This window comes from Capsicum annuum, chromosome 1 (genome assembly GCF_002878395.1).
Source record: "Capsicum annuum cultivar UCD-10X-F1 chromosome 1, UCD10Xv1.1, whole genome shotgun sequence".
NCBI classification, from domain to species: domain Eukaryota; kingdom Viridiplantae; phylum Streptophyta; class Magnoliopsida; order Solanales; family Solanaceae; genus Capsicum; species Capsicum annuum.
In genome coordinates this window covers 46,687,077-46,759,165 of record NC_061111.1, presented here as the reverse complement: position 1 = coordinate 46,759,165, position 72,089 = coordinate 46,687,077, and the positions used below count along the sequence as shown (strand labels likewise).

At 34.7% G+C, this 72,089-nt stretch overlaps 3 protein-coding genes and 2 pseudogenes across 5 annotated transcripts; 2 read left to right on the top strand and 3 right to left on the bottom strand.

Annotated features, from left to right (window-relative positions):
- The first annotated feature begins 237 nt into the window (after positions 1-237).
- LOC107875073 (metal tolerance protein 4) lies at positions 238-8,453 on the top strand. Of its 2 annotated transcripts, none has more exons than XM_016721718.2 (7): positions 238-593; positions 5,625-5,794; positions 6,336-6,534; positions 6,678-6,856; positions 6,940-7,090; positions 7,653-7,783; positions 7,867-8,453. In XM_016721718.2, exons 1-7 carry the CDS (start codon positions 374-376, stop codon positions 8,044-8,046), a joined length of 1,230 nt encoding a protein of 409 aa, XP_016577204.1. In that variant the 5' UTR covers positions 238-373; the 3' UTR covers positions 8,047-8,453. The 2 variants fall into 2 exon arrangements, with proteins under 2 accessions (XP_016577204.1, XP_016577210.1); XM_016721724.2 differs by lacking the exon at positions 238-593 and adding an exon at positions 1,406-1,976.
- A 4,273-nt stretch (positions 8,454-12,726) lies between these two features.
- Positions 12,727-18,644, top strand: LOC107875060 (annotated as a pseudogene).
- Positions 18,645-19,866: 1,222 nt separating this feature from the next.
- On the bottom strand, positions 19,867-25,950 carry LOC107875050 (protein PHOTOSYSTEM I ASSEMBLY 2, chloroplastic). The gene is made up of 5 exons (XM_016721702.2): positions 25,703-25,950; positions 23,734-23,837; positions 22,527-22,692; positions 21,114-21,206; positions 19,867-20,416 (listed from the first exon to the last, which is right to left on the bottom strand). The coding sequence occupies exons 1-5, from the start codon at positions 25,779-25,781 to the stop codon at positions 20,286-20,288; spliced, it is 573 nt and encodes a 190-aa protein (XP_016577188.1). The 5' UTR covers positions 25,782-25,950; the 3' UTR covers positions 19,867-20,285.
- A 1,406-nt stretch (positions 25,951-27,356) lies between these two features.
- On the bottom strand, positions 27,357-50,731 carry LOC107875033 (casein kinase 1-like protein HD16). 2 transcript variants are annotated; one of them, XM_016721686.2, is made up of 16 exons: positions 50,027-50,731; positions 41,230-41,358; positions 40,988-41,061; positions 40,835-40,904; positions 39,858-39,913; positions 35,201-35,272; positions 34,939-35,033; positions 34,794-34,860; positions 34,590-34,719; positions 34,261-34,479; positions 34,040-34,176; positions 31,781-31,955; positions 31,604-31,694; positions 30,268-30,425; positions 28,845-29,033; positions 27,357-27,761 (listed from the first exon to the last, which is right to left on the bottom strand). In XM_016721686.2, exons 1-16 carry the CDS (start codon positions 50,369-50,371, stop codon positions 27,702-27,704), a joined length of 2,067 nt encoding a protein of 688 aa, XP_016577172.1. In that variant the 5' UTR covers positions 50,372-50,731; the 3' UTR covers positions 27,357-27,701. The 2 variants fall into 2 exon arrangements, with proteins under 2 accessions (XP_016577172.1, XP_047252540.1); XM_047396584.1 differs by lacking the exon at positions 50,027-50,731 and adding an exon at positions 42,348-42,449.
- LOC124892640 lies at positions 39,621-39,729 on the bottom strand (annotated as a pseudogene).
- Positions 50,732-72,089: the final 21,358 nt, after the last annotated feature.

Sequence of the window (72,089 nt, the reverse complement as noted above, 5' to 3'; positions counted from 1 at the left end):
TTATATTTTTTAATTATTTATTCTTTTATATATTTCATGTTGATTGGAGGCTTGACGTGAAAAATATTTAGGTTAGTTTTACAAATATTTTTTGAATGGTAGTAAATCATCTCATTTTATTAAGGACTAAAGGGATATTTTAAGGTTAAATTTTTATTTCCATAAATAGTGAGATCTTTAGTAAAAACCCAACTTAAAAAAATCTCCAAATCGTACTGTTTATCAATACCAGACAAAGATTCTTTATAAATCCAATTAAAAAAATAAATACAAAAACCAAAAATCTCTATAAATATATATATGTCAATGGGGTTAAACAGAATTGTATAATTTTCTTTTTTAAAAATAAAAAGCTCTGAAATTTTGGAAAAAAATGGAGGGAGAAGAATTGAAGAATGAGCAGAAAAAGCCATTGTTAGATGGGAGGAAACTTAGTGAGAGCAATGGGATAAGTAGTAGGAATTCAGTTACATCAATGAGAGGTGATTTCTTGGCAAGATTGCCTGAAAAGGTTAAATCTTGTGTTAATGTTGATGTTGAATCATCATCAACATCAAATATTGATTTTTGCAAAACCTCTTGTTTATCTAAAGGTATAATCTTGATTTTATTCTCTCACACATACACACACCAAAAATTAAAAAGTAGAAAAGGGGTTGTTCTTTATTGATTTGTTTGTGTTTTTTGCTTTTCAAGATTCATTTTTTTATTGACTCAGGGGTCGTTCAATGTGAGGTATAAGTTATAATAGTATCGAAATAAAATATAGGATTATTTTATCTATGTTTGGTATTAGTTAGTCGGTACTATTTATTTCACCATTTATGTCTTAGTGATGGGTTAAGTTATTCTCTATATATATGGTGAGATAGCTAATTTTGGAGTTAATTATCTTGAATAACTTATTTCCAACCAAACGACCCCTTAAAGGAGTTGTTTGGTGCTTGCAATTCAAGGGTGTGACCTAGTGGCCTATGACGTGTGCTAAGCATTATGATGTTTAAGGTTAATTTTCGAATAGAGATAAAAACGCTAGGTGATTTCTTCCTATCTATCTAGCTTTGGTTGACATAGTTATGAGTCTCATATCTATTGTTAGTGGTGGAGCCAAAAATTTTCATCGAGGGGTTTATAAGTGCATATATGAACTAATCGAAGGAGTTTAATGTCTAATATATATATAAAATAATTTTAATTATGTATAATTACGATAATTTTTTGTCGAAAGGGGTGATGGATCCCTCATTGCATGCTTGGGAGGTGACATATATCTCGTGAAATTAGTTGAGTTACATGAAAGCTAGTCAGACACCGCAGTTATTAAAAAAAAAAAGATTTGTTTGGTGTTTTTTGCTTTTCAAGATAATTTTTCTCAACTTATGGAATTGTTTGGTGCTTTTAGCTTTTCAAAGATTCAATCTTTGCTGACTTAAGGAGTTGTTTGGTACTTTTTTGACTTTCAAGATTCAATTTTTACCGACTTAAAGGAGTTGTTTGATGTTTTTTTGCTTTTCAATATATTATTTGCATAAATAATGAGATTTTTAGAAAAAAAAAAAGACAACTTAAAAAATCTCCATATATACGGGCTGTGACTATGGCTATTTATGAAGACCAGACAAAAATTCTTCAATTATGTAATTCAAGAACCAAAAATCTCTCCACAGAAAGAACCCATATATATGTAAATGGGATTTACCAGAATTGTTTTAAAAAAAATAATTAAAAGAAGCTTTGAAATTTTGGGTGTTCAAACAAAAAAATGGAGGGAGAAGAATTCAAGAATGAGCAGAAAACTCCATTGTTGGATGGATGGAAGCATAGTAGAATTGGGAGGAGGAATTCAGTTACATCAATGAGGGGTGATTTCTTGGCAAGATTGCCTGAAAAGGTTATATCTTGTGTTAATATTGATGTGGAATCATCATCATCAACATCAAATATTGATATTTCCAAATCGTCTTGCTTGTCTAAAGGTAAAAATTTTGCGAGGTGTTTGAAAGCTGGCTCGAATACCACGTTTATTAAAAGAAAAAGAAAAAAAATAAAGGAGAAAAGGGGTTCTTGTTTTCTAAGTTGTTTGTGCTTTTTTGGTTTTCAAGATTCAGTTTTTGATTCATTTAAGGAGTTGTTTGGTGCTATTTTGCTCTTCAAGATTCAATTTTGAATGACTTAAGGTGTTGTTTGGTGCTTTTTGCTTTTCAACATTCAATGTGTACATGTTCAGTTTAGAAATCAAGATGACTGGAAAATGTGAGGTGTTGTGTTAATGTTGATGTTGAATTGAATCATCTCATCAAATATTGATGATATTTCCAAATCCTATTGTTTGTCTAAAGGTAAAGATTTTACGAGGTGTCTGAAAGCTGACTCGAATACCATGGTTATAAAAAAAATAAAAAAAATAAAAGGAGAAAAGGGGTTCTTGTTTTCTAATTTGTTTGTGCTTTTTTGGTTTTCAAGATTCAATTTTTAGTGACTTGAAGGGGTTGTTTGGTGTTTTTTTGTTTTTCAAGATTCAATTTTGAATGATTTAAGGAGTTGTTTGGTGCCTTTTGCTTCTCAACATTCAGCTTTTACATGTCTAGTTTAGAAATCAAGATTACCGGAAAATGTTTAGTGTTGTGTTAATGTTGATACTGATATTTCCAAATCCTCTTGCTTGTCTAAAGGTAAAATTTTTGTGAAAGTTGGCTCGGATACCACGGTTATTGAAAAGAAAAAAAGGAGAAAAGGGGTTCTTCTTTTCTAATTTGTTTGTGTTTTTTTTTGCTTTTCAAGGTTCAACTTTTAATGACCTAAAGGGGTTGTTTGGTGTTTTCTTTGCTTTTCAAGATTCAGTTTGAATGACTTAAGGAGTTGTTTGGTGCTTTTGCTTTTCAACATTCAACGTTTACATGTCCAGTTTAGAAATCAAGATCACCGGAAAATATTGTGTTGTGTTAATGTTGATGTTGAATCTTCATCATCGCACATTAATACGTCCAAATCCTCTTGCTTATCTAAAGGTAAAAATTTTACGAGGTGCGCAAAAGCTAGCCAGGACAATGGACATCATAGTTTTGAAAAATCTTAACCATCCCACCCACGCACACCAAAAAGGGAAAAAAAGGAGTTAAGGGGTTCCTGCTTTCTAGGTACTATTTATTTTGTGCTTTTCAAGATTCAATTTTTACTGACTTAAAGGAGTTGTTTGGTACTTCTTTGCTTGATTCAATTTTTAGTGACTTAAGGAGTTGTTTGGTGCTTTTTGCCGTTCAAGATTCAATTTTTACCGACTTAAGGAGTTGTTTAGTGGTTTTTGCTTTTAAGATTCAGTTTTTACTAAACATGAGTAGCAGTTTGGTGCTTTGGTTTTTTCAAGATGCAACTTTTAATCTTTTACTTCACTCTGTTCATTTTACTTGTTCAGTTTGGAAAATCAAGAGAGAAATTTTCATTTAGTTACTAATTTTTTAATAATCGTTTGCCAAAATATTGAATTTATTATATTTTAAGTGTGATATAGTAGATTGTCATTGTGTTTATTGATTTAACGGGTGCGCCAAATCAATATTGGGCAAGCAAAAATGGATGGGGAGAGTATCTTAAGGAGTTAAGATGAACTGGATAATTTCATTTTTTGAGATAATAACATTGTTAGTCTCAGGGTTATTGGTGAATTCTGATTTCGATCCTCGTGATATCTGACAAACCACATTTAATTAATGACCATTTGGAATATGTGCTTTTATTCCTTTTATGTAGGAAGTAATGTTCATTTGAAAGATAGAGGGGCCTCTGCGTTCTAATTTGTTTGGTGCCTTTCTCTTTTCAAGTTTCAATTTTTTTTCAAGATTCAATTTTTACTAACTCAAGTAGTTAAAGTGACCTAGATAGTTTCATTTTGAGATAATAGCATTGTTGGTCTCTTGGTTATCAATAAATTCTGAATTTGATCCTTGTGATATCCGACAAAGCACATTAACCTTTGATTGATTGATATATGTGTTTTAGTCCTTTTATGTAGGAAGTAGTAAAAAAAGGTCCTTCTGTTCTAATTCGTTTGGTGCTTTTTGCTTTTCAAGTTTCGATTTTTAAATTCTAGTGCTATGAACTAGATTATTTCATTTTAGAAGTAAAAAGTAGATACTTGTGGTGTGATGATGACGCGAGCTGAGCTTAAATGGAATAGTGATAGATTCATATAGCTGACCCAAACTTGTTTGGGACTGAGGCGTAGTTGTTGTTATTGTCGTTACATTTAGATATTAAAAAGTTGCAGAAAACTGTAAGTTACAGAAACTATTGCAAGTTGCAGTTTTCTTCCTTGTATCGAGATGGTGAAAAAATACAAATTTTAAAATGTTAGTAAATGTTTCTTTGTTTAAATGGAGTGCGAAACACTTTTGTTGCGAAAGGATTAGTCTTTTGGTTTTGTTTTTCTTCTTTATGCCATGTTTTGAGTATATGAAGCAGCATGCATGTATTATGTATATGTTTGTATCTGCTGTGTTTATTGGAGACGGTATGAGGATATTGGAACTATATGTGGTGTTGAACTTGCTGTCTTAGCTAATAATTTCAAGCACATTCCAAATCCGAGGGGGATTATTATTTGTACATATATAGTGCATTTTTATTTAACACATATACATAGCTTAAGCCAAAATCTATGGGTTCAGATGAACGCAGGGTCCTTTTTTGGTTTTCTTGGTTGAAAATTTCGTATTAAAGGCTTTTCTGGCCAAATTGTTTGTTGTAATAGTTGAGTGTGTATTTTGATAATCCATGTCTTATTATGACATTCATATAAACGATTCCAACCACTTTGTATCAATATATAGCTAGTTGGTTGGTTGATCAGTCAAGATGATATCGCAAATTCTTAGAGCTCGTTAACCAGCGGTGGAACGATGAATGAGAACCTTCGATACTCAATCAGAGATCTAGCCTAGGAATGAAACATTTTATAAGGAGCTTCTTATACACGACACATTCCAAATTAGCACGATCAAAGATATTAGTCTTCAGTGTGGCTGAATCGCGCTGTTGTTTACCAGTTTTTTGTCAAAGGGTGAGGAAAACTTATGTTCCATGCTAGAGATATTGAGATGAGATTTTCTGGAAGATGCTGATCCTTGATAAAAATAGTGTTTGGTTCCATTTGACTTTAAGGACTCTTAAAACCCATAGTTATACTTGGTTATACCTCTTTTTCCGTTCCCTTCCATCCTCCTCCGTGTCAGACATGGTTTGAGTTCGGAAATGGTGATTATAAGGTTTGAAGAGAGGTTAGTTTATCAACAACCAGAGGCGGATCCAGGATTTGAAGTTTATGAGCTTCTACCACAACCTCAAGTTATTATGCACCAGTAACGGAGTTAACAAACAAATGTTTATAGATATTTAGTGGATTCCTTATTACATTATATAGGGTCTGAACAAAAGCTGTTGGCTTCACGTGAACCCGTAGGATATATGGTAGATCCTAGACTCACTAGACTTTGAAGGATTTAAAAGTATATCAAATTACTGGTTATCTATAACCAAGCTAGTAGTAACCTTCAAACGCAGTTTTACTTTCTTTGTTGTATTTTCATCACTCTTTTTTTTCGTTTTTTGAGGGTTTTTTCGTTCCACAGGAGAAAAAGATTACTACGAAAAACAATTCGAGACCTTGAAGTCATTTGAAGAAGTTGATTCCATTGTGGCGTCTGATTTCATTGATGATGAGGGTCTTGAAGAACAAAATCAAGATGAGAGGGCAATGCAGATCTCCAATTATGCAAATGTTTTGTTACTGGCTTTTAAGGTAACACGATTTACATGCTCAGTTGACCTCAAGATCCGAGAATGAGGAAACTCTAAACTCGCATATCTTACTTCTTGTACCTCATATATGAATTGGCTGTTTTCCTTTGTGGTTGCATACACTTCTGTTATTCCTAATTGACAGTCGATGAATCTAGGATAGTTGTGAGTATATAATTTCAATTGCATATGCTTCTGTCACTACAAAGTGTTTTTGCCTCCAGCAAACATTAGGTGATTTCTTCTTATCTGTCTAACTCTTGGTGGACAGAGTCATGTGGTACTTGTACTAGTGGGAGGTAGCAATTATCTTGTGTAATTAGTCGAGGTGTGCGTAAGCTAGCCCAAATACCATAGTTATCAAAAAACAAAAAGTGCTATTCCGGCATCGTTTTGAAATTTGTTTGTAAAGATGGTGATTATGCAGTTTTTCGTGTAATGGCTCTAGTAACACATCTTGCACCTTGGAGATCAATGCCTGTAGCAAAGATGTTTTATGCATTTTTCTGTAATGGAAGTAGTAACTATATTTCATCTTGCAGATCTTTGCCACGGTGAAAAGTGGTTCCCTAGCTATTGCTGCATCTACGTTGGATTCCTTACTTGATCTCATGGCTGGTGGCATACTGTGGCTCAGTCACCTGTCAATGAAAAATATCAACATCTATAAATATCCTATAGGGAAGTTGCGAGTGCAGCCAGTAGGAATCATTATCTTTGCTGCTGTTATGGCTACACTTGGTAGGTGATCTCCTTTGACATGCTTACCTTTTCATCGTATTTGCATTATAATCTAAGAATCATTACATTCGTTGGGGGCTCTATTATTAGAGAAGTATCTGTTAAAACAGTCTGTCACCGTACTCACGTTTATTCCTTTTTAGGCTTTCAGGTGTTGATTCAGGCAGTTGAAAAGCTACTCGAAAATAAATCTCCTGAAAAGATGACATCGGATCAGCTTGTCTGGTTGTATGGTATCATGATAACGGCCACAATGATAAAACTTGCTCTTTGGCTATACTGCAGAAGCTCAGGAAACAGCATTGTCCGTGCTTATGCAAAGGTGTGTGTAGTGTCTTCTGCGTTCTGTTTTTGGCATCAGTATCCTGATCGTTTAGGCTCCTAACTAGAAGAAACTTTCTTCAGGACCACTATTTTGACGTGGTTACGAATGTAGTCGGATTGGTAGCGGCTGTACTTGGTGATAAGTTCTACTGGTGGATTGATCCTGTTGGTGCCATTATTCTTGCACTTTATACCATCACCAACTGGTCGGGAACTGTTTTGGAAAATGCAGGTATAGTCTCATTTTTGTTTCGAGGTGATACTTTTTGAATGATAACTGATATTAGGTAGTTTAATGGCGAGAATTGGTAATGAGGGCAAGAGTATACTTGCCGTTCTCACCCCCATTTCCAAGATCTCCCAAGGACCCTGCGCATAACGGAAGCTTTAGTGCACCGGGCTTATCCCAATGAAATAACTCGAAAAAGTATTAAAAAAGTACTATGATTGCTCCATTTCTTTACATGTTCAGTTTTTCCTTTTCGGTCTGTGATTCAGCAAACCAAAGCTTCTCTTTAATCTGAGATCGATTAAGGAAAAACTAATTGGTTTCATCAAGGAAAAAACGTACCATGATAATGAACGCTGCAAGTGTGCTTCCTGCTGAGCTCAATCTGCATCGATAGCCTGACTAAAAGCTGAATGTTCTATTAAAACATCTCGTTATGCTTGGTTCTATATCTGCTCGAAATACATTGTCAAATAATGTACCGAAGAATTCTTTGATGTTACTTGGTATCGTCATGATTATACTATGTCCAATTCTATCCTGAACGATGTTGTTCTTCATGTAGTGTCATTGGTAGGACAGTCAGCCCCGCCAGAATACTTGCAAAAGTTAACATATCTTGTTATAAGACACCCTCAAGTAAAGCGTATTGATACAGTTCGCGCATACACATTTGGCGTCTTGTACTTTGTAGAGGTCAGTAATCTCCTAAAAATTTCTTATAGCATAGCGATTTTCTTTTCTGTCGATTTGAGACTTCTTTACTTTTCTTGACGTAGGTTGATATTGAACTCCCGGAAGACTTGCCTCTGAAAGAAGCACATAACGTCGGAGAAACTCTGCAAATAAAGCTCGAGAAACTCCCCGAAGTTGAACGAGCATTCGTTCACCTTGATTTTGAATGTGAGCACAAACCAGAACACTCGGTACTGAGCAGGCTGCCAAACACTGAACCTTAGCTTCATTGCTGCCAAGTGACCAGGAGGTCACGGGTTAAAGCCGTGGAAACAACATTTTGCAGATATGTATGGTGAGGTTACGTAAAATAGATTCTTGTGGTTCGGCCCTTCCCCCGATCCCCCGTGCATAGCGGAAGCTTTAGTGCACCGGCTGCCCTTTTTTTATAAATGTGTATATTCATATGATCCACCATAACGGATTTTTGAAGAGAGATATAACTAACTTGATCTATTTTCAGGTGAAAGGTGCTTGTGTCATTTTTCATCTTTGTTGTTCAAATTCTCCAAAAATGTTACTCTCATCGTGTCGGATTCTCCAAGAATGCATGCTTCTGTAGAATCCGACACACACTAGGCGAAATTTTTGAAGAATCTGAGCGACATGAAGTTGCAAGAAAATTTTGGGAGGTCCTTTTGTTGCATCTAGAATTTCATGTGAATGATGCTTTGTGTCCTTTTCATCTATGTTGTTTGAACTCTCCAAAATTGATACTACGCTCGTGGAGTGTGTTGGATAGTCTAAATATCTATAATATTTGAAAAATTCAACACACACTGGGCGATATTTTCAAAGAATCCCAAAACAGAATTGTGGCATTAAGATACTCCACAGTTCATCTCTATTTGTCCACTTTTCTATTTTAAGATGTGCAATAATACTTGTTCAGTTTATAAAATCAATGAATTATCAACCTATTTCTACCCATTTTATGCTTAACAATTAATACGATTAATTATCTAATGCATTTATTAAAACGTTAAATTTATTATATTTTAAAAAAAATATGATAAAATTACTCGTATCAATTATATATGTTAGTAAATCCTTTCAAAACATTATTCATCGAAATAGAAGGTCGATCCCAACCCTGTCTTTAATTGGTTCCACCTGGTTGTAGGATTAAAATAAAACTTTTGTTAAAATGATTACATTTCTGAGTTACATAGATAAAGTCCTTTTATCAACCCCATCACAATTCTCTTTTATCTTTTTAATACTTTAGCAAAGTATTCTTTCATTGCAACATTTCTTTGAAACATGTTCACATGCATCTAAAGATCGACTAAATTCATTATGAGTTTCTCGAAGAAAATTTTAGTAGCTCAGTTGGTTGAAACCCCAATTTAAAAAAATGAGATTTTTTGAGATCCAAATTTTTAGTAGAGATAAAAGTAAAAATAAACGATAGCCTGAAATGTTATCTTTTTATGATTTCATTTCAATAGCAGAATCAACCATTAATATTTGTATTAAACACATGCACATTCACAATTTATAATTTATATTATAAATTTTTATAAATCTCAAATTAATATACAATAATAATTAGACTTAAAAGACAAATACATGACACACTCAATTCGCCTGCGTGTTAAAAGAAAAAGGATATTCTACCCTTTACCAGTGCAATTTTTTCCTAAAATCAAATTACTCCATGCACACGAAATACTTCATCCTTACATAACACAAAATGCTCCATGCACTAAATTAAATTACATCTATTTAACACAAAATACTTTATGAATATATATATATATATATATATATATATATATATATATATATATATAACACAAAATGCTTCATGCACAGAACTGAATTACATTTATTTTTCATCCCTTCTTCATGTATACAAACCATGCAGTGGCGGAGCCACAACCAACGAAGAGTGGTCAGATGAACACCCTTCGTTGGAATTTTTTTTAGAGTATATAGGTTAAATATAGATATTTATGGTTATATACATGTTGTTGCACACCCTTGACAAGCAGCATAGTCCAGTGGTCAAGAGTGTGCATTTCCGCATCAACAACCCGGATTTGACCTTGGCAGGTGTAGCAGTGCTTTATTTTCTTTATTTTTTAAACAGTTCTTTGCCCAAGGAAAAATATGAACACCTTTAACCAAAAGCCTGGCTCCGCCACTGAAACCATGCATCAAGAAAAGGAAAGTAAAGAAAAAAAAGCTCGAAGAAACTCTACTACATTTCACCTTTAGTTATTCCTTTTCTTATACAAAAAAGGTCGAACGATAAAATCATTTTCAGTATATTTCGACAACTCAAGCCCGTAAGTCAAGTTGAGCCGGTAAAGGATAAAGTGTAAACAAATCTGATCCTTTATTCTACATTTTACCTTTGATTATATACAAAAAAAGGTACAACAAAAATTACTTTCAGTATAATTCCACAAGTCGAGTCGGGTTTTTGCATTGATTTTTTTACCAGATTTAAATTTTATTTTTTCTGAAAAAAATATATAAAACTTTTTCATATTTGACAAACTTCTTTCGAGGCAAAGTTTTTGGAACTCTATAAATAGAAGACCCTCCCTTCTCATACAATAATACAGTAGCATCCACAATATAGTCGTTTGTGATTCTTGTGTAGGGAGAGATTTTCTCCCAATAGTTTTATGTTTTCTTTAATATTAGTTTTCATGTGTAGGTCAATATTTGGTTAAATAATATCAATAATATGTTTTTAGTATATTTTTATTTGTCATCTGAATTATCACGGTCTTGATTTGCAAACTATTAACTTCCGCATGACGCCCTCTCGATTTTGAATCCAACAAGTGGTATCAGAGCTTACGGTTCAAAGGTCCAATGGTTTGGTGAAACGACGTTGAAGACAAGTTCAAGACGGTTCCAATATGTATCGGGAATTAATTATGTATCGAAAGCTAATTATGTATCTCAATCGATCTAGAATTGAGATTTTCAATAATTATATAAAATGTTGATTTTTTTTGTAATTAAGCTTCAACTGTCGGGATTTATGTTGTTTTGCCAAAATGCAAATGACCCAATCATGGATCACGTAACTATTGGGCCAAAATTTCAAATACATACGATGCTCCAATGGGCCTTCTCCGTTAGCAAATACCAATAGTATGCCCCAACCCATCAGAAACTTGGCGCCAAAATCTGACCTGGCATAGACGACACGTCATCATCCATGTCATCATTCCCGCGCGAAAAACCTAACTATAAATATCTCTTAATCCAATTTCTCTTTCAATTTCCCGCTTCTCATCGAATGGACTTCACCCGAATTTCACCGTCGCCGAAAAATCCACTTTCGACGAATCCATTTTCCAGTCAAAAATCCGCCGGAGTAACAGCTACGGTGATGAATCAATTGCCGGCTGTAATGCGGCCTTTTGTTTGTTTCTTGGATTCACACTTGGTCAAACAAAGTTGCTACCAAGCACTTGCAAGATCATTTGTTAGCTTTGTCAAATTTGGTTGGCTAGTCCAACATTGCATGCAATTTGTTTCTTGTCAAATTTGGTTGGCAAAGTAGTGTGTTGATGTCATTGATGACATCTACTTAGGTTTGTTTTGTGCCTATAAATAGAGGTATTTTCACCCTCTTTGAAATATATCATTTAGAGAAGAACACCAACATTTGAAGAAGATTTAGTTGTGTTTGTTTTCTTCTTTGTAGAGAGTATTTATAAGAGAGTTGTGTTGGAAAATACTTTGAGTGAACCTCTTCTTTGGAGTGATCTTTGTGAGGTTATTCTTTTGGGTATTTGGGCTATTAAAGTATTTAATTACTCTAATTTTGTACTCTCTTTTGTATCTTTGTACTCTTTTTGTTCCGTTGGTATTTAGTGAAGTTGCTTCTCTTTTGGTTGTGGACGTAGGTCAAGTTGACCGAACCACGTTAAATTTGTGCCTCTTTTATTTTCTCAACTTATCGTTATTATCGTTTTGTTATCGTCTTCAAACGATTACTTTATTTAATTTTGCACTATTCGAGATTCTCGATCCTAACAAATTGGTATCAGAGCGAGGTTAATCTTGATTTTGTCTTAGTAGTCACCATGACAATTACAAAGATTTATGTTGAGAAATTTGATCGAAGTGCAAACTTTGTATGTGGCAGTTGAAAATGGAAGCTATCCTAGTTCAGGATGGTTCAGATATGGCACTGCAAGGAAAGGAGAAAATTTCAGAAAAAATGACAGACGAGGAGTTTGATAGCCTTGATAAAAAGGCGAGATCTAGTATTATACTAAATCTCTCTGATGATGTATTACGTAAAGTAGCTTCGAAAACCACTGTCAAAGGCATGCGGAAAAAGTTGAAAAGCCTGACGGTAGAGAATAGATTCTACCTGAAGCAAAAGCTTTATACAATTCGTATGGATGAAAATACTTCCCCTACTGTCACATTTTGATGCCTTTGATTTCATTCTTATGGATTTAAGTAATATAGATGTCAAGGTTGAGGAAGAAGATCAAGCTGTTTTGCTAATATGTTCCCTACCCCACTCCTTTAAGAAGTTTTAGAGATACTATACTTTATGGGAAAGAAACTATCTCTTATAAAAAAATTAAATCTATGATGAAATCTAAAGATCAGATAGATAGAGATATTATCGGAGAAGGTAGTGAAAATCAGGCGTCCGATTTATTTGTCAGGAGTAGATCTAATGAAAAGTCTAAATTTAGTAATTTAGTGTGTTATTACTGTCATAAAAAAAGGCCATATCAAGTTTAATTGTCCTAAGTTGTAAAACAAGGGAAAAGAAAAATAAGCACGAAAATTTCGACACCGCTGAAGTAAGTGTTGCTGCTGATGAGATTGAAGGAATAATATTTTTAGTAACCGAAAATATTTCTTGTTCTAACAATGAGTGGATTTTAGATTCGTTTTGTTCATTTCATATGTGTCCTAACAAGGACTTGTTTTCTACATATGATCCTGTTGAAGGTGGAGTTGTTTTGGTAGACAACAATGTTGCTTGCAAAATTGTTGGAACAGGTGCCTTCCGAATTAAATGCATGATGATATTGTAAGAACTCTCAGAAATTTTAGATGTGTTCCTAAGTTGAAGAAAAATCTCATCTCTTTGGGCACTCTAGAATTTTTTGGGTGCAAATACACAGGTGAAGATGGAGTTCTTGAAGTCTTTCGAGGTGGTCTTGTGGTTATGAAGACACGCAAGTCTGAGACGCTGTATACACCGTTGGGATCTACTATTACAGGTGCTGCTACTGGTTCAATTTCTGATGGAGACTTATCTAATTCTCACGTCATGGAATTTTGAAAGTCCTTCGAGGCTTTGTGAAGAAGGTGGAACAAATTTACTATATTAAACAAACTCAGGCCAAGGTGAAAATTTGTAATGTGGCCTTTTGTTTGTTTCTTGAATGCATACTTGGTCAAACAAAGTTGCTACCAAGCACTTGCAAGATCATTTGTTGGCTTTGTCAAATTTGATTGGTTAGTCCAACATTGCATGCAATTTGTTTCTTGTCAAATTTGGTTGGCTAGTCCAACATTGCATGCAAGTTGTTTTCTTGTCAAATTTAGTTGGCAAAATAGTGTGTTGATGTCATTGATGACATCAACATAGGTTTGTTTTGTGCCTATAAATAAAGACATTTTCACCCTCTCTGGAATATATCATTTAGAGAAGAACACCAACACTTGAAGAAGATTTAGTTGTGTTTGTTTTCTTCTTTGTAGAGAGTATTTATAAGAGAGTTATGGTGAAAAATAATTTGAGTAATCCTCTTTTTTAGAGCATGCGGTTATTCTTTTGAATATTTGGACTATTAGAATATTTGATTACTTTAATTTTGTACTCTCTTTTGTATCTTTGTATTTTTTTTGTTCCATTAGTATTTAGTGAAGTTACTTTTCTTTTAATTGTGGACATAGGTCAAGTTACCGAACCATATTAAATTTGTGCCTCCTTTATTTTTTCAACTTATCGGTATTATCGTTTTGTTATCGTCTTCAATTCACACGATTACTTTATTTAATTTCGCATTATTCGGAATTCTCGATCCTAACACCGGCGAATCTATTTTCTGGTAAAAAATCAGCCGGAGTAACAGCTCCAGTGACGGATATAGTTCCCGATCCAAAATCATCTCCGGCGAATACAGTTCCGGCTGAAAAATCCGCCCTAGTACGGAAATCATCGCCGGCGAATCCACTTTAAGGTCAAAAATCCGTCGGAGTAGGGAAATCTTCTCCGGCGAATCCATTTCGCGGTCAAAGTTCCGACGGAGTACCGAAATCATCTCTGTTGAATCCATTTCCATGTGAAAATTCTGCCGGAGTAAAGAAATCATCATCTCCAGAGAATCCATTTTCCAATGAAAATTCTGCTGGAGTACGGAAATTATCTCCGGAGAATTCATTTTCCGGTAAAAAATATGCCGGAGTAGCTGCTCCGGTGACGGATCAATGGAGCATCCAAACGCCGGAAAAGCCGATCCCAAATCGCGTCGCGCGGTCACTACTATTCTCCTTGAAAGACCTCAGAAGCAGCTATGAAGCTCCGAATACCTGACCCGACACGATGCGAGATTTCTGACCCGTTGGACAGCTCCGACAAAGTGAAAACTCCGTCAGTATCTGAGTCGCCGGCATATAAACGGAAAAAGCGTGTAAATTCTGTAAAGCTGCCGGAAAAGTGAGGTCTTACTTGAATATGCTTCAAATTGGCCACTTTTTTTTTTTTTTTTTGCTTTTAATATGATTAACTTCAGAGTGAAATTTAATTTTAATATAATTTAAGGGCTTTTGGTCATGAAAATTGTGATTATTTGAAAAAAAGTTGTTTTTGATTTCAAAGTGAAAAAATGATATTTCAAAATTAAAGTTGTTTTTGAATTTTTGTGAGTAATTTGTAGTGAAAGCATATTTTTGTTGTTTTTCAAATTTCTGAAAAATCTGGAATTTTTGAAGTTGAATAGTTGAATTTGGGAATTTTATGAGAGAAACATGATTTTTGGAGTTCTTACTCAAAAAAAAATTAAAAAAAATTCATGGTCAAACGTCCCTTAGATTTGAATGAAATTTTGTAGGCTTGGTAGGTTCTATTTTTCAGTGTGTATTTAGCTATGTGATTAATTTATTTTGGAGATATAATTTTCTTATGTATAAGAGTTATGCCAAGTCACTATTACTATAAATTAAAACTTCGAATGTTTGAAAAATTGTAGTATATGAATTGTTTGATTTTTCAAATAGTGATGTCTCATTATCTTGATTAATAAAAGGATAAATTTTGGTTTTAGTACAGATAAAACGAATTTATGTGTCATAGTTTGTACCATGTGGATTCAGACATAAAATCAAGCTTGTTTGAAATAAAACTTACATATTTGAAACTATGCAAATGAAAAAGTACGGTAAGTCACACTAATTAGCTATCTAAAATATTTACCAAAAGGTATGTGAAGAAAGTTGTGGTCGAAGAGAAACTTGACTCTTGAAATCCTAACACTGCTACATAAATTAGGACGGAGAGAGTAACTGTTTCAAAATGTTAGCTTCTGAAAGTAATAGTCTTGTTTGTTTATTAGCTTACAGTGATGAGAAAGTAAGAGACTTGGTTGAGTTTTCTTCTGTGATTCGTAAAATGTATGTTTGCATTACTGTATAGGTATGAAATGTTGGAAAAGTTCTTCAGCAGCATGGATAGTTCAATTCGGTTGCTGCATTTGAAGGGATCTGCCACAACTTTCACTAATGTGTTATTGCCAAAGTAGAGAGTTTGACCGATAGGTATGAAGATGTGGAGATGTTCAAACATTTTCATTCATGCTGTTTCCTGTTTCAAGAGGGTTGTTAATATTTGCGGTTTTTCCTTTTGAAATTCTTAGGACGTTTACTTACAGCCATTTAGCTCAGCTGAAGTTCATTTTACCTGAAGCCATTGAGATAAAGAAGATCATCAAGTATGATGAACGCAGTTGCTGCATGAAACCGGATCTTTATATCACTTTGAATGCAAATGCAGTTGATAACAATGAGAAGTGGAAATCTAACAGTAGCAGTCTTCCATTGAGGAAAGTATTCCGCTCTCGGCTCTTGGATTTCTTCAAGTCCCACCCTGAGGTAATCAGTTTTCTGATGTTTTAATTATTTAGATTGAACGATCTGCTCAAATATAACTGATGTCATATTGTGGTTTATTTGCTTGAAGTCATGTTCTGAGATGTTTTGAGCTGGAGGTCCTTCATTATGCGACACGTTCTTGGATAAGTAGTGCACTTGTTTCTAACATTTAGATTTGGAGAAGATGCCAGGTATAATGATATTGTGTAGTGCTTCGGGGACATTATAGGTGCGTTATTACGTAAAATGCTAAACTTGTATGAGAATGAAGCCAGCGTGAAGCATGTAAAGTGTGGTAATAGCTGTTTCATGAAGCCACAAAGTACTTCGGTGGCTGGCCTGCTATTTTGATTTTATATATGTTTTTGGCGACTGCTCAGTGACCGTGTTCCCTCTGGATCCTGTTGCCCCCTGTATCCCTCTTAAAGAAAGTGAGAGGAAAATGATTATGTGGATATGATGTTATTTCCATACACTTGTTCTTTGTATGCATTGTTGGTAATAATTACTATTTATGTTTCAGGGTGATGACATTCCTGAGGAAATGCTGCCACACCCATTCACTCCGTCTAAGCAAGAAGTGACCAACTCATCTAGTCATCCTTAACCACTGAGGCGCCTAATGGCGCATCTCTAATGCAGTTGGTAGCTGTATCACACCTGTCTGGATCATTTAGGAGAAGCTTTTCAAATCGAACATCTATTACTGGAGGAAAGGATGGCAAGGAAGAAGATAGAGTTGGGCTCGTGCCAGTTTCTCCAGTATCAATACCCCTCAAAGTCGAAGGTTCCACTAAGAAGATAACAGTATCATGTACTGATGCTCCTAAGTTATCTTCAAAACAAACTAGTAGTATGAAATACTCATCAGGAGGGATTGTTTCGGCTAGTTCACCATCGTGTCATCTACCTGCACCTCCTGTAATTAAAGCCAAAAAGGGCAATGATGGTTCTATGTCTGCTCCAGAAACCCCTATGCTCGAACCTCCTAATAAGAGACGTTTCATGAGTCCAGATGATGATCCAGCTGAATTACCAATGAAACTAGCTAGACATCTGTCGACTAGAAGGTCCTTTGTTCTTTGACTCTCCTTTGAAGAGTGCAAAAGCTGCTGATCAAGTCTGTGAAAGTGGAAGGTTTTCAACTGACGATGATATTCTTGACATTCTTCCTGAGAATCTTCTTCAATCGGTAATAAAAGATACACTTGCATGTCAATCTTTCTTGACAATTTTTTGTAAACGAACTTCATTTGATTCCTTGAAAATGTCATTCCTCAAAAGTAATTGAGCTAGAAAATATTCTTCGCTATGTATAATTCAAACTTGTTTACTTCGTGGATGTAAGATTATTGGCTGATTTGCTTAACTTTCTGTTTTCTGCAAGAAGCTAACTTCCATAATTCCACGGATAAGAGAAAAGGAGAGTGAAGCACTAGCGGAGCAAAGTTCAGCCATATCCCAGGATAAAAGGCGCAAACAGATGATTGCTCGTTTGCCTCGTCTTTTTGACATGATTTATTTCCTATTTCGATCTATTAAACGTTCTTTCATGACAAAAGAGGAGCTCATGCACAAAGTAATTTCCGGCCATTTAGAGATTACTGATAGAAGTACGTTTGGTTTACAATTTTCAGAAGCCTGTAATCCTTTTGAGATTAACTTGAGCTTCTTTCTGAATCTTTATGTTTCGTTATTAATGCAGGTGAAGTTGAACAGAAACTCATATTACTGCAAGAACTGGCTCCTGAATGGATTTATGAAAAACCATCATCTAGAGGAACTATCCTCTTATTGTAAGCTACCATTTTCTTTCTCTGATCATTTCTTTTTGTTTTGTCCACAGAAATGATGAGTTAAGGAGATCTATGTTGCCGGCTTCTTGATCATCTTTTCTTTGTTAGAGTGAGTTAGAGGTCCCATGTTGGTTGGAGAAGGGGTTGGTGGTATTCTTATATGGACATTGGGCAATTCTCCCTGGTGAGCTAAATTTTGAGGTTGAGTTAGGTTCATCGGTCATATTTTCACACTCTAGTCGGTGGCATGGGTGTGCCGGAGTGTTAGAGTGAGTTAGTGTCCAACCCTCCCTGCATGAGCTAGTTTTTGGGGTTTAACTATATCTACTTCCGATCTTGTTATATTTATGAAGTCAAATCTAAAAAATAATATTTGAAGTTCGAATTGCAATTATTCTTATTTTACAGTGTTACCAACTTATCCATTGGAATCCCACAAATGGGGTCTCCCACAAATGGGGTCTGGGGGTAGGATGTACGCAGACTTTACCTCTCCCAACCTTTGTGGGGTAGAGAGGTTTGTTTCTGATAGACTAATTTTTATTTCTTTTGCAGTGTTAACAAGATATCAAACCCTCACACAATTCGTTCAAAACTAGCAGAAGCCAAGTGAGAGAAGCAAGAAAATAATGTAGATACTGGATACTGGATACTTTATTTAAGCTTTGGAAACAACCTCTTGTCGAAATGCAAGGTAAGACTGCGTACAATACACCCCTGTGGTGGGCCCTTCCCTGACCCTGCGCATAGCGGGAGCTTTAGTGTACCGGGATTAGTGAAGGAATAACTATGTAGTCAAAATTGTAAATAATAGTGTTATACTTATTTAGGTAGATATTTTCAGTACCCCATTTGCAGCCAATGGCCTGTGGTGTTGTGACTTTGGGCAGATCTTTTATTGCGAAGTAATCTAGATCTTTTTTTTTCAAGTTCGTTCCTTTTGTTTTCAATTTTTTTGAAGTTATCAATCTTCTCCTCTAAAATGTTGACACAAAACAGCAATAGCAAAAAAAAAAAACAAAAAAAAAAAACAGCAATAGCATAACACAACTTAAAACACAATAGATGATATAAACTCTGTAAGTTTACGTGAAAGACAAGTCACAAGGTATCAGAAAAAGTTGTACAATTCCATAGAACAAAACAAGCTTCTTTTTTCTCTATTACTTATGAGATATGAAGACAATATGCAAATTGATCACCAAATTAATCCTTCTCACAATATCATCAAATTCCATATTAGCTATTGTTTTTACTCTATCATGTACTTTCCACTTCTTTCAAAAGTGATGGCATGTCTTGTAGGGTATATCGAAGTGAAAATAGAGCCAATCTTGTTCTATGATTCAATAAAAAAAATCTCTTTAAGTGGGATCTGGAGAGCGTAATGGGATCTGGAGAGCGTAATGTGTACATTCAAAGCCATATTTACAGACAAAAAGAGAATTGCTATGTTGACTATGTTACTCCTTCCTAGAAAACAAAGATTGTTTTTATTAACGTATCCTTACTTTTAATATCTTGGGAAAAAATGTAACTCGTTAATAATTTATTTGGTTATGTAAAGCTTTCGTAGAAAGACAAATTGGAAGAACGTTATTAATACCTTCTTAATTATTTAAAACATCATTTATTTAAGAACAAAATAAAAAGACTAAAAAACCACGTATTTAAAGCTCGACTAATTTAACCGAGAATATTGAATTTTTTTATTTGAATTCTTTTTTATTTGAAAGAAACATGTAAATTCGGTAATTCTGCCCGGAAAAGTGAGTGCTTACTTGAATATGCTTTCAATATATTTGCCACCAACTGGAGCGTGGACAATATATATAACAAGGCTCAATCCCCCAGACATGACTTTGATACCATGTAATTGAGCCTCGTGATATATATTGCCCACGCAACAGTTGGTGGCCCAGGCATGCAGGGGGTGTTAAGAGTTTGTTAGTCTTTCACATTAGTCGGGGGAATAGACAGGTGTGTCTCCTTACACATACTTGAACATTTTGAACATTTTTCCCTTGTGAGCTAGCTTTTGGGTTGAGGTACATTTGATGGTCATATCTTAATTTCAATGCTTGTTATATTTATGCAGTTAAATCTGAATTGCAATTATTCTTATTTTGCAGTATTAACAAGATATCTATATTTTTAAAAAATATAGATGGTATAAAACACTGAAAGTTTACAAGAAAAAGAAGTGACAATGTTTCAGAACAAGTTAAGTGTACAATTTCGTATAACAGTACACTTAAGCTTCTGGTTTCTCTTCTTTCATTCTCTATTACTACGAGATATGAACTCCTCACAACATCCTCAAGTTCCAAAATAGCTGCTGTGTTAACTCCATAATATACGGATAACAAGGCGATGAAAGGGAGGAGCCCGAGGAGCTAATCATTGTCCGAGAATACTACTCCAGTATCAAGATGTGTTGGTAGTTAGAACAAGAGTTCGTCAAGAGGTCTTACATGTACGCACTAGTGTTGTCACGAGAGTGGTGACATCCATAGTTCTACTGTAGTCTATTTCCACCTGATGAACATCACATAGGTCAATTAATTAACCTATGAGTTTGGCAAGAGTCGTCCATTGTACATCTTGTCAAGTAACTTCCTTGCATCTGGCCGCCTAAGAAGACCTTTATTATTAGCTAGACCAGTTCCCAGGCATATAGGACATACTAGTTTCCCTCGTCCTGGGTAGCCGATAAGAAAAATGTACTACGTTAGCATTCAAGATAAGATAAAACAAATCATTCTGAAAGGAAAGATCGTAAAGCAAACGATTATCAAGGGAAAAGACTCTCCATCAAAAAAAACTACTAATGGCATGTTTAGTTGGGGTATATCGAAGTGGAAATGGAGCCATTCTTGTTTTGTGACTCTAATAAAGAAAATCTTACATCTTATACAGCAAACTTACGTGGGTTTTCGGGGTATACCCAGAACTTACCCCTTCCTTGGAAGGTAGAGGGTGTTTCCGATATACGCTCCGCTCAAGATTATGCAAGATTTAAACATTGGTTTGTCCAGGGACTATGACCTACATCTTGACTTCTCTTCTTCCTAAAAAGGACTCAAAGGTTCATTCTTTTTCACAATCCACGTCTGAAAATTTTCTTCGGGGATTATGGACGTAAAATCAAGTTTGAGTAAATGCTGCAACATAAGCTACCACTTTTATGTTACGAACTAACTACCAGCCACCTGAGCAAGACCATTTTAATATCACGAAGAGACAAAAATAAGATCAAATTTTCCAAATTTTCTTATATAAGACATGGAATCTCTGAACAATTTCCTAAAAAATGTTTGAAGAGCCTTTGGAAAGACTCCCAAATCATGCAGTTCGAGATAACAGCGTCAGAATATGAGTCGGATACAATAACATACCATAACAATTGGGGCATTCAGTGAACTCGTAAACGTCTTTAGCTCGTTTTCTGTTTAGAGCTTTCCATTTTCCTGTACCACCACACATATCACCTAAACAAAAAAACAAACGACCATATTAAAGTATATAGAGCACCAGAAAAGGTTATGCATACACTATATAGATAACATAGTGCTTCATCTAAATTGGGATATAAAATTCTTTGATTCTTGTCCTGGATAGTAAAGACTAGCTACGATTTGTCCTTTGGTTACTTGGAAAATGTATGGCGAAAGATTCAATAGACATCGGTAGTTCCCAACTTATCTGCTTTACAATATAATGTGGGGAAGAGATAGGACGATCCACAGACAAAAAGATATCAAACAGAAAGGAAAGATCTCAATAACAACTTTGCATATTGTTGAGATTTGAGTATCAAAAGGATTTAACCTTTATCAGAAAAGAGAACTTAAGTAGTCAAAAATCCCTTCAATTACTACACTGCGGCCTCTTAGAAGAATAAAAAAATAGAAGCACAAGAAACTTGTATGTGAACAATCATGTCACGTCAAGATTGTATATGAAGGAACCTAACTATAGAGAATAATTTCGATATTTTGGTTTGTATTAGCTCAAATTTCCACTTTCTAAACCCCTTCTTCAGCAATGTTGCAAAAACAGTTTGTGCAAGTGTGCTGTTTTGATGTTCAACAATTCTCAAGTTCTTTTAGGCGGTTGTTCCACTTGTTGCCGCTATTTTATTTTATATCTTTTTCTTCTTTTCTTAGCCTGTTTTGGTAATGTGCTCTCCAATTCTCGCTATTACATGTTGCTTCATTTGATCTGTTTATCTTGCTATTTTGCTATTTTGTTGTCGTTATTTTCCTTTCTAGCCTATCTACCCTGCAAAGGTAGGGGTCAGGTCTACGTACATCCTACTCTTCCTAAACCCCACGTATATTACACCAAGTATGTTGTGGTTTAGGTGGTTGTTCCCAAGTGCAATGCTTCTCAAGTTTGTTTAGGTTAAGTTCGAAAAAAGAGAAGTTCGTTGAGGTTCGTGTTTCCATGTTCAACATGTCAAAAGCAGAACTTTTCGGATAAAACATTCAGAACCTTAAATACTCAGTATACAGTACTACTGACTCACAATAAAAACTTTACTTCAAAACGTCCGGCAAGTCATTACATTCAAAATTTCCAGCAAGTCATTACATATTGAGTTACATGTATTCATATCTTAGTTATTTTGTTAACTATGCAGGTGCCTTCTCTTATATTTCAAAGATCTATCATATACGGGATACTATTGTTTTATAAGGGCGTTGGGTTTGGTTATACTCGTTTCTTTTCAATTATAACATCTTGTTACTAAATGTAATAGGATTGGTGGGATGAAGTAAGCAAAACGGGAAACAATGTACACTTACAAATTATAGCGCCACTACCCCCACAATTCCGACAACCAGCTATTTCATTTCCATCTAAGGCAATTGCTTTTGGTTCAGAAATCGGATTTCCAGAAGCAGTTATTAGAGCTGCACTTGAGCATAGGCAAGTCACACACCATCTTCGTGAGACTGACGCTTGAGATCCCTGTTCCGAAAAAGCAACAGCACTCGAATCAATAAATATAATCAGATGGTAATTGTAACATCACTATGAACATGTAGTTCCTAGTTTGAGACGTACATTGCCATTTTATTTTATATGATACTATTACTATTTGGAGAATCAAACAAAGTTGCTCCCTACTATAATTTTCTCAAACATTTTTAAATATTTTATTTTACCGATAAGCCTTATATTTTTTCCTAAGGTTAAAATTTGTGATTGTAGTATATCTTTATATAGTTTTTGAGCACCGTGTCCAATTCTCCTGCATGCCGCCACTCTACAACAACATACACAATGTATTCCCACATAGTGGGGTCTGGGGAAGGTAAAATGTACGCAGTCCATAACACTACCTCCGAAGTAGTAGAGAGAGGTTGTTTCTGATAGACCCCCGGCACTATGCATGCAGCATGCTGCCACGCTGAAGATGTTAAATTATTCTAATGTCCTTGTAAGATAGTACATGTTTATAGAACACCAACCTTGTCAACATCACCAAATTCTACACTACTCCCAGCCTATGTTGCTTGGACTTTCCAAAAACGCCGCTAGATACATGTCCGATCCTCCAAAAGTAGAGCATTTTTCAAGGAACTGACACTGGTGCAGCAGCATTTTTGACGAGTCCTAGCAACATAGACTCCGGCTACTTACAAAAAATTCACGTGTCCTCGATAAAAATAAGTATTAAAGCCCTTAGAATTTCAGTTGTAATTGATCATACAATTGAATAATAGTAACATGCACTTCTGAAACATATATATCATCCAAATTCACATTCTCAGATCTTTCCATTAATGGAGGACTAAAGACATAGATATACAAAAGAAAAAGTAGAATTTCCAAAAATCATCAACATAACAACAACCACTACTACGTCTCTGTCCCAATTCCCAAACAACTTCTGATCTGCTATATGAATCCCAACTTCTTCGTTTAAACTTATCTCATATCATCGTTAATGATCCATTAAATTCAAAATATTAGTATCTCATCAAGAAGCTGTAAGAAGTTACAGACCTTTTCCTCCACGGGTTCCTGTGAGTGCTCAGGATTAGCTGAAGTACAACTCTCGTCCTCTGAGCTGCAGCTCACGTGAGACCCTACCCTCTTCTTCAAATTCACTGCCATTTATACAAAGTATTACCCCCAAGTACCAACATATTTTTCAGGCCAAAAATTCCAAAAGAATCTTCAAAAATATCAACTTTCAACAAAGTAACAACCCCAATCAGAAGGAACAATCAAGAATGACCTTAACCAGTCCCAAAAAGAAAGAAACAAACAAAAACAACTTAAGCTATTTGGAACAACACATGGAGTTCCACCCCAAAAATTCAAAAGGGTCTAGGAAAAACACAAACTTTCAACCTAAATGACCATTTCAAGAATATTAACTTGCAACCGAAAACAACCCCAATCAGAAGGAACAATCAAGAATGGCTTTAACCAGTCCAAAAGAAGAAACAAACAAACAAATAAAACATATCCCAATTGAATTTCAACCATGTATCAACTTAAATTGTTTGGAAGAACATCTAGAGTTCCACATCAAAAATTCAAAAGAGTCTAGGAAAAATACAAACTCTCGACCTTAACCTATCTAGAGTTCCACATCAAAAATTCAAAAGAGTCTAGGAAAAATACAAACTCTCGACCTTAACCTATCCAAAAATAAAAAATAATGTCCCACTTTGAGATTTCAAAAGGAGTCATCAAAACTACACAATTTGAACCAAAAACCAACAACAACATACCAGTGTAATCCAACAAAGTCTGAGAAGGATAGGGTAGAGTACGTAGACCTTACCCTACCTCTCAACAACATAATTCCCAGTGTAATCCCACAAGTGGTGTCTGGGGAGGATAGAGTGTATGTAGACCTTACCTCTACCTTCTAACAACAACATACCCGGTGTAATCCCATAAGCATAGTCTGGAGAGGATAGAGTATACACAAACCTTACCTCTACCTCTCAACAACTTTATTCCTCAGTGTAATACCACAATTGGGGTCTGGAGAGGATAGTGTGTATGAAGACCTTACCTCTACCTTCCAACAACCACATATCTAGTGTAATCCCATGAGCGGAGTCTGGGGAGGATAGAGTAGCGTACATCGCAGAGGCGGAGCCAAGATTTCAACCAAGGGGGTTCAATATTCAAAGAAAACTTAGTCGAAGGGCGTTCAACACCTACTATAACCACATAAAATATAATTTTAATCATGTATAAATGATATATTTTTCCATCGAAGGATGAACCCCCTAACAAAAGGCTGGCTCTGCCCCTGGTACATCGACCTTACCTCTACCTCCCAACAACATAATTCCCAGTCCCACAAGTGGGGTCTGGGAAGATAGAGTGTATCTAACCTTACCTCTACCTTCTAACAACAACATACCCAATGTAATCCCATAAGCGGAGTCTGAGAAGAATAGAGTAGTGTACGTAGACCTTACCTCTACCTCCCAACAACATAATTCCTAGTGTAATCCCACAAGTGGGGTCTGAGCAGGATTTCCAACAACAACATACCCACTGCAATCCCATAAGCGGCGTCTTACCCCTACCTTCCAACAACAACATACCCAGTGTAATCTCATAAGCAAGAGTCTAGAGAGGATAGAATGTACGCAGACTTTACATTTACCTCCCAAGGTAAAGACTAAAGAGGATTTCGAGAGACCCTCAGCTCAAAAAAAAAGAAAAATCATGTCAAAATACTAACAAAGATCAGTCAAAGCATACTGAACAAAGAAATACAACTACAACAAAATTAAATGATAATCAAAGTACAAGAACAACAGATAAAATATATTAAGTAAGAATTTATCTTTAGTCCTCAAAATAAATAACTCAACACCTAAACAAGTGCACCTTTAACTTTCTTGTCAAAAGCCAACCACATAAAAATCCCAAGAAGAGTACAATAAAAAATAACCTTAGCCAAACTACAAAAAAATTATACATAGCTTTATAAACTTACAGTGACATAAAGAAGATTTGGAGTTTGAGTAAGAGCCCCATAGAGCAGAAGGTGTGGAAAATGAGAGCTGGGAAGCCATCTCTCTCTCTTTGTATATATCTCAAACCTCTACATATACACTTTGTTACAAGAGAAGTACAAAAAATTGAGATTTTTAGGATGGTATTTAAGATAGAAACCACTCCCTCCGCTCCAAAATAAATAAATCTTTGTCTCGATGCACATTTATCAAGCAAAATTAAAAATTAGTACATAAATTTTACATCACTTTTTATATTTATCCTTGTAAATACAATTAGTACATAAATTTTACATCACTTTTTATATTTATCCTTGTAAATACTTTCTTTATTTATCTTTACTTGTTTATTTTTTTATTTTAAGATATCTAATAATACTTTTTCAAATTATAAATTAATAAATATTTTATCTATTTTTATTCAATTTATTTTTAACATTAAATATGATTTATTATTTTATATATTTTTTAAAATATTAAATTTATTATATTCAAAGAACAATACGATAAAAATACTCCTATCATTTATTATTTCTTAATTCGTGAGTCAATAGAAAAGTGAATGACTAAAGATGGACGAGGAAGTATTATCAACACTCGAAATTTCAACCGCATTAAAATAAAATTAATTAAATCTCTTGAAAGTCATAACTTAAAAAGTAAAAATAAAATTAAAAAAAAAATTCAATATACTTATTGAATAATAAATAATTTATTTATTTTAAATATTAAAAAATTGATCAAAATTAATTTATTTTAGACTAAAATAACTAATGAAAAAAACAAAAACAAAATGGGTATGAGAAAGGGTTTTGTTGGTTTTTGTAGTTTTTGGTGAATGATGTGTTCCAACATGGATAAACCTTAGCCACTGATATTATTCTGTATGAATATTCAAATTATAATTTATGTTTTGTCCCTTAGAGTTTAGATAAATGAATTATGACACCCTTTACCGTTCCTCTGTGTTAAAATATTTGTCATAATTTCATTTTTGAGAATCTAACGATACAAATTTTGATTAATATTTAGATATTTTTTCATTATATTAATATGAGAAAATTAAAATTTCTAATATTTTCGTATAATTTTTGAATGTCTCAATTTAATTATAAAGTATCGAATAAATCTAATCTAAAATTAACCTTGAAAATAAGTCAAATTAATTTTAAAAAAGCAAAATATAACCACTATATTAAAACGGAGGGAGCATTTCCCATTTTATTTGTCTCCAAAAAATATCATTTTTTCTCAAAAGAATATCATATTTTCTAATCAAGAAATAATGCGACCATATCTTTGCACTTAATGACATCAATTTGGTAATCACACAAATATTTATGGCCATAGGTGAATCCAAAATGAAAAGTTTATGAATACTGGACTGACCACTTAACTTATACTTCAGCTCATTTTAGTGATTGAATTAGCAAAAGTATTTAAATACACATTTAAAAGTCAAATATAAATACATGTCCAATTAAAACAACTTGTTTTCATCTCGGATTAATCGATAACCCACAATCACAAATGCCGATATTTATATGACAAAATTCGTTCACAAATAATCCATCTTTATCGACTGATATATTTCGATGGAATAAAATTTATCAACTAAGCGCGAAGAAAACAAGATAGTCAAGCAAGATAACATTTTCCCCCCATTGATACGAGTACATGAAACAAATTTTTGCTGCAAAATTAAGCAATGAGTAATTTTGCTGCAAAAACATATTGTTCCTGTACCTAGCAGAGGACAACAAAAACAACATACCAAACAAAGCTGTTACACAGAGCAGCTACACAAACATTACATAATTTCAGACATAAACTAAAGTTTTCCCCTATGCATAACATTCTAAGACATCTAACTTTGCCATCCATTTACACTTCGACGAAATGAAACAAAGAAAACGAGAAGTTGGCGGGGATATAAGATCTTCATTTGTCAGGTGTACAACAATTGGTCACAGTTTTTCTTCACGATACAGTGCGCCCGTAGCATAGACAAGAAAGATACAGATTCTTTCCCCATTTTTCCTGCACGAAAAACCAAGGTTAGAACACAAGTCAACAACTCGTTCACAATAAAATGATGCGAATACAGTATATGTTTGTCCAAATTACATACTTGTAAACTGCGGACTTGGTTAATAACAAAGTTTAATGGAAGCAAAAGAACTACATAAGGCGAAATGAACTGATTGTGACTAGGGACCAATATTTAAGTTGATGCTAGTTACACTTACATTAGGTTGGCGAGAAGGGATAACACATCCACAAGTGAAATCACACAAGTGGGGTTTGGGGAGGATAGTGTGTATGCAAACCTTACCACCACAGAGGCTGTTTCCGGAGGATCCTCCGCCCGATTACAACAAATTGAAGTATGACAAGGGAAAAAAACAATGAAGGAAACATAGCAACTAATACAGAAACAGCAGAGATAACAGAAGGAGATTGTGAAATCCTCTGGCTCTAGAGAACCCTACTGTACAGTTCATGAGTGACACAAGGGGTGAGTTTGGTATTAAGGAAAATGTTTTCTTGGAAAATATTGTCCTGACATGCTTATTGGTAAGTAAGCATGAATTATTGTCTCAAAAGCATTTATTACATACAACCTAGGTAAAGACTAAGAGGAATGGAGGTGAGCAGGGGTGGCGGTGATGGGGCTATTGGGGGTGAGGGGTGGGTGGAGACGATAAGTGTGGGAAGTCACTTATGGATTTTGTTTCCAACTTTCACTAGGAAAGTCATTTTCCTCAACTATAGGAACCTGTTCCCTAGAGAATATTTTCCGAAACTTTTAACATACCAACACATAAGATATGTCATTTTATGGAAAATTAAGACATGCTACATATTATTTTCAGGCATGGATGAAAGTTCAAGAGAATTTACTAAATATACAGATCTTCAAACATAGAGTATTTACCCAGCTAAAAATGCTTAGTGGGGTGTTTGGATTGGCTTTCTATAAGTAGCTTATAAGCTAAAAGCTAGGTTGGATTGACTTATTTTTTAGTGCTTTTGGCTTTTAAGCACTTTTCTATTACTCTTTTCTTAGTTAGCTCATCAAGAATTTAGTCGAAGTAGAGATAACAATTTCACAAAAATTACCTTGACATGTGTGCTGGGAAACTGAGATGTTCGCAGAGTTTCTTGAGTTTCATCACCAGGTCTTCGGCGAGGTACACTCAGGATAAGGGCAGCTTGGTCCGCTGTAGCAGCTGTTGCTGTAATACGATAACCATTGTCCCACCGCTTGTGAATACCCTCACTGGGATAGAGGAAATCCAGCTCTACCACCTATTAAACATTAAAAATTTCCACATTACTAAAGCTAGCGTTATTAGGGAGATAGGACATCTTAACAGATGATCAAATCTTTCTATAAATATTCTATGAATTGATATCCCAGTCACGCAAGTGCGAAAGCTACTGTTGCTCACTAACAGCTTGACTTTGACCTTCGTCGGGGTTACCAGGGAAAGAGAACAGAAGAAAAGGTTGTGTTCTCTAAAAGTGGCTCTTTAGATTCTCCGAGTCAACTCCTGAGAGTAACTCGGTAGTCATCTTCAAACAAAAAATTATCTTCACTTTGCCAGTGGTGCAACACCTCCTCTTTTCTTTTGAATATAATATTGCACTTGTCAAAATATTTTCTTGCAACAGAAACATACTTGATTAACTTTATAAAATTCTCTCCATAAAATAGATGAGAAGAAAAACTGTTGTCGAACATTTATTTGATATTATTAACCAAAAGATCTAAAGTCTAAACGATAATGAAACTACCGATAGCTCAACACCAATTATCGACCGATAGCTCAACACCAATTATCTCACCCAAATACTCAATTTGAGATGAGTATCACTTTGTGTAAACTGTATATCAACTCAGTATGTGCTATTTACTCATATCATGCAACATGTCTATGTTCAACATTCAAGCAAACAGCATATATAAATGAGAACCTCATAAGTGCATAGTTGATTTCAGGATAACCTAATGTATCAAGGAAAATGTACGCTACCAACTCTGTATGTCTTCTACGACCAATTAGTTGATAGGGATAAACTTTAGTTATATCTTCATTATTTATTATTTTTGATAATCAAGAACTCCCCGGGTTGGTAGCATAAAATTCAAAACCCAGAGGATCATCGGCCCACCCCTCTAATCAAGTAACAGACTACATAATTTCATAAAATTTATAGGAATGGACTTTCTTTTATAAAGTAATAAATTTTATAAACAAAGGGTAACAAACAAGGAATGGACTTCTAAAATAAACTTTAGGACGAACAGACATTAAACCGAGCTACTTCATTTCCTTACAGAAAAATCTTACTGTGATTATCCTTTAAGATCCTCAAGCCTTCATGGGGAAATTTATCCGATAATTTTTCAAGGTTATACACGAAAATAGTGCGGGGAAATAGATGAGATGGGGTAGAAGGAATCGGGATACCATATAAACACTAACACCATATTAGATATTGTATGTGTATGTGTGTACTAAAGAGAGGGACAGAAAACCTGGTCATTGAAGCCTGAATTGCGTGACATAACAACAGCCCACCTAGAGCCAGCCGTTGCCATGGAAGTCACATGGAACCCTTCTTTCCATTTCTTGCTTATCCACTTAAAGGGAAATGACTCACTGACTTTATAAGATTGTTGAGTGAACTGTGTGCCTGCAGAAAATGACTTAACTATTAGATACAAAGACAAAGAAAGTCCAGGACCTAGAACTGCAAGCTAAAAAGCTCAAAGCTGGCAAAACAGTCCGCATGTGCCTTTGCATGGGAAAAAATACCCTCCGCAACAATTAGATGATCAAACTTCTATGTATCACCAGTGTTAAACTGGCAAATTGTAACTATTTAAGAGAAAAAGCATAAACACTTTATGATTGTTATCTTCCAACATTTGACTTGAATAAAAAGTAGAATCTGGAAAGTGAAACATACTAAATTTCCATTGTATATAGAACAATGTTTTGAAGCAATCCAACATTTACCAGTTTCAAAAAAAGAATATCTAAAGAAGTAACCCTTTAGATAAAATACCAACATCAGATTGAAAGGACTTTTAGATTCACACACCATAAAAACCGATGAAGAGCTACACCTTCTAATTACCTGACAAATATAAAAAGCTTTTAATGACAGAAGGACATCAGAAAACAACTGCCTAGCAACTAACTTAATTTGTTATAGTCCAGAATGGAACTTGCAAATGAAGTTGAATCTATCTAAGAGCTCCAAGAATCCATATATTATATATTTAGGGCTATACTTTTGTAAGAGCTCCAAGAATCCATATCTTGTATATTTAGATAGGGCTGTACTTTTGTCTTCACACTTTTGGTAGAACGTACATAATTCCAGCACACTCTTACAGCTGTTTATGAATAATTAAAATAACTTGCATTTCACAACAAGAGAGAGAAAGAGAGAGAGGGGGGGTAAAGAGATCCATGTTATAGTTGGATGCGTAAAATGAACAAAAACAGCCCAATCAAAAAATATGGAGTGACCTACTAAACCATTGGCACCAAGCATCAACCTATCAACTTGAAAGAATAATATATAAACAGACACCAAATACTAATGTGACTCCCACAGGACACTACACCATAACTCTTGTCTCAAGCACATTTCCGGCATGGTAGAAAACTTGGTGGAAAGCATCCACGTTGGTATCAGTCAGCAAAATTACATATTTTTTATAAGTAATCAAAAATTTTAAAACAGGACTACCAATTTTAAAATATAAGGCAAGAAAAGATGTAGCTGTATTCTCTAAACGTGGGGTAAAGGATCAAAACAAGCACAAAGAATTAACCTAAAGTACGTTAAAGAAAACCCACCTTTTGACATTACTACTAGAGAGCTTCCATTGGTGGCACCAGCAAGAGAACTAATATAATAGTTTTTCTCCCACTGGTCCATAATCCACTCCTGTAAGTACGCATGGGAAGATTAGATAACTAAATCTGAAGCTAACTAGTGCACACCACATGAAGAAACATGGAACTTCTAATTACCTTGTGTAAGAAGAAAGGTGACAGCTCATAAACTTGGCTGGTGAAGTTAGTTCCAGCATCCATGATAATAGCCCATAAACTAGAACAGGATGCTACACAACTTATAGACAAACCATCCACAGACCCCTTCTCCACATGCTGCGCCAATCTTGTGTCTGCTACATTATAATGGTACCTACAAAAAGTCATGATGTTAATAGTAGGGAAAGTTGGAGTACAAAAGATGATTTATCCAATCAGCATTATGGATCAAATAGAAAGGATCATCTCCGAATACCATGGAGCTTAGACGAACATAAAAAACAGATCTTCCTGAAGAATATTTAGTCCTTATGCCATCAGAAGATAAAGGACACTCCGTGTATCCTTCTCAATAAAGTATGCTTCGTGGATTTTGTTTTGCCTACTTACCATATCTAGCCCCCAAAAGTCCAAAGTATATTATCAGCAGAAGCTTAAATAACCTCTTCTCCAAAAGTCCAAGAAATTAAATACTCCCAGGAATAATAGTACTTCGAGGGTGTTTGGATAAACTTTTAAAAAGTAGCTTATAAGCTAAAAGCTAAAAGCCATAAGTAGGGGAGACCCTACTTTTGGTTTTTGGTTTATTTTTGTACTTTTCTGATCTAAAAATGAGTGCTTAAAAGCACTTTTTAGTTTTCCCAAACACTACTAAATTTAAAAAATGCTTAAAAGCCAAAAGCACTTAAACATAAGTCAATCCACACACCCCCTTCATCTTTTTACAAATCTCCGCCGGTAAGTTTTTTATTAGAAGCAGTTCTCCAGTTTCTATGCCGAAAAGATGAAGTTCAAGATTATCAAGTTCCTCCAAAATGATAAGAATAAAAGATTTTTAAGTTGATTAAGAATCCCCTCAAACTTACCCAAACCTTATGAATGAAGACAAAATAGTTTTATACATAACATCCTAAAACGAGAAAGAGTGGAGCAACAGATAAGATATCAAAAGCTAAATAAAAGCTATTAAAAAGTCAAGAGCAAAGAAACAAAGAGCACGCTCAATATCTTAAATCCACCAGATACTACCTGTAGGGGAAAAGATTGTGTACCAAGTACCAATCGAGGTTTCAAGCTTTACACTTTTGCAGAAGTCAGACACAACTTTTTAATGGATTGAACTACACTAGCAAGTAGCAACAAAGTGATCCTAAATTCTAGAGAAACTCTCTCAAGATACTGTTTGGATTGCCTGACTGCAGCAAACAGATGACCATCCTATGACTTCAGACAAAGCAATATCACTAGAATGCTTGTTTTGGGGAAAGTGTCAACTATACTATTCAAAATTGAGCAGCTTTAGCTCCATTAGACTTTGGTCTAATATTACCACCCACCCACCCCCACCAAATCCCAACCCCAAAGTAGTAAAAAGTTTCACTTTTACCCTTGACCGCCCAAGGGACGCCAACCAAAGGATAAATTTAGATCATAGTCAAAAGTTGAGGGGTAAATTTGAATCTTTTCTCCCAGAGAATTTGGAGATGTGAAGTAATCCATTTTATGCTGGAGTTCTGTGGCAAATGAGACACTATTTACTAAACCAAAGGTATAACTAAGGGCAAAACTGACCAATTTCAAATAGTGCAGGGGCAAATTTGGACCTTTACCTTTTTTTATGACTAGTAACGCCGTTGTCACCTACTCTAAAACTCGGTATATAATGGATCTATCTTCCGCCCTTCTCCGCTATAATATCAAACTTAATTCATACTTAAATGTCTTCTTGCAACCCTTTGCAGAATAAATTCTCTTTTGAGGGAAGGGTCTATCAGGAAAATCCCACCTCCCTACCCCACAAAGGTAGTAAGGTTCGCATACATCTTACCCTCCGGAACCTACTTGTGGAGTTACACTGGATATGTTATTGTCGTTTTGTTCACACTTATGTTTTTGTTCTGTTTGTAAGATAATAAATTGTTCCATCAGTACAATTACATAAAATACTCAATTGACAATCCCCAGTCAGATACACATCCCCATTTAATGTGAAAGACTCGAGAATTAATGTTCACCGCTGACAAATACTTATCAACTGCCTTACTAATAATTGTTCTGTTTGTAAGATAATAAATTGTGCTATCAGTACAATTACATAAAATACTCAATTGACAACCCCCAGTCACGATACACATCCCCATTTAAGGTGAAAGAGTCGAGAATTAATGTTCACCGCTGACAAATACTTATCAACTGCCTTACTAATAAGAGACAAATCATGTGACATGAAATACCTACCTCTGTTTCATCGGCTTTCTAGCATTGTATATTGAAATCCATTGTGTTGCAGGAACACCCAGCCGAATTTTCTTCTGAGGCTGCTCTTCTTCCTCATTTAAAGACAGTCTCCCCCGCTTTTGGCCAACTTGAATAATCTATAATGATTACACCATGAGCCCACATTTCGCTATGACATACGTCTTACATACTGCGGCTTATATAAAATTTAGAGTACTTACCTTTTGAGCACCGTCTGTGTTGATCGGCCTTATAGAAGGATCAGCTCCAAGCAAGCTCCCAAATAGAGAGATTAACTTTGAATATTTGGGTTCTTCATCAAATTTCATGTTAATTACTGTATCAAGAAATTCTCTAAATGGTGCAGGGCAAAAGCAACAAAGCATCTCCGGAGATGTTGCCATCTTCTTTTTGCAGACTAGAAATGATTTGTTATCACCCTGAAAGCCAAAAGATAAAAGTTGTAGGAAGAGGATGCAAGGGGGAGTTAAAAGACTGAAACAAACTGTATACTGTGTTAATACTGGAAAGAAGCAGGTAAAGCAGATACCTGATAGCCTTGCCATGGAAGCCTCCCTCGATGAAGAAAAATTAGTGTATATGCAAGTGACTCCAGATCATCTCTTCTACTGGCAGTCCTTCCCAAGTGAGCATGTGCACTTGCATAGCGAACAGTCCCTCTGAAATTGACAGGTTTAATATTGGCTGGATATGTAAGAAAACTAAGACAAAAGATAGCAGAACATCAACACACCTGAAAGTGTCAGGACGCTGATCATATCCGACGTGCTGCCCTTTTGAAGTGTCTTTCCACTTTGTGGCTGTATTGGTATATGAAATAATCAGGAAAAAGAATTGTCAAAACAGCAGACACAGAAACCTACACTAAGCTCTCTTACCCAGTCCCAAGTCAACTAGGAACAACTTCTTTTCTTGTGGTGTTGATGGCTGGCCAAGTAAAAAGTTTTCTGGCTTTACATCTCCATGCACGTAACTGAGGTCAAGAAAAAGAGTCACTTGGAAGAATTCAAAAGAAAAAAATACAATGATCTCAAATTAAAAGTAGTTCAAATTTCAGCAAATAGAAAGAACCAAAATGATTGCAAGGAGAACACATTCATGCGCTTACTTATCGCCAAAAAGAAAAGAGTGCATTCATACCCTTTTGCATGTAGCTTTTCCAAAATAGACAGAGACTCAACTGCAATACAAGCCACCATTTCTGCAGACATTCTGCAAAAGTAGGATTTATGAGCAGACCTCAAACATATAACTGACACGTTGATATATCATTAACCAAAACTCAACAAGCTTGTCGAGGACATGTTTTCTGTTCTTAGAAATAAACCCCAGCACTGTGAGCTGATCTTTATCAAGAAAGAACAATCTTATGAGTATGGGTATCAAGGCCCATATCTTTTTATTTTTTGATAACCGTGGTGTCCGGGCCAGCTTGCGCGCACCTCGACTAAATCCACGGGATACCTGCCACCTCCCACCAACAACAGGTACCAGGTAACTCTGTCCACCAAGGCTAGAACAAATGGGAAAGAAACACCTAGTGTTTGTCTAGGCTGGGAATTGAACCTGAGACCTCATGGTGCTCATCCCAACTTCATTGAACCACTAAGCCACACCCTCGGGTGCATCAAGGCCCATTTTAAATTTTGATATTAGTTGTTAAAGATTAAAGATAACTTAATGAAAACTACATCAATTATTTTGTTCAACTAACGTTCACTAAACCCACGACCGCTGCCCCTTGACCGGCTGACGCCGGCGCCTGCATCGGAGCGCTGGTAACAGGCAAGGATAACCCCCACTCCCTCTTTCTCTCTACCCTCTTCTCTCTCCCGTTCCTTGTCCCCCTCCGTCGTTCGAACCACTCGTTGCTTTCGCCGGCGGTCAAGGTCGCCGTCGACTCGACTTCGGCGACATAGGCAGCGCGCAGCTCCGGTCACAAGCGACCGATCCGGCGAGTCGCTATGACGGTTCTGCTGGTTCCAACCAAATCTGATTCCAGCGGCACTCCGGCGAAGCTCTAACCATAATATCCCGGCGACCAGTTTCTGCATCAGTTTGCTAGGATCCAACATACCACGCAGGAAAAGAGGACTTGGTCTACAAGCGTAACCCGGTGACTTCTAACCTTTGCTATTTCATTCTTCGTATAAATTCTAGTATGATCTCCTGTATCTTGACTTGTGCTTAATTTGTTGGGATTGTCTGTTGTCGTATATCTCCGGTTTATTCCATTGCTTGACTTAGTTATAATTTGTGGGTGTGACTGTGCTTGTGATTTCTATTTCCTGCTGTTGCTTTATTACTGTCGTTGTGTGTTTCTCTGGGAGTTGTGGTTGTGGGCATTGATGGTAGGATAGGGTCATGTCCGAGGGGGTTGGGGCGGGGGCCTGTGTTGGGGTGGGGGAGGAGGGAAGGGCGGGTGTGGGAGTGGGGGCTAGGCCCGGCGTTGGGGAGGTAGAGGAAGACGCGTTGCTAGAGTTGATAGGCTGCGGCTTAGGTCTTGGAATATAGGTACACTTCAGGGTAAGTCTGTAGAGCTGGTGAAGATTCTTAGAAAGAGAGGATCAATATTGCGTGTGTGCAGGAGACTAAGTGGGTAGGGTCTAAGGCTAGGGATGTGGATGGTTACAAGCTTTCGTACTCTGGTAGCGAGAGGCGAAGGAATGGAGTTGACATCTTAGTAGATGAAGAGCTTAGAGGGCAGGTAGTGGAGGTTAAGAGGAACAGCGATAGGTTGATGACTGTTAAGTTGGTCATTGGGGGGTCTACTCTGATCGTGTGTAGTGTTTATGCACCGCAAGTGGGCTTGGATGGGGAGGAGAAGATATGGTTTTGGGAGGCATTGGATGAGGTGGTGAGAGGAGAGCCTAGTTCTGAGAAGATTCTTGTAGCAGGGGATTTCAATGGGCATATTGGGGCGTTACCGGGAGGCTTTGGCGATGTGCATGGAGGTTTTGGTTTTGGGGAGAGAAATGAAGAGGGAGCTGCTCTGTTGGATTTTGCGAGGTCCTTTGGGTTGGTAGTGGTGAATTCGAGCTTTCCAAAGAAGGACGATCACCTGATCACCTTTCGAAGCGCGATAGCCAAGACACAAATTGACTTTTTGCTGCTTAGGAAAGGGGATAGGGTGTTGTGAAAGGACTGTAAAGTCATCCCAAGTGAGAATCTTTCGACCCAGCATAGGCTCTTGGTGATGGACTTAGGTATTAAGAAAGATAAGAAGAGAAGGGGTGAGGAGGGTAGACCTAGAATTAAGTGGGGCGGCCTTACGCCGGCGAATGCGAGGGAGATAGGGGAGTGCAGGGGGGACGTGGATGGTATGTGGGATGGGGCGGCGAGGTGCATCAAGGAGACTGCTAGTGAGGTGTTGGGTATTTCCAGGGGCTGTGCCGGCCATCGTCGGGGGAATTGGTGGTGGAATGAAGAAGTTAAGAAGAAAGTGGAGACTAAGAAGGGGGCATATGCTAAGTTGGCTGAGAATAAGGATGAAGATGAGAAGCGGGCTAATAGGGAGGAGTACAAGATAGCTAGGAAGGAGGCTAAGTTAGCAGTCACGGTGGCTAAGACGGCAGCGTTCGAGAGCTTGTATGCGGGGTTAGAGGAGAAAGGAGGGGAAAAGAGGTTGTTTAGGCTTGCTAAGGCTAGGGAGAGGAAGGGTCATGACCTCGACCAGGTGAAGTGCATTAAGGGGGTGGTAGAGTATTGGTGGAGAATGCAACAACAACAACAACAACAAACCCAGTGTATTCCCACTTTGTGGGGTCTGGGGGGGGTAAGATGTACGCAGTCCATACCTCTACCTCTGATGAAGTAGAAAGGCTGTTTCCGAAAGACCCCCGGCTCAAGTTACGAGATATCAAACAAACACATAGTATTGGTGGAGAATGGTCACATTAAAAAGAGATGGCAGTTGTACTTTGATAGGTTATTCAATGACGAAGGGGATAGAGTTATTGTGTTAGGGGAGCTGGAGCACACAGAGGAGTGTCGTGATTTTAGTTATTGTAGACGTTTAGGAGAGAGTGGTCGAGTTGAGGTTGAGGAGGATAGCATCTATCTCGGAGAATCAGTTTGGATTTATGCCCGGGCGCTCGACGACGGAGGCAATTCACCTGGTGCAGAGACTGGTGGAATAGTATAGGGAAAAGAAGAAGGATTTGCACATGGTGTTTATCGACTTGGAGAAGGCGTACGACAAAGTCCCTAGGGAGGTGCTTTGGAGATGCTTGGAGGTGAGGGGTACCGGTGGAGTATATTAGAGCAATCAAGGACATGTATAATAGAGCTAAGACTCGGGTGAGGACGGCGGGAAGAGACTCAGAGCATTTCCCTGACTTGACGGGGTTACATCAGGGTTCCACTCTTAGCCCATTTTTGTTTGGTTTGGTGATGGATGTGTTGATGCGGCGTATTCAAGGAGAGATGGCTTGGTGTATGCTTTTTGTAGATGTAGTTTTGATTGATGATACACGGGGGGAAGGGGGTGAACGATAAATTAGAGGTGTGGAGACAGACTCTCGAGTCTAAAGGGTCCAAGTTGAGCAGGAGCAAGACAAAATATTTGGAATGCAAGTTTAATGAAGTGAGGCAGGAAGACGAGGTGGTAGTAAGATTGGATTCCCAAACGGTGTGTAAGAGGGATAATTTCAAGTATCTTGGGTCCATGATTCAAGGGAATGGTGAGATTGACGAGGATGTCTCCCACCGTATTGGGGCGGGATGGATGAAGTGGAAGCTCGCCTCAGGGGTGTTGTGTGATAGGAAGGTGCCGCCTGGCACCAAGCTTAAAGGCAAATTCTACAGGGTGGCCGTCCGTCCGGCCATGTTGTATGGAGCGAAATGTTGGCTAGTCAAGAACTCTCACATTCAAAAATTGAAGGTGGCGGAAATGCGGATGTTGCGTTGGATGTGTGGGCTTAATAAGGGTGATAGAGTTCGAAATGAGACTATTCGAGAAAAGGTTGGAGTGGCTTCGGTGGAGGACAAGATGCGGGAAGTCCGATTGAGATGGTTCAGGCATGTGATGAGGAGGGGCACGGATGCCCCAATACGTAGGTGTGAGAAGCTTGCTTTGGAAGGTTTCAGGCGGGGTAGGGGTAGGCCGAAGAAATACTGGAGAGAGGTGATCAGGCGGGACATGGAGCAGTTACAGCTCACTGAGGACATGAACCTAGACAGGAAGATCTGGAGGACGCGGATTAGGATAGAAGGCTAGTGCCAGTTTGAGTCGTTGGGGTAGAGCATTACTTGGTAGATGTATTATTCTTGCTAGGACACTTTGTTGCATTCTTTATTACGAATTTGTTTACTATTCTTTGTTTATTATTCCTTGTGGGTGGCATATTTATGTCTTGACATCTTGTTCCATGCTTTATTAAGTATTTGTTTATTATTCCTTGTCTTGAGCCGGGGGTCTATCGACAACAGCCTTTCTACTTCTCCTGAAGTAGTGGTATGGACTGCGTACATCTTACCCCCGACCCCACTATGTGGGAATACACTGGGTTTGTTATTGTTGTTATTGTATTACTATCTGATTCATGGCAAATAATTGGCAACTTATTTGGAGCATTTCTCGGTTTGTATTTACAATCCTTACACAGGAGCCAGCTAATCTTCTCCGTACCATTCCAATGCTACCTGATGACTTATTGAATGATGGTATCTCTATTATCAATTTATCATAATAATCATGAAGTACTGAAAGAATGTGAATACAGAAAATTCTGGAGGTCTGACAATTGAAAAAACCTTTATACAATAAGTATGATTTATACTAGCATTGACTACTTACGACTGCCCCGAGGAATTCCATACATCCCATAAGCTAGGGCCTAGCATGTCCATAACCTGCATACATTATAATAAGGTCAATACGCATAACTGTACAGAGCACTTCTTAATATATAAACAGCATTCACTAGTCCAGGAAACACATGGACCAGCATTCGCACATTGAAAAGAGGCCTTAATCATTAACAACCACTTTGCTTGCAACTCCTCAGACAAAAATTATTTATACCTCTTAACATTTTGGGTAATCTCAAAATTTACCCCATTTTGGAAACTATATTTTTTTCTTCCCAACTATCTTCAACAGCAAGAAAATGAACATGATTCCAGCAGATTCTTTTAACTATACATTTAGGAGAATAAGCATGAAAAAGCTTCATTTTTCGTAAATAGGACAGGATAGATAATATGGCCGAAAAGAAAGTGAGCAACTACCCAGAACAGTCTCACTCATTCTATTGAAAGGGGACCTAGCTAAATAAAAGGGCAGCCCGGTGCACTAAAGTTCCTGCTATGCGCAAGGTCCGAGAAAAGGGCCCCACGGCCCCCACCACAAGGGTGTATCGTACGCAGCCTTAACTTGCATTTCTGCAAAATGCTATTTCCAAGGCTTGAACCCATGACCTCCTAATCACATGGCAATTACTTTACCAGTTACTCCCAGGCTCCCCTTCAGAGGGGACCTAGCTAAATAATTGAATAAGAAAATAAAGACATTCATTGTACATTAAAGCTATTGTTAGATTGGTAAGAGCAGATATGACCCTCTTAACAACTTGAAATACATCACGTTGTCTGCATACTATATCTATTCTATTTAAATTCACTTTTAAGGTTGAAAGTAGAACGCTAAAAGAGGTCACAATACTATCCCAACTCATATTGTTGATTTTTCTCCTAATAATGAATCTTCACAACTCAATTTCTTTTATCCTCCGCAATTACTATAAGCAATCAAATCTGCCTCAGTAAACATACCATGACATAATAGTCTCCTGCCCTTCCTTTATAATGCACTCTCGGCACTCCATGGCTGCCTCCAAGAGTACTGGACAAAAACACACGTTCAGTCTTGCAAATCCTATTTCAATATAAGTGTACACGGTAACTTCAAAAGATATCAATCCTTACTTGTAAACTTGCCACTCATACGGAGGGCCATAGCTACAGCCTTTGCTATTTCGATGCTCAAACTTGAGTGCGACCTAGAGACATAACAGAAAATTAATGTGGTTTTCTTTTATCAGGTAAAATGAGATTTCATTAACAATTAATCTAGAAGAAGCTACAACTTGTAGACAGACAAAAATTAGCCTTGACAAGGAGGAGAAGGGGAAAAAAGTGGCTAGATGATTTACAAGCAACCACTTTACCTCCAGAGCCAATGGACCATTAGTTCGTTCATTTCCACCGGTAAGACGGCGACCCAAAAACACCTGGCCAAAACCACCTTTACCCAACTTCCTTTCAACCTTATAAACTGGCGATCCTCCTACTTGCACCTGAAAACAAAATTCAAGCAGAAACCAAAAAATGAGTAGAATTCCAACATTTAATCAAAAGATTTGAAAAAAAAATTAGAACATAATGACACTTCAGCTCAATATCTGGCAGATAAATTTCACACGTGTCGTCAGCTTTTTCCAGCTAGAAAAGGTAGCATTGATGGTGAGAATTGCTTGCAAGGGAAATGGAAGGTCCTACGGTTGGATCAATCAATTTCCACCTACTAAACTGCATGTATAACTGTGTAATTACATTCAATCTAGTAAGTACCTGTATTAGGATAATTTTAATACTAGGGCTCAGATGCTATGTGTTCCTCTATTTATATCACATACCCACAGACCAAATATATGATAGTAGCTAAATATAGAGAGCAATGCTAATCGGTGCAATCGACAACAATCCACTCAAGGTATACATAGTACCAAATTTACTTTTTTTCCAATATAGTCGGAATTTAACACATGTTTATCATGATTCAAAACACAAAATCCCTTGAAACGCCTAAAACAACTAGCAAAGTAACACATCACTTGCTTCAAACAACAAAGACACATCAAAATTATCTAAAAGAATATCATCTAAAGACATCGATGCAATCAACAACAATCCACTCAAGGTCAGCATATTACCAAATTTTTTTCCCTAAATAGTTAGTACTTAACAGGGAAATAATATTAATTACAATTCAAAACACAAAATCCTTTGAAACGCCGAAAACACCTAGCAATTAAACACATCACTTGGTACAAACAACAAAACCACAAGATTAAAATTATATAAAAGAAGATGATCATGTATAACAACCAGACAAATTTGTTCCCCAGCCACGGAGGTAGAGAGGTTGTTTCCGATATACAACAGCAAAAATTTCATTGTATAGACACATTTGCAGAGATCATAACAAATGTAAATAGTTAATTAAAACCAGCTTCAACTAGCTTTTTTGGGATTCAAATCACAGAAATTGATGATCATCACCGACCTGATCAGGAAAAAGAGAAGTGCTCCCATCTTCTTGTGCAATCGCTTTAGTCGATCCAATCGACAACAATCCACTAAAGGGAAACATAGTACCAAATTTACCTAATTTTTCCAGAAAGTAGGAATTTAACAGAGATGGGGTTGGCAAAATTCGCCTAAACTCGTGCGACCTGCCCAACCCGTCCAAGTTTTAATGGGTTTGGGCTCAAGAAATTTTGATGATGGGTTGATTTGGGGTAACCCACTTGACTGATCATAAATCAACTGCCCAAATAGACCCATCAAGATGTCCAATCTCGACCGGTGAAAATGCTTAATCTTAGTTTCTAAGTTTCAACTCTATATTAAGACTTTTGCATATGAATAATTATTCAAATGTTCCACCAAATCAGTTGCATATTTAAAATTTTGATGCTTTTATTTTTTCTGTAAGCTTTTTTTTTTTTTTTTTGGGGGGGTGGGGGAGGGGGGGGGGGGGGGGGCGCTTAGCACAATTGAATAATTATTTTTGTTCTAGGGGATGATGGAATTATCAAATAATCTCCCACTGTCGCGAAATATTTAGGGAAAGAATCAAATATTGAAATATAGAATATTGCAAAGTACATTACTGATTCTCATTTTTGATAATTATGATGCAACAGTACTAATTCGACTTCAACGCAAATAATTACTTAGAAACTCAATTGTGCATAAATTAATATTCTATTATAAATACAACAATAGCATACCCAGTGTAATACCACAAGATGGGGTAATGTGTACACAGTCCATACCACTACCTCAGTTAAAGTAGAGAGGTCGTTTCCGATAGACCCCCGACTCAGGACAGATAACATTATTACAAACAAAAAACATAAAAATAATACTATAAACACACTGCTAGCTAATAACGGAAACAAGACAACCACAAGATAATACTATAAATTATCCATTCAAAATCATAGGCATCATCGAAACACCACAAACAAGAAACTCTAGGCGCAGACTACCACTATTATAAATATTTCATATTTTTGTACAAGGAAATTATTAAACTAAGTATTTGAGGTTGTAACTTGATCATTCGAAATAAGTATGAGCTAACGGTAGAATGATGAGTCATAACACATTGAGTATTAGCCGTATTATATAACAGATTACATCCATTTTATGATCTATGCAAATATGTCTAATAATATACAACAAATTTGTCGTTGTTGTATATCTCGGAAACCTCTCATGATAGTCATATGGACTGATTCTTGTACATGATCATCTTCTAGATAATTTTGATTTTGTGGATTTGGTGTTTGAAGCAAGTTATGTGTTGTTTGTCATGTGTTTTATGCGCTTCAAGGGACTTTGTGTTTTGAATCATAATAAGTATGTCTATTTCTATTTCTTGGAAAGAAGTAATTTGGTACTATATGACCTAAAGTGGGTTGCGGTCGATTGCAAAATAAATGGGAGATGAGAGCGGTGGGTTGAGTGCTAAAATAAAAGAATGCACAAGAAGCTAAGAGCACCTCTCTTTTCCCTAATTAGGTCGGTGATAATCAATTTCTGCATTTGAATCCCAAAAAACTAGTTGAGTTGTTTTAATGAAATATTTACAATGTGAACTATGCAAACATATGCCTTACATATAACAATTTTCTCTGGTTCTTATACATGATCATTTTTGTTTTGTTGTTTGAAGCAGGCGATGTTTTGCTTGCTAGTTGTTCTAGGCGTTTCAATGGATTTTGTGTTTTGAATCATCATAAGTATGAGCTAATGGTTGAATGATGAGTCATATCATGTTGAATATTAGTCATATATATAAGTTTGAAAGTTATAAGAATACTGAGTCAAGTTGGGTAGCTTGGGCTATGATCCATTGTTTAGCCTATTTTAACCTAACCCATTTTAGCCCATATCAATTTTGGGCAAGGTTGGGCAATGACTCGTTTATTGCTTCAGCCCGTCTTAATAAAGCCCAAATTCAGCCCATTTGCCACCCCTACTTATTATGATTCAAAATACAAAATCTATTAGGACGCCTAGATCAACCGGAAAGCAAAACATCTTGCTTTAAACAACAAAGAGAAAATGACCATGTATAATAACCCGGCAAAATTGTTATATAAGACATGTTTGCATTATCATAATGTTCGTAACTATTTCATTAAAACCAACTGGCTTTTTTGGAGATTCAAATGCAGAAATTGATTATCACCAACCTGATCGGGGAAGAGAGAGGTGCTCTCATCTCTTGTGCAATCTTCTATTTTAGCACTCAACCCACCACTTATCTCCCATTTTTTATGCAATCGACCACAAACCACTCAAGGTTAGATAGTACCAAATTTATTTTTTTCCAAAAATGGACATACTTATTACGATTCAAAACACAAAATCCCTTGAAACATGTAGAACACCTAACAAGCAACACGTTAGTTGCTTCAAACAACAAATCCACAACATTAAAATTATCTACAAGAAAAGATGATCATGTATAAAAACTCGACCACTATGACTACCACGGGAGGTAGAGAAGTTTCCGATATGCAAAAACGGCAAATTTGTTATATATTAGACATATTTGTATAGATTATATAATGAATGTAAATAGCTCATTAAAACCAGCCTCAACTAGCTTCTTTTGAGATTTAGATGCAACAGTTGACGATCACCGACCAAATATATGATAGTGACTAAATATAGATAGCAATGATAAAAGATACGAAAAGGTGTATGTGAGTAGGTCTAAAGACAGTAATGCAACCGACAACAATCCACTCAAGACCAATATAGTACCAGATTTACTTTTTCCCTAGAAATAGTCAATCGGAACTTATCAGAGAAATACATATTTCAAACAACAAACCCATAAGATCAAAATTATTTGCAAGAAGATGATCATGTTGAGCACCAAACAAATTCATTTTGTAACAACAAGAACTAACAAAATACAGAGTACTAGACCTTACCATTTCCATGGGAGGTGGAGAGTCAGCTTTTGATTTAGCTATACGACGACGACTAACTTGTTGTGTATTAGACATATTCACAAATATTATAAAATGGATGCAAATAGCTCATCAAAACCAGCCCCAACTAGCTTCATTGGGGATTCAGATGCAGATACAGAAATTGATGATAACCAACCGCCTACTAACCAAACATATGATAGTGACTAAATATAGATAGCAATGATAAAAGATGCGCAAAACATGTGAGTGATTAGGACTAAAAGACAATGATGCAACCGACAACAATCTCCTTACGGCAACGCAGTACCAAATTTACTTCTAGCCGACAAGACTTTACTCGAGGCCAATATAGAGCCAAATTTACTTTTCCTTTTTTTTTTCAAAAAAAGTTGGCCAAAACTTACCAGAGAAAAACGTTCATACTCCCTTCGTTTCACTTTGTTAGCTTATTTTGACTTGGCACGGAGTTTGAGAAATAAAGAAGACTTCTGAATCATATTGTCTTAAATCAAAGATATGTTAAATGTATCAAAATGTCCTTCAATCTTATGGTTTTAAACATGTCATGTGAAAAGTTGAAATTAAAGAGTTACTAAAAAAGGAAAGGGTCATTCTTGTTGAAATACACTAAAAAGGGAAGTAGGTCAAACAAATTGAAGTGGAGAGAGCATTTATTATGATTCAAAATACAAAATCCCTTGAAACTCCTATAACACCTAGCGTAGCAACACATCAGTTGCTTCAAACAACAAAACCACAACATCGAAATTACCTACAAGAAGATGATCATGTACAAAAACCAAACAAATTTGTCGCCTAAGAGTAACAACAATATATCCAATGTAAGGGTAGGGTGTATGCAAACCTTACCCCTGTCTACCCCAAGAGGTAGAGAGAATTGTTTTCGATATACAACAACAAATTTACATAACACCTATTTTCATAGATCGCCATAATGGACGTAAATATTTCATTAAAATCAATATTTTTGGTAGACTCAAATCACATAGAGGTTGTTTTCGATATGCAACAACAACAAAAAAAATTGTACATAACACATATTTTCATAGATCACCATAATGGATGTAAAGAGTGCAAAAAATCAACATTTTTGGTGACTCAATCGCATAGAGGTTGTTTTTGATATACAACAACAACAAATTTATTGTACATATGACATATATTTTCATAGATCATAGATCACCATAATGGATGTAAATAGTTCATTAAAATCAACTTTTTCGGTGACTTAGATCGCATAGAGGTTGTTTCCGATATACAACATAAACAACAACAAATTCATTGTATATAACACACATATTTGCATAGTACCATAATGAATGCAAATAGTTCATTAAAATCGGCTTTTTTTGGGATTCAAATCACATAATTGACGATCATCACCGACCTAATAGGAAAAAGATATTTCAACAAATTCATTGTATATAACACACACACATATATATATATCTATATTCATAGTACCATAATGAATGCAAATGGTTCATCAAAATCAGCTTTTTTTCGAGATTCAAATCGCATAAATTGACGACGATCATCACCGACTTGATCTAGAAAAAGTGAAGTACTCTCATCTTCTTGTCTAGTCCCTTTATTATTATTAGCACTCAACTTATAGAAAACTACCATGTCATTGTACAAGCAATTTTTTTGTATAATAACAACAACAATATGCCTAGCGTAAGGGCAACGTGTACGCAAATCTTACCCCTTCCACGGGTGGAAGAGGGGTTGTTCCCGATATACAACAACAAATTCATCGTATAAAAAGACATATTCCAATGGATCACAATAAATGTAAACATTTTATTAAAACCAACCCCAACTAGCCTTATTTCTTGATTAAAATAGCATAATTCATGATCATTACCGACCTAATCAGGAAAAAGTGGTACTCTCATCTTCTTGTCCAGTCCCTTTATTGTTATTAGCACTCAACATATAGAAAACTACCATGTCATCGAACAAGCAATTTTTTTGTAAAATAACAACAACAATATGCCTAGTGTAAAGGCAGAGTGAACGCAAAAGTACCCCTACCACGGGTGGAAGAGAGGTTGTTTTCAATATATAGCAACAACAACAAAAAATTCACTATATATAACACGTATATTTTCATAGATAACCATAATGGATGTAAATAGTTCATTAAAATCAACTTTTACAGTGACTTAAATTGCAAAGAGGTTGTTTCTGATATTCATCAACAACAACAAATTCATTGTATATTATGTATACTAAGACACATATTCGCACAGATCATAATAAATGTAAACATTTCGTTAAAATCAACCCCAACTAGCTTTTTTCCCGATTCAAATCGCACAACATTACCAACCTGATCAGGAAAAAGCGAAGTACTCCCATCTTCTTGTCCAGTCCCTTTATAATTATTAGCACCCAACATATAGAAAACAACAATATCATTGTACAAGCAATTTTTTTAATAATAACAACAATATGCCTAGTGTAAGGGCAGAGTGTACGCAAACATTACCCCTACCACGGGTGGAAGAAAGGTTTTCAATATACAGCAACAACAACAACAAATTCTCTATATAAATATATTTTCGTAGATAACCATAATGGATGTAAATAGTTCATTAAAAATAACTTTTACAGTGACTTAAATGGCAAAGAGGTTGTTTCTGATATTCATCAACAACAACAAATTCATTGTATAATAAGACATATATTCGCATCGATCATAATAAATGTAAACATTTCGTTAAAACCAACCCCAACTAGCTTTTTTCCGATTTCAAATCGCATAAATTCATGAACATTACCAACCTGACCAGGAAAAAGTGAAGTACTCCCATCTTCTTGTCCGGTCCCTTTATAATTATTAGCACTCAACATATAGAAAACTACCATATCATTGTACAAGCAATTTCTTAATAATAACGACAATATGCATAGTGTAAGGACAGAGTGTACGCAAACGTTAGCCCTACCACGGGTGGAAGAGGGGTTGTTTCCAATATCAAAAAAAAAAAACATACCCAGTGTTTGCGATATACAAAAAAAAAAAAAAAAAGTACCACGTCCATGATACCATGTATTGTACAAGCAAATTTTATGTATAATAACAACGACAATAAACCTAGCGTAAGGACAGAGTGTACACAAACCTTCCCCCTACCATGGGTGGAAGAGGGGATGTTTCCAATATACTACAATAACAACAACAACAAATTCATCATATAATAAGACATATATTTGCATCAATCATAATAAATGTAAAAAATTCATTAAAATCAACCCCAACTAGCCTTTTTTCGATTCAAATCACATAAATTCATGATTATTATCAGGAAGAAGTGAAGTACTCTTATCTTCTTGTCCAGACCCTTTATTATTATTAGCACTCAATATATCGAAAACTACCATGTCCATGATACCATATCATTTTACAAGTTATTGTTTGTATAATAACAACAATAATATGCCTAGTGTAAGGCAAAGTGTACGCAAACCTTACCCCTACCACGGATTGAAAAGGGGTTGTTTCTGATATACAACAACAAATTCATGGTATAATAATACATACATTCACATCGATCATAATAAATGTAAACATTTCATTAAAACCAACCCCAACTAGATTTATTTTTCTATTAAAATCGCATAAATCCACGACCAGTACCGACCTTAGCAGGAAAAAGTGAAGTGCTCTTTATTATTAGCACTCAACATATAGAAAACTACCATGTCCATGATACCATGTCATTGTACAAGCAAGCTTTTTGTATAATAATAATAACAACAATATGCCTAGTGATAGGGTAGAGTGTACGCAAATCTTACCCCTACCACGGATGGAAGAGGGGTTGTTTCCGATATACAACAACAACAACAAATTCATGGTATAATAAGACATGTATTCGCATCGATCATAATAAATGTACACATTTCATTAAAACCAACCCCAACTAGCTTTATTTTTTGATTAAAATCGCATAAATCCATGATCATTACCGACCTGGTCAGGAAAAAGTGAAGTTCTCTCATCTTCTTGTCCACTCCCTTTATTATTATTACCACTCAACATATAGAAAACTACAAGCAGCTTTTTGTAAAATAACAACAACAATATGCGTACTGTAAGGGTAGAGTGTACGCAAACGTTACCCCTACCACGAGTGGAAGAGGGGTTGTTTCCAATATACAACAACAACAACAAAAAATTCAAAACTACCATGTCCATGATACCATGTACTGTACAAGCAAATTTTATGTATAATAACAACAACAATAAGCAGAGTGTAAGGGCAGAGTGTACGCAAACCTTACCCCTACCACGGGTGGAAGAGAGATAATTTCCCATATACAACAAATTCTTCATATAATAAGACATATATTCGCATCGATCATAATAAATATAAGCATTTCATTAAAATCAACCCCAACTAGCTTTATTTTTCGATTCAACTCGCATAAATTGACAATCATTACCGACCTGATCAGTATTATTAGCACTCAACATATAGAAAACTACCATGTCATTTTACAAACAATTATTTTGTATAATAACAACAACAATATGCCTAGTGTAAGGGAGGTGTATGCAATCCGATATACAACAACAACAACAAATTCATGGTATACTAAGACATATATTCCCATCGATCATAATGAATGTAAGCATTTCAGTAAAACCAACTCCAACTAATCGCGTAAATTCATGATCATTACACACCTGATCAGGAAAAAGTGTAGTACTCTCATCTTCTTGTCCATTCCCTTTATTATTATTCGCACTCAATCCACCACTCTCATCTCCCATCTTCTCCACTACTCTCTCCTCCTTGTTCGCGTTCACCTCAACCACTTCAGCCTTATCTTCCTCCTCTACTTCTACTACTATTCCCACAACCACCTTTGCCTCTGCCTCCGCCTTCGCCTTAGCTGCACGAGTTTTTATATATCTCTTCTTACCACCAACCCTTTTCGTCGAAAATTCAGGTTTTACTTGTTCAACTAATGGCACACCGCCGCCGCCGTTGTTGCGCCGCCGACGTACACCACTACGCAACTCCGGCATACTTTTTTACCCATATAAATTGATGATGATGAATAAATTGAATAACAACAATTACGACCCGATTCAAAACCCGAATTGTACATCACTGTACTATCATCATCATCGACAACCCAAAAACCCCAAAAAATCACAACTTTTTTATGTAATAAGAAAAATTAATTTGAAGAAGTGAAAATTGGAAGGGAAAACAAACGATTTTTATTTGGGAGAATTTACTTGTATTTATTTATTTTGGTGAAGCTAGGGTTTGTTGTTTGAAATATTAATTTAGTCTAAAAAATATAAGGAAAAATAAATTCAATGTGTATATGCGCGTGATTGTCGATGGAGAAAAAAGTTGGTACTTTTGAAAGGTGGTGGATATCAATTTTCCATTTAGGGGTCATTTGGTGCATTAAAATTTGGAAAAGGTTAAATTACAAGAATGTATTATACTCAATTTTATTTTATATTATTTATGTAATTTCAAGATAACTTCAATCAAACGTATGATAAAATAATTTTGAATTTTATCCCGAGATTATTATATCTTATACCTTATACCTATTCTCTACTCCCTTTATTCCTTTTTAATTGGTCGATTTGAATTTGACACACTCTTTAACAAATTCATAACTCCTAAAAAAACAAAATAAAATTTATCAATATATCCTTAATTTAAATTTGATACTCATTTCCAAATTAACAATGATTACATTTAAATAACGAGACATTTATGGAAAAAAAAGAATTAAGTCACATTCAATTTCAGTACATATATTCGCTACTTGGTATATTAAAAGTTTTTAACTGCCATCAATTTCAATTCATATTTGCCACCAAGTTTATATGGATTAATTAAATACATTGAAAAATAAATTTTTAATTAATGGTCTTCTATATTTGAACAAGGATATAGTAGAAAGTTTTAAATTGAGTTATTTTTGAAAGATGGAAGGAGCAATTAAAAAGGAATTTGAACACGTTCTAAATGAAACAATTAAAAAGAAATTAAGAGGGTATTTTTTTTTTGTACTGTATTACCTGGGTTTTTTTCCTTTTTGTAAATAATTTTTATAGTTTTGGGAGTTGATTTGGAGTGAAGAGGGGAGAAATGAGGGACCTTTTTAGTTTTTGGTATGGTAAGAAGGTGAGTTGAGAAAATGTAGAAGTCGAGAATCAGATAGGAGGTTGATCAATAGTTGAGTATTTTGCTTTTATACTATCAATAATTCTTATTAGGCGTTTGGCATGAATATTATTCACGATATTTCAGAACAAATTTTGATTTTATTTAGAAATGCTTGTTTGGCTATAAATACTCTGGAATACGTTTTCACAATATTTGAATTTCTGAAACAAAAACTATTTTAAATTCACTTTTTGTACTTTTAATCTACTTTTAAAAAAAACTACAAATTTTATTTTCATAAAATTGTTTTCTTAAAAAAATATTTTCACTTTTTATATTTTTTAACTTTAAAAATATCATATTTTCACGAGACCAAATAAACTTCAATTTCAAAACCCTGGAACTTTCATAGTAATCAAAATTGATGTGAAGTATTTAGCATAGGTATGAAGTTTTAATATAAATGGATATAGGAGAAGTCAGTACAAAAAGTACTAAACTTGAAGAGGTAGACTTACCTCAAAATATAGATTTATTAAATAAATGGACAATTCCAAAAGTCGATATAAAAGTCATTTATGAATATGATTTTCTTGATAAATTTAAATATAAGTAGATTATAAAAATCACTGAGCAATCTATTGCTTTAAATGCTGAAGAACAGACTATAAAATTACTAAATAAACGAGATATTGATATGTTTAAAAATCAATATAATTTTATGCATATTGATTTAATACAAATTGCTTTCAAACCTTTTACTTTGAAAGGTCTTCCAGAAACATTTCTAGCTACACTACATGATGTTAGAAATTTAAATTTCAGACAGTCTCTGATGGAATCTATTGAATCTACTCTTACTTATGACCCTATATATTTTAACACTCAACCAAATTTACAATTATCTTTGACTGATGTGAATATCCTTGATGCTTTGACCTTAAATGTAAAAACGCATAGTTATAATTATGCGCCTGGATCCGAACTAATACGTTTATCCTATCGCATTTATTATCGTTTATTAGCTATAATGAATCCTCGGTGTAAATTGATTGATGATGCTTCTGATTATACTATGCTTATTGAAACAAATTTTGCAAAATCCAAGGTCGCTACCAGGAGACCTATAAGATGGGATGAAATTAATTTCCCAAAAATATAGATTTAAAACTCAGTCATTTCTCCAAAACAACTTGCAGAGGATGTGACAAACTCAGAGTTAACTCATGTAACTCAAAACACTGATGAAAGAATTTGTTTTCAATTTGATGATAATTCTACTGTTTATAACCGAAATTTTTTTCTATGCCTAGAATGTTGCCTGCTATGCATCACATTTCTCCAATTGAACCAACATATGGCCCAACTAGAAACCGTGCTGCATCATTACATACTCTAAGTTCTGCAGATTTGCATACTCCTCTTAGAAGTATTGGAAATATTAAAATCAATCCTAAAATAAACATAGTTCAGATAATGATAATGTTCCGGATAGAGAAAACCCCACTCCCTCTGAAATGGAGTTGGATGTTTATTCTTGTTAAATCATGATTCCACATCTAATTGATTTTAGTCCTGGTTCACAGGCAAGAAAATATATTAAAAAGGAATTTTTTGGTGAAAAATAGAAAATGTTTGGGACATGATTTTTCGAAACTTATAGTCCTGATGAAATGAAAAATATTTCTGAAGAATTCTATGAAATGTGGGCATTAAATAATCAAATTATTTGTTTTGTTCCTTGGTTTATATCGGTATACTTGTCTTTATATGTAAAAATTATTGAAAGATCATATCAAAATTCAAATGGTACTATTACTCAGGCTATTTACCCTCCTCAATCATCGTTTATACTACCCAATAATACCGGCATAACTTTTTCTATTTTTCAAAAATTCATTGATAATGAAGTTGGAAAAATCACTATTTCTGAAATAAATAGTTTAATTGCTCAAAATAATTATTTGAGTCTGTATGTGAAAGTTCTTGGAGAACATATCTCTTCTCTTGATGAAAAGCTTGAAAATATGACAACTTTGATTAAGAAGCTAAGCGATAATCTCAAGTCATCTGATATTGTTTCTACATCGAAAAGCAAAATAGAAGATTTGACAACTAAGCTTTATATTCAAAGACCTCCTGATATTCAAGGATTTGGAAAACCCTCTGATTTAGAATAGCTTGAAAAATTACTTGAAAAGAAATTTTCTAGTTTAAACATAAAGCTCATAGATCTGTCTAATGCTTTTGCTGATAACCTTGAGTCTACTCTAATTACGGACATAGGTGCTGAAATCCACTCAGAGTTAAATAAACTCCGATGTTTGGTAAGAAAACAACCGGAAAAAAATATGCTGATGTTCCCTGTATGCAAACTACTTATTATCCAAGACCAACTCCTCAAGATGTTCTGATAGAGGATAGAGATTGGTCCGTGACAAACACGTCATATAGTGGAGATTATATTTATAAATGGAATTTAGATGGACTATCAGAAAGACAATTATCTATTTTAGTTCATCGTATGTTAATGTATTCTACTATTGCCAAAGTCACTAGCCCTAAGATAGTGAAGATAATCCTGTTCGAACAGATGCCACTATATGCAAAATGATTGTTGCAGGATTTACTGGCCAACTTGGTGGCTGGTGGGACAACTTTCTTTCCAATGATGAAAGAAATAAAATTTTTAAGGCTAAGAATATGCTGCTTGGTATTGACAATCTAGGTAGACAACTACTAGAAGGTAGAGAAGATGTTGTCTATACCCTTATGCTCACCATTATTCAACAATTTAGGGATAGATTTACCAACCAACATGAAAATACTTGTACCCTCTTAAATGGCCTTAGATGTAAACATTTAGGAGAATTCAAATGGTACAAAGATACTTTCATTAGTAGAGTTATTGATTTACTCGAATCCAGGCTAGAACATTTGAAAGATAGATTCATAGATGGACTTTCACCTCTTTTTGCAGAAAAAGTTAAAAAATTTACTAAGGGACAATAGGGTGCAATTCCTCGGACAGATTTTACTTATGGACAGCTTATTGCAGCCTGTACTTAAGAAGGTTTCAATCTTTATAATGAATTGAAATTGTCTAGACAAATTAAGCTGGATAGGCTTAAAGAAAAAAACCAATTAAGAGATTTTTATGGACAATTTGGTATGAAAAATCCTGCTTCTACTTCTAAAAAAAAGAGCCATAGGTGTGTTATTGATAGAACTAATGACCCAGAAAAGCCTTATAGGATAAAAATAAAATCCAGACATAGATCCAAAGAAGAGTGTGAAGCCAAAAAAACCCATCGTAATCTACTAAATTTACGAAAAATAGATCCAAGAGAGATTTAGCAAAAATCAAGTGTTATAATTATGGTCAATTTGGTCATATTGCTCCAAATTTTAAACTTCAAAAACCCAAGTCCTTAAGACTTTCTGAAGAGGTTCATGATAAGGTTTATGGTTTATTATATACTTCAGGTTCTGAATCTGATTATGAATGTGAATCTGAATCCGACACTGAGGTTGAGTTATTTGATTTAATTGATAATGAAAATCATGCCAACAAAAAATACTGCACTGATTGTAATAATAATTTTTACAATTGTGATGATACTTTTTATAAATTTCAATCCCAATTTGAAGATTTAGATTAAAATACTCAAACAATCGCTACTAATAGCGCTTTAGAATTATTAAAAGAAGTTACTGAAAAGCTTTGACAAAAAATTATTGATCTTACTTCTTCCTAAATCGTACTTCTAAGCCTGTTGATAATAAACATGTCAAGAAAAATACTGATTCTATTATTGATATCATGTCTTATTCTCTAATTGAAGTTAAGAGACGCCTTGTCATTAGTCAAACACCTGGTAAAGACACGTCTTTCAATGATTTAAAATTAGAAGTTGAAAATTTAAAAAGATATTATTTATTTGAAATAAAATCAAATGATTTCAGATCATAGAATTTCAAAAATTGAACAGGATATTTCACAAAATGATATTGCCTCTAGTTCTAAAGGGAAAGAAAAAACTGTGAAAAATTCTGAAAAATCTAACAATAATGTTATTTCTAATTTTGATGTAGCAAATGATTATATTTTGGGTATGATGCAAATAGTTACAGCCCATAAATGGTATATAAATTGTACTATTTTGATTAATAATGAATTTCTGTAACTAATGTGGCTATGATTGATAGTGGTGCTGATGTTAGTTGCATTCAAGAAGAATTAATTCCAATCAGATATTTTCATAAAACCATGCATATAGTCAAATCTGCATCTGGTCATTCTCTTGATATTAATTATAAACTACCTCATGCACATATTTGTAGAAATAAGATTTTCATTCCACATTTCATTTTTTAGTAAAAAATCAGTTATATCCTCCTATTATTTTGGGAACGCCTTTTATAAATGTTGTTTATCCTTACATGTATATTGATGCGAATGGTTTCAAGGCTACTTATAAAAGTCAAGAAATTTCCTACCCTTTTGTTACTATCCAGTAACAAGGGACATAAATGCTTTAGTTGAAATGAAGCATCGACAGGTAAATTTCTTATAGTTTGAAATGATGAGTATGAATATTTATAATACAATGAATTCTGTGAAAATTCAAGAAACAATGAAAATGATCTCTGAACAAACGATGTTGATATTTGTGCTGACCATCCAAATGCTTTTAGGAATCGCAAAAAGTATATTGTTACTCTTCCTTATGAAGATGATTTCAGTGAAGATAAAATCTCAACTAAATTTTGATCCTGCCAAATAAGCACAGAGTTAGTTGAATTCTGTAAAAAAGAGATTGATAATCTCTTACAAAAGGGTCTTATAAAACCTTCAAAATCCCCTTGGTCGTGTATTGGCTTTTATGTTAATAATGCTGCTGAAAAGGAACATGGTATGCCAAGATTTGTAATCAATTATAAAACTCTCAATAAAGTTTTGAAATGGGTTAGGTATCCAATACCTAATAAAAAAGATTTGTTATCTAGATTATATGATGCTAATATATTTTCAAAATTTGATTTAAAATCTGGTTATTAGCAAATTTAAATTTTTAAAGAGCACACATATAGATCTGCTTTTAATGTTTCTTTTGGACAATATGAGTGGAATGTAATGCCGTTTGGTCTAAAAAATGCTCTTTCTGAATTTCAAAAAATCATGAATGATATATTCAATCCATATATGGATTTTATAATTGTTTATATTGAGGACATTCTTGTATTTTCAAAAAATTTAGAATTGCATTTTAAACATCTGAATATATTCAAGCAAATTGTGTTACAAAATGGTTTGGTCATTTCTAAATCAAAAATGTGCTTATTTCAAACTAATGTTCGATTTTTAGGACATACTATTTGCCAAGAAAAAATCAAACCTATACAAAAGGCTTTGGACTTTACTAAAAAATTTCCTGATGTTGTAACTTATAAAACTCAATCGCAAAGGTTCTTAGATAGTCTTAATTACATTTCTCCTTTTTATCAGAATCTGTCTTGTAATTTAATTACATTTGTATTGGTCTAATGCATACAAGTGTTATTATATGCAACATATCATATTTCAGACCAACACATGATGTTTTATTCTCATTAGCAATGGTTTAGCTATTTATCAAAGGCATTCAATGACAAATCATCATCATCAAGATAAATTATCTTGATTACACAATCTGAAAAGTCATGCTCTTAACTCAATTTTATTAAGTAAGCAACTTTATGGATGTCAAATTGTATGTTGATAATAAACATACGAGTGATCATCTTATATCAATGGATCTTTTCAAGAGATCACATGATAGGTGAATGGGCCCATATTCACCTTTTATGCTTTTTCAGTTTTTAAGGGATCCAATCCCAATATTAGTTAGTCCAACCAACTTATCATGATAACAAGCAACATTAAAAGTAATGAAGAATTTTCTAATTCTTCAATATATGTTCAATACTCAGTATTCACATCTTTAGGATGTCGCAATCGTTCATGTCAATTTATGAACTTTTGTTCTAGCAAACTCCAAGTTTGCCATGACATGTAAACTTTTACTTTAGTAAATTTCAGATTTATTATTACATGCATATATTTCAGATTTACTATTTTAGAAGTAGATTTCAAAATAGCTCTTCTCAATTATTCTGCCTCTTTTGGAGGTGAGTTGTGATACCATCACAATCAAGTGCATGTTTGCATTAATAAGCTTCTCATTCCCCAGGAATGAAATATAATCATGTCTTCAGCCTATCAAATTATGATAGCTTATAGCCTCTTTTAAGATATTGCTAATTTAGGAGCAAATCAGGGCATACACATGGTTGTAAAGAAATTTTCTCTAACATATATTATAATCATAATAAGCGTGTGAAAATATTATCACTTTTGATAATTATTATCATATTGTCCCTCCACGCTTATATTCGTACGTTGAATCACTTGTCTTCTTTCAGACATATTAAGCATTGCTACCACATTCACTTCAAGGAATGGTGCATATTCAATAAGACATGTTTCTTTCATGACTTTTCACAAAAACACATTATTTTGCCTTAGCCATCATTCCATTAAGAGAAAATACATCATTTAACCCCTGAACTTGTCGCCAAAACTTACTTTAACACTTTCACTTAACTTATTATTATTTACCCCTCTTAACAACTTTCAAGTGAGTTTAATACAACCTAAAAATCACAATTCTACTCTCACAACGGAGAGTGCACTACACACGTGCCATGTCATTGCCAAATCAGTGTCATGTCATTGTCACGTAAGAAATTATAATTTTTTTTTAAAAAAATAATCCCACACATATATTGTCTTTATATATTTTTTTAAAAAAGCAAATATATATATATATATATACATACTATTTTTTATATATATATAATATATATTTTTTAAATATATATATATATATATATTATCTATTTATTATTTTTAATATATATATATATATATACTAGAAAAAACATGTGAAGAAGGGGTTAAGTCTGGCCTGATTTAAGTATATGAAGGATAAGTAACAAATTTCAGAAGTTAGCTTTCTTTCATTTGCCTTGGGAAATTGAGGAGAAAAAGTAGTAAGGGGGGATATGGGGTGGGAAATAGAGGAGGAGAGAAAGTAGTAAGGGAGGATATGAGGAGGTGTTCGGTTTGTCTATTCAACATTTTCAGCATTGTCTTTTTTGGATTCTTGGACAAATGTGCCCTTGCGATGCTTTGCCTATATGATAACCAACCTGTCAGAAGTGAGATATTGTCGATGCTTTGCCCATATGATAACCAACATGTCAGAATTGAGATATTATCGTTTCCCAAAATAAGGGATTAAAAACAAATGAAGATATACAGTAGTATGATTTGACCAAGACTTGGTTAGATTTAGAAAGGCATGCACACAATTACTATATTTGTTGTTTCTGTCATGTAAATTTAAAATTTTGATAAAAGCCTTACCCACATTATTATATTTTAGAAAAGATGCTTTACACCTTGCTATTATAAGTAAAGTACTCATAATGAGGGTGTTGGGCGGATGGGAGGTTTAGATTGCTCTGCTTACCACTTAAGGTACAATTACCCTTGCACTTCCTTTATTTTAAACTATTATTAGCAAATAATTGATAAAGATTACGGTAATCACACATTTTTAAGACGAGATGCGTTTAGAAACTCTCTTTTTATGCGTATACATGAAAAGAATATAGAGCATATCATAGTGTTTAATGTCTTAAATTAAAGGATTTGTATTTTAGGTTTTGGCTCAATAATAAAGTGTGGATAGAGACTATTTAAGATCCTACATGTTCAGGCATTCTAACGTACTAAGCCCGGGCAAATATTTTAGATATATAATTATAATATTTTAATTTAAGGAGGTAAAATTTGTATCTATTTTCTTATGCATAGTTAAAATAATTTAGTGGCACATTTAGTATGTATCTCTTTAATTTACCTCTAGAAAGTAAAAAGTATTTTTACTTTATTATCCCATAAATAATGTAATGAGTAATCAAATATTCCTTCTAATTCATATTTTATGATGTTTTTAGCTTGTGCACACTCTATATAATTTAGTTTCCCCAACAAAAGTAAGAAGTGTTTCCACTATATTAGAGGCGGCTCTATGCCTTACAAAATAGGCACCCGCCTTAGGCCCCAAATTCGAGGGGCCTCATTTTTCTTAATAATAATAGAATTATTATATGATTTTTAAAAAGAATAATTTGTCCTATCCATTTTTATATTTGTTGGTCCGTTTCGAAAAGAATTTATTTTTTTGGGTCCATTTTAATATTAATTTTTCACATTACATATTTAAGATTAAAGAATATTTTGGTGTATTATATATTTTTTTAGTTTAAGACTGCAAGATTCAAAAGTCTTCTATTTTTTTAAACTTCAAACTCCTTTACAAGTCAAATAGACAAACAAAATGAAACAAAAAGAGTATTATTTGTAGAAAAAATAAAATAAATGCATATTAAAAAAAGTGAACTTTGCATCTCAAAATACTTTTGTAAGAAATATAATAACAACTTTGCATCTTCAAAAATAAGACCAGAGAAAACTTTGAATGAAAAAAATATTAATTTCTTTCAAAATTTTAAGGTCTCCGATTCATTTTTGGCTTTAGGCCACCACTGAACTTGAGCCGCCCCTGCACGATGTTACCCTTGATTAACTAATACCAATTTAATATAATTTCTTGATTATGTAAAAGTCGACTTATCTAAATACGAAAAAACTATAATACCATCTTGTTATGTAAATGATTATTTATTGCTTGCTCGTTTTTTTTTTTTTTTTTAAAATAGGGTAGGTGATTAAGTTGTGGGGAATAAAATTCTCACCAACAAGGTGAGAGTTCATGTGTCCAACTAACCTATTAAGATTTTACTACTCTCCCATTTTAATTTATTTGAACTACTTTTTTTTAGTCTATTTAAAAAAAAAGAGAAATTTCTTTCCTTTTTATCTATTTTTTTATTTCAACTATCCATGTGACATATTTATATCACAAGATTGAAAGATATTTTAGTACATGTGACATATCTTTAATTTATAACCACAAAATTTAAAATTCTCTTTTAATTTTTAATTTGTGTCATACTTCCTCTGTTTAAAAAAAATGACCTAGTTTGAATTGATACAGAGTTTAAGAAATAAAGAAGAGTCTTGAATCTTGTGGTTTTAAATTAAAAAGATATCAAAGATACCAAAATGTCCTTCAATCTTGTGGTCATAAATATGACACGTGGAAAGTTAAAATTAAAAAAATTTCTAAAAAAGGAAAGGGATCATTCTTTTTTAAACAGATTAAAAAGAAAAGTAAGTCATTTTTTTTAAAATAGAGGGAGTATTAAATAGGCCAAATAAATTAAAACAGATAAAGTATATTAGGATATGAACCCAAAGGCATAAGGAAACACCCAAAAAAAATTATTGAAAAAGCAAATGACAACATCAATATATAACCAATTATAGAGTTCCAAGTTGGAATGGACAAAGAAAACAAAATGAGCATACCCCGTCTTCTTCTTCTTCTTCTTCTTCTTCTTCTTCAACAGCGTCCCCCCCTACCCCGATTCCTTCTTCTTCTTCTTCAACAGTCAAATCCCCCATAAACATCATTATTTCAACCTTCAATTTTAGCTTTCTCCATATTTTTAACAGTCAAATCCACCAACTCATTCACCCAATTATGCAAAATTAAATTCACCAACTCATTTACTTCTACAATTGAATGGCCAATTTTACAATGAACAAAAAGTGCCAAATTACACCTTTCTCAGATAACTTTTGTTCATCATAGATCAGAAAAATAATCTCCCAATCTAAAGCAAACAACAAAGGTAGTAGAATATAATCCTCAAAGTAAAATTACAAGTTCCAAAATTGCTTTTAAATCAATGCGAGTCACTAGCTGCAACCTCCTTTTTAAGCTTTGCAAGCTCCTGTCTCACCACACCAGCCCTCTTGATCTTTGCCAACATGAGCTTAAACCTATCAAAATCGTTGAGTGAGGAATCAATGATAACGACAAGCTTTCTATAATTCTTGCCATAGTTAACAAGTGAAACTCTTCCAATAGCCACAAACCTCTTGAAAGGCATTTTTTGAGTGATGTGAAGGAGTAGTGAAGCTGCGAAAAAGGGTGAGAGTTTTTGTTCCGTAGGCTGCTCTGTGTGTGTATTTTTATTAAGGTTGAACGGAAAAGGTGGGGAAAGAAGAAGAAGGGGAGGCGCGCCGTCAGCTTTAGAGGTTGAATTAATTCACTTGAAAATTGTTAAGGGGGGTAAATAATTACTCGATTAGTTTAGGGTCTAAAGTAAGTTTTGGCGACAAGTTCGGGGGGGGGGGGGTTGCTGTATTTTCTCTTATATTAACAATATGGTGCATTAAGATTCAAACTCATTGTTTTATCCATATAAAGGCAGCTTAGGCAACAAATCGATAGGGTTTAAACCCAACATCTTATTTTCATAGTGTATGCATTCATATCGTGCTTTTGAGAGGATGACCATCTTCAAGTGGTCAAATCTTTCTTTTAGGCTATTCCACAAAACAAGTGGATCCTTAGTATTAAGGTATTCAATTTCCAGAATTTCGTCAATATGATGACCCAAGAAAATCATAGCCTTAGCATGATTTCGATTAGATGTTGTATTTTCTTTCTTTATGGCATTTGTAAGATCCATAGTATCTAGGTGGATTTCAGAATCCAACACCCATGAGAGGTAGTTCTTGCTCAAGGCAGCGAACTCAAGTTTTATAAAATTATTAGCTATATGAAAAGAAATAAAATAATACCTTAGCCTTCAAATTTCAAATGGTAGAGTCTCGTGCTGATAACGTGTTATGAAATATAAAACAAGAACAAGAATAAATAACGGGAGAAGAGGAGAGACTTCTTTATTACTCTTGAGGGATGAGAGATCATAAGATTGAGGATATAATGAACAAACCCCCTTCTATTTATAGGGGAAAATACTTCTAATTTCTGACTAAAAGACAGATACTTCAATCCCGATAGATATCAACTAGACCTTGATAGATCTTATCGATAGTCTTGATAGACATTCACTATAATATAAATACATTTATAACAGGTTATGAATTTTAATCTAGATTTATGTCGTGGATGCCTCATTAATAAAAAAAATTATTAGGATTTTATTTATTATCAAAGTTTGAATTTAAAATTTTGATGAAAAGTAAAAGATTAATAAAAATTGAGAATTGTGTTATAAATATATTACCATATATAGTAAATGTCTGCTTTACCATTTATAGTGAATGCTCACTTTACCAAATATAGTGAATGTCTATTTACGAAAAAGTTAGAAACCCAAGGTTAGTTTTCCCATATAAATAATGAGTTTTCCTTCATTGTAATTTACCCCTCAAGAATTTCTCTAGAGAACTAAGAATTACTCTATCATAACACGTTATCAACACGAGACTCTGCCAAACAAGGTGAGATTATAAATCTAAAGGTAATTTCAAGGTTAGTAATTCCTTATGTTGTTTGTCTTTTGCTACTAATGATATAATTATTGTTGAATTTGAGAAAAATAATTGGTTTGGAACCACTTATGTTTAAAATTTCTTCGTGAAGAACAATATTGTTAAGATATATAATGATAAATTTAAGTTCCATCTCATCAAGAGGGTAAGAAATTAGGTTAAAGCTCCAATGCACCATGATGATAAGATGTTGAGTTTAAGTCCATCAAGTTATAACCTAAGATGCTCTTACATGGATAAGATATCGAGTTTGAATCTCAATATATCATATTGATGATATTATAATGGCTAAGGCAAAAAATAATGGGTGTTTGGTGAAAAGTCATGAAACATATCTCATTGACATGCTCTATTTCATGAAGTAAATATGATAGCAATATATGATGAATCTGAAAGTTGACAACTTGCTCCATTCTTGAAAGGAATATGATAGCAGTGCATAATATGACTGAAAGAAGACAAGTGGTTGAATGCACAAATATAAGCATAGAGGGACAATAGGATAATAATCATCAAAAGTGATAATATTTTCACATGCTTATTATGATTATAAGATACATTGGAGAAAAATTCTCTATATTATATGCACACCTCCATTTGCTCTTGAATTAGCAATAATTTGAAAGAGGTTATAAGATATCATAATTTGATAGGCTTAAGGCACGATTATATTCCATTCCTGGGAATGAGAATTTTAATTGTTATAAGCACAGATTTATTTCCTGAGGGAAATGCGATAATCTTTAGTAAAACTTATCAATACAAACGTGCACTTGATTGTGATGATATCACAATCCACCTCTGAAAGAGGTAGAATAATTGAGAGGAGTTATTCTGAAATCTACTTTCAAAGTAATAGATCCGAAATCTATTCATATCATAGTAAATCTAAAATTTACTAAAGCAAAAAAAAAACATATCATGGTAAACTTGGAGTTTACTAGTATAAAAGTTCTTAAATTGACATGAATGAATACTACATTTCGAAGATGTACATTTTGAATATTAAACATATATTGAAGAACTAGAAAATTCTTCATGAACTTTTAATGTTGCTTGTTCTCATGATAAACTGGTTGGGCCAACTAATATTGGGATTGAATTCCTTAAAATTCAAAAAATATAAAAGGTGAATACGGGCCAGTTCACCTGTCATGTGATATATTAAGATGCATCAATATAAGATGATCACATTCATAAAGTTGCTTGCTCAATATAAATTGAGTTAAGAACATAATTTTCAGATTGTGTAATCAAAATAATTCATCTTGAAAATGCTAGTAAAGTGGTGTTAAATACCTTCGGTAAATAGTTGAATCATTGCTTATGTGAACAAAGCCTCATGTGTTGGTTTGAAGTATGATTATTGCACACAATGACACTTATTTGCATTAGATAAAAAATTATGATTAATTCTTCCCTCTCAATTGGTTCAAGTCAGGAATCAATTATTCCATCTAATAATTTTGATGTGTGGTATTTGATAAATAGATATACCATGATGCACAAAGATGGATTCTCTAAAGTAAATTGAAAAGTATGTTAGTTTTCATAACATGAGGGGAGATAATAAGCAACTAAGTAATATGTTGTGAATTATCATCAAATTTTCATTCAAAAGATAATTCAAGTACAAATGCTAAGAGCATTTGATGATCCAATATTAATAAAACATTTAGCTGTAAATGCTCCAAATTGAATGTCTCTGAACGGCAAAATCTATGGCATGTATGAAGCATGGTAGATCAATCGGTTTCAAATGTAATAATTCTTGAAAAGGAAAAAAGAGCAAATAATCATAATAAGAAGGCAGTATGCTCTTGAAAAGTCTACAACATTGAAAGAGAGCATGATTAGAGATGGATTAGGACTCCTTGATCTTATCTAATTAGTCTTGTATGTGGACTCATTATGTGGTACTAGCATAGCTGTGATAGACTTAAACAATACAGATAGATAGCATGTAGGACTCTCTATCTTTGATCCTTTGTCGTGTATAAATACACACATGTATGTATCTTCAAAACATACTGCAGAAAAACTTTAACTCATTAGCTTTAATATTATTAATTTCTTCATGGTATCAGAGCTAAGGTTAATTAAAAAGATCCTGAAGTTTCTCTTTGTCCCAAAATAGCCATGGCATCTTCCTCTAATACTACCTTAACCCTTTCACCCGCTTTACTTCATCAACTTATTTCAATCTGTCCAATAAAGTTGAAACCTTCGAACTATTTTGTTTGGAGGACACAAATCTTTTAGCTTATGCAGACTTTGAAAGTTGACAATATTATTAAGGACGACCCTCCATCTGAGACTGTAGAAAACGAGAATAAAGAAATCAGTCCAAATTCTAAGTTCACTGAATGGCAGGAACATGATGTTCTCGTTAGAAGTTGGTTTTCTGGAACAATGACAGAAGAGTCAATGTTCCTTATTATAGGATGCTTAACCAGAAAACAAATATGATATTGCCTTGACGATACCTACCTACAAGCAAGAAAATATAAAGATTTTCAGTTGAAGCAATAACTTTAAACTGTCGAACTAGGGTCCAGGTCCATTGACGAATATATCAAATAATTTAAGGGAATTTGTGATAGTCTCGTGGCTATTCAGAAACCACTGGATGAAGATAGAAAAGTAATTAATTTTGATAGAGGTCTTGGGAGCAAATACAAGACCCTTCACACGGTAATGTTAGGTAAACCACCATATCCCACTTATAGTCAATTTGTGACTGCCTTAAGAGGGTTCGACATGAGGAAAGAAGGAGAAGAGAAAACAACACAATCTAATTATGATTTAACTTTGGCTTTCATGGCACAAAAGACTTATGGAAGAGGTCAGGGAAATTCATTTAGAGGACGAGAAAATCAAAGAGGTAGAGGAAACAGAGGAGGTATCAATCAAAGGCAATATAATGCACAATCCACTGGACAAAATCCAACTGGACAGAATCCACCAAAAGAGAATTTAAAGAACAATGCTTGTCAGATCTATGGAAGAAACAATCATATGGTGCTCTCTTATTTCTATCGATAGGATTATTCTTATCAGTCACCACAAGAAGTACCTCAGGCTTTAGCAAGTTTGTCACTTGCTGATCAATAAGATAATCATCTTTACATGAATTCAGGTGCTACCAATCACATGGTACACTCTTCAGGTACTCTTACAAATTCATCTCCATTTAATGGAAGTGATCTGGTTATGGTAGGCCATGGTAACATGCTACCGATCACACACATAGGCAATAAAAATATTGGAGAGAACCTATTTTTAAAAGATGTTTTTGTTGTGCCTAAGCTAAAAAGAATCTTATCTCAATTAGTAAATTTGTTCAACATAATGCTTACTCTCTTGAATTTACTGATGAGGGTTTTATGGTTAAGGACAAGACAACAGGAACATTTCTGGCAAAGGGGAATAGAAGACATGACTTGTACGCTCTAGAAGAAAGCATACATAAATCTTTAACAACTATGAAAGTCGAGAAGAACTCTGACACTATTTGGCATTAACAACTCGGACACCCACATTCAAGAATTCTTAATTTTCTGCATAACAATAAGATGATTGATGTTAAGACTTGGAATAAAAGATTTTTCATTTTTATTAGTTTTCAAATTAGAAAAAGTTGCAAGCTACCCTTTCAAGCTTAAAATAAAAGGAATCTTGAGCCATTAGCATAAATACATAGTGATTTATGGGGACTATCCCCTGTTGTTTCTTCGCAAGGATTAAAATACTATGTTATTTTTGTTGATGATTATACACGATTTGCTTGGATTATCCACTAAAGAAGAAATCTGATCTTCTACCCATTTTTATGACCTTGCACAAATTAGTAGAAAATCAGTTTTTAAGAAAACTTAAAGTGTTTCAATGCGATAGAGGTGGTGAATTCAACAGTTTAGATTTTATAAATTACTTGGCTCAGAATGGTATCAAAAGGTAAGTTTTTTTCCCGCATACTCCTGAACAAAATAGAATAGCAGAAAGAAAACATAGACACATTGTTGAGACGGGATTGAGTCTACTTTTTAATGCAAAACTTCCGTTGTTCCTTTGGGTTAAAGCTTTTATGACTGCAACCTTTTTAATAATAGAATGCATACGTCTACATTGAGTATGCAATCCCCATTTTCTAAGCTACATGAAAAAATATTGGACTACAACACATTAAAGTTTTTTGGTTGCAGGTGCTTTCCATACCTGAAAGGACAAAATATGCATAAGTTTCAACCCAAAACCTTTCCATGTGTGGTCATAGGATATAATCTACTTCACAAAGGCTATAGATGCTATCACCCTCAAATAAAGAAGGTTTTTATCTCAAGACATGTGATTTTTGATGAACTTACCTTACCTTATGTGTTTACTGGTGATGCTTTGAGTATAGATTCTAACGATTCCCATCTTTCAGCGTTCCATGAATTTTTGGAGCATAAGGTTGAACAGCCCTCTACAAAAATTCCTCCTGATACTTCAACATTATGTTCGGGCCTTCCAGTAACATATCCACATGCTTCATTACCAGTACAACCAACAAACTCCTCTGAATCATTATTGTTATATCCAGTCAACACGGTGTCAACTAGCCCAGTGCTTACACAGTGTGGTACTTCTGTGTCTGTAACCCATAAAGAAGACTTGGAACCATGTGATGCAGCTTCAAGCAGCCCATCTTCTTACAACATTAGCACATCGTTCTCTTCAAAGCATTCTGCAAACATCTCTATGCAACTTGATCTCTCTAAAATTCCTGCTATCAACCTTTTTGTGGACTTACCAGCCTTGCCTGAACAACCTACTTATGTTCATGATCAAGTCCTCATCCAACAACCTACTGATAACACCCATCCTATACTCACAAGAATAAAAACTCATGTCATATCTAATCCTACATTTCATACTCTCCTCTCAACTTTTATTTACCATGATATTGTTGAACCAAAGTCCATTAAAATAGCTTTATCTAAACCGCATTGGTTGGTTTCCATACATGACAAGCTAAAAGCATTAAAATTAAATAGGACTTGGGTGTTGGTTCCATGGCAACCCCATATGAATGTGGTTGGCTCACGATGGGTTTTCAAGACTAAATTTTGGTTCTATGGGTCTGTTGAATGCTTTAAGGGTCGATTAGTTGTGAAGGGATATAATCAAATCGAAGGTGTCGACTTTGATGACATCTTTAGTCCAGTGGTAAAAGCTACGATAATCCGACTTGTTTTGGTCGTTGCAACCACACTAAAATAGGAGATTAAACAACTCGATGTTAAAAATACATTTTTGCATGGTGATCTCAGGGAAACTGTATATACGGAACAACCACCAGGTTTCAAAGATCATATTTTCCCGAATCATGTTTGTTTACTCAAAAAGGCTCTTTATGGCCTAAAGCAAGCTCCTAAAGCATAGTTTCACAAGTTTAGTTCCTACTTACTTCATCTTGGCTTTGTATGTAGTAAAGCTGACCCACCCTTATTTGTGCTTCAGTCATCAGCAGGTACTATTTTACTTCTCCTCTACGTCGATGATATAATTGTTGGGTTTAATTGGTGTGAATGGAAAATAGAGGGACACAACCTTTGAGCAAAAGACATATTATTTTGGAAAAAGTATGACTGTTCAGATAGTTGTGTCTGTTGATTAAAAAAACACAATATTTTGAATGACAGACATGACTCTTCCAAAGAATACGCCTTTTAAGTGAACCATTGCCACCTTTCAGAAGAGGCATCTATGGCTATTCATCCACAGGTTTAGAAATTAATGAAAAAATTTCTAAAATAAAAACTCTTCTTGTCTTCAAAACATTCTTTGTGATCAATCAAATCGTTGAGTGAGTTCAAAGAATCCAATTATTTAAGGTACCACTATAGTTGGATTGAAAATCATTTTATCCTAGGAGAAAGATTCCCAAACCTCGGGTACAGTGAGGGGAATTATTCTTTAAGGACACTCCGTGAAGTCAGGGGATTTGGCTTTATATTTCTGTTTCATCTTAATTTCTGAAAAATAAAATATAAAACACACTTCTTAGAAAGATTACTTTGATCTTGTGTTGAGGGTGTTTTTGTACTTCATAGTGTTCTTGTTTTAAACTTGAACTAGTGTTGAATTTGTTGTGCCTAAATATAGATTCTTGTATCCGAAAATACCATAAAATAACAAATAACAATCTTAAGGAATAATTCCCTGCAGAATTTGTATTGCTTGTTTTTGGAGATTAAAGCTTTAAGTTATTTACTCTGTTTGAACTTAACTAGTGATTCGTAGACATAAAATCTTCATCACAAGTTAAAGATCATTCGGTTGATGATTGGAAGTCATAAAAACTTCATCGTTAACTAGACACAAGAAGAAGAGTTTAAAGTTGCTTAACTTTATAAATAGTATTTTGAAAATACTAAATTTTATTGTCTTGTGGTGACAGGAAAAATGACTAACGAAAGTCAAATGAAAGATGCGTCTACGACTGTGGGGGCAACTAGTATAGCCTCAACAAGTCGAGCAAATTCTCCACAACCAATGGCACCTGCGGAGAAGCCCGAAAAATTTGCGGGCATTGACTTTAAGCGATATCAGCAAAAGATGTTCTTTTACCCCACCACTCTATGCCTTCAAAGGTTCACTAGTGAGGATGCTCCTGAGGTGCCCGAGAAAACCTCGGAAAAAGAGCATTTCATAATTGTAGAGGCTTGAAAGCACTCAGATTTCCTTTGCAGGAATTATATCTTGAGTGGTCTCCAAGACGACCTCTACAATGTTTACAGTGGAACTAAGACATCAAAGAAATTATGGGGGGTACTAGAATGAAAATATAAGACAGAGGATGCGGGAATTAAGAAATTCTTTGTTGCAAGGTTTCTAAACTTTAAAATGATAGATAGCAAATCGGTTGTCTCTCAAGTTCAGGAATTGCAAGTAATCGTCCATGATCTCTTAGCAGAAGGTATATATTTGAAAAATACCTTAGTTGAACAAATTAAAAATGTTCTTAGTACTCATATAAACTGTTTTATAGGTTTGATTGTGAATGATGCATTTCAAGTAGCAGCGATCACTGAGAAGCTACCACCTATGTTGAAAACTTAAAAAACTACTTGAAGCACAAACGCAAGGAGATGACCGTCAAAGATCTTATTGTCCGACTGTGTATTAAAGAGGATAATAAGGCTGCTGAAAGAAGGTCAAAAGGGAATTCTACAATTGATGGAGCACATATTGTAGAAGATGACCAAAACAATTGTAAGAAAAGGAAAAAAGTTGAACAAGGAAGCAATCAACCCAAGAAGAAATTAAAGAGAAAATGCGTCAACTGTGACAAAATTAGCCATAAGTCCATGGATTGTCGTGCCCCTAAGAAAGGCACGAAAAAGGACCAAGCTAATATGGTTGAGTCCAACAAAGAATGTGATGATCTATGTGCTATGTTCTCAGAATGCAACTTGGTGGGGAATCCTCGAGAATGGTGGATGAATTCTGGTGCCACCCGCCATGTGTGTGCCAACAAAGAGTTATTTTCGTCATTCGCTCTGGCTCAAGTAAAGGAAATGATCTACATGGCTAACTCCGCTACGGCTAAGGTAGAAGAAACGAGAAAATTAGACTTGAAAATGACTTCAGGAAAGGTCTCGACACTTAACAATGTCTTGTACGTTCCGGAGACTTGAATTCTATTTCACTTGTAGGCAAGAATGGATTCAAATGTGTAACCGTTTCTGGAAAAATTGTAATTAGCAAAGGAGAAGTGTATGTAGAAAAAGGCTATCTCACCGAGGGCCTTTATAAGATGAATGTAATGAATGTTGAAATCAATAAAAGTTCAAATTCTTCTTACTTGCTTGAGTCTTATAATTTGTGGCATGAACATTTAGGCCATGTTAATTATAAAACGTTACGAAAATTGATTAACTTAGAGGTTTTGCCAAACTTTGAGTGAAATAAATCAAAGTGTCAAACGTGTGTGGAATCAAAGTATGCAAAACATCCTTCTAAGTCCGTTGAAAGAAATTCCAATCCTTTAGACTTAGTACACACTGACATTTGTGATATGAAGTCAACACCATCACGTGGTGGGAAAAAGTATTTCATAACTTTTATTGACGATTGCACTAGATATTGTTATGTCTACTTGCTAAATAGTAAGGATGAAGCAATAGATACATTTAGGCAATACAAAACTGAAGTAGAACATCAGTTAGAGAAAAATATAAAAATGATAAGAAGTGATAGAGGCGGAGAATATGAATCTCCTTTTGCCAAAGTATGTGTAGAGAATGAAATTGTCCATCAAACTACGGCCCCGTATTCACCTCAATCTAATGAAATTGCGAAAATAAAAAATTGAACTTTGAAGGAAATGATGAAAGCCTTACTTATAAGTTTCGATTTACCGCAAAACTTATGGGGGGAGGCTATCCTTACAGCCAATTGTATACTCAATAGAGTTCCCATAGTAAGATACAATCAATTCCTTATGAAAATGGAAAGGAAGGAAACCCAACTTGAAATATTTCAAAGTGTGGGGGTGTCTAGCAAAGGTCCAAGTTCCTATGCCTAAAAGGGTTAAGACAAGACCTAAGACTATGGACTGCATGTTCATAGGATATGCTAAAAGCAGCAAAGCATGCAGTTTTTGGTTCATAAATTCAAACATCAGGATATAAATGAAAATATGGTAATTGAATCAGATACTGCTGAATTCTTTGAAAATATTTACCCGTATAAAACTAGACATGAACATTCTAGTGGAGGGTCTAAACAACCTCGAGATGAACCAAGTGAGAATATACATAATGAAGAGAATCCAAGACGTAGTACACGTCAAAGAACTTTTACTACATTTGGATAAGATTTTGTAACATTTCTCTTAGAAAATGAGCCTCAAATATTTAAAGAAGCGATGTCGTCGTCTGACTCATTCTTTTGGAAAGAGGCAGTCAACTGTGAGATTGATTCAATCTTAAGGAACCATACGTTGGAATTGGTTGATCTTCTTCCAGGAAATAAACCTTTAGGTTCTAAATGGATCTTCAAAAGGAAAATAA

Bases quoted from the DNA above. Each gene is read 5' to 3' on its own strand.
- LOC107875073 (XM_016721718.2), top strand. From the start codon at position 374: ATGGAGGGAGAAGAATTGAAGAATGAGCAGAAAAAGCCATTGTTAGAT. The intron at 6,857-6,939 runs GTGTGTGTAGTG...AACTTTCTTCAG, and splicing joins TTGTCCGTGCTTATGCAAAG to GACCACTATTTTGACGTGGT. The intron at 7,091-7,652 runs GTATAGTCTCAT...TTCTTCATGTAG, and splicing joins AACTGTTTTGGAAAATGCAG to TGTCATTGGTAGGACAGTCA.
- LOC107875033 (XM_016721686.2), bottom strand. From the start codon at position 50,371: ATGCCGGAGTTGCGTAGTGGTGTACGTCGGCGGCGCAACAACGGCGGC. The intron at 41,359-50,026 runs GTGTGTAATGAT...TTTTGTTTTCAG, and splicing joins CTACACTTTTTCCTGATCAG to GTGCAAGTAGGAGGATCGCC. The intron at 34,861-34,938 runs GTAAGAGAGCTT...ATACCAATACAG, and splicing joins CCTAGTTGACTTGGGACTGG to CCACAAAGTGGAAAGACACT.
- LOC107875050 (XM_016721702.2), bottom strand. From the start codon at position 25,781: ATGGCTTCCCAGCTCTCATTTTCCACACCTTCTGCTCTATGGGGCTCT. The intron at 23,838-25,702 runs GTAAGTTTATAA...TATAAATGGCAG, and splicing joins CAAATCTTCTTTATGTCACT to TGAATTTGAAGAAGAGGGTA. The intron at 21,207-22,526 runs GTAAGTGTACAT...TTTTTTGTTTAG, and splicing joins GGGTAGTGGCGCTATAATTT to GTGATATGTGTGGTGGTACA.